We start from the raw sequence: 72089 nt of genomic DNA, 5'->3' as shown, positions 1-72089 counted from the left end.
AATTTCGCAAGCCTACAAAGTGAGATTAACAACAAAAGTTTTTCGGTTAGTTACCGAAGCAAGTTTAAACTAGAAGGCAGAAATTTTCACTTCTAAAAGCAGGAATACACGACAGGAATACAATGCCCCGACGACGCATTACAACACTACAAACGAAAAAACAGCCCATCGCAATCGAGTACGTCGCGAAACTTGTGCTCGTATGTTCAGTGCACCGGGAAGTAGAGTGTAACAGTGATTCCGCAAAAATCCGCATTTTTCTGCCTGTAAACCTCGCATACTGTCAGGATGAAAAGAACTGAAATGTAAGAAAGCCATATTGTAACGTGGCGGGCAGCCGAAGAATGAGGCGTGATGAACGACGAACAAGAGATGATTTAATGGCCGCTGACCTAGCGCGAGCGCTCCGTCCCGCGCCACTGCCAGCTTCGTCGTCTTTTTAACATTAGATACCTTTAGCATACCGTGTACCGTGTTACCGTTACCGCTACCGGAGTACCGTGAGCCCGCGCGCAGCCAATGCGCATGCGCAAATCGCCTTGACGGCGCCAGATGGCGCCACGTACTCGGCAGCTACGTGCGCGCGGGGAGCATCGGGACCAATCAGCGCGGGCTCAGCGGCGGTGGGCGGGCACCCGGTACTCCGGTAACGGTAACGGTAACACGGTACACGGTATGCTAAAGGTGTCTATTACCCGGGGCCACCGAGCGATCGTCCCGATCGTAAACTGAGGAAGACGTGGACGAAGGGATGCGTGATTCAGCGATGGCGTTCATTGCAGAAGAGAAGTAGCAAGGTGATGAAGTGCTGGCTGCCGCGGTGGATGACATGATAGGCGGATGAGTCCCGGTCCACGAAGCATCCGGGCCGTAGGGTGCCAGGAGCTGACGGCCGAGGTCCTTGTACGCACCGAACGGGAGGGGCAGGGGGGCGGTGGCCTCATGTGTAGGCAAGGTCTTGGGTCTGTCGGGTCTTGGGTCGTCGTGTCTTGTGGTCCGGGCGGGGGACGGGCTTGGGGTAAGCGGCGAGGTCGGTTCAGGTCGGGCGGGCTGGGGCACGGCCGTGCGGGGCGGACCGGGTACTCATGGCCGACGTCCATGGCACGCGCAGGACGCCGAAGCTCCGGGACCAGGATGGCGAAGAAGGGACCCCAGCACCTCACACCAAATGTAACGTGGCGGTCAGCCGAAGAATGAGGCGTGATGAACGATGGATAAGAGATGATTTAATGGCCGCTGGCCTAGCTCGAGCGCTCCGTCCCGCGCCACTGCCAGCTTCCTCTTCTTTGCAACAATATAGAAGTCGCCAAACACAATAATACGCATTCTAGTGAATTTGGTACTAACCGCTAACCCATCATCACCATTCGATATGTCATCCGAAACAAAAAAATACCCGCGAAAAGTATATTCAACTCCTATCCTAACCACACACCATCGGCAAAAACGTGCATGTCTTCCATACATAAAAGGTAGGAGCGAATTCTTGACCCATATTTTTGGAAAGGGAGTGCAAATGCTACACAAGTCGACTGGCACCATCGGACGTGGCCCCCCGTGCCGAAAAACCGTCACCTTAAAGAAGCCCCCCAAATCGTGGCATGCAAAATTCCCTTGTCTGAGTGCTCGACGTCTTAGGTTTATGAAACCATGAATATCACGAAGAGGGTGAACCAGATGAAAGCTTATATCAGACAAATAAACAGAGAACGAAGCGCGATGGTCGCCATTGCGAGGCATGTCAACATAGCATTTATTTTAACGATTGTGCGGGAGACCCGGCTACAACCGCTCAGCAGGCTGCTAATTAACCACAGCGGTGGACTAGTGGCTTAAGCATCCACCTCGCATTCAACAGGTGAAGGGTTCGACCTCGGGCGCTACCGGGTATGCTTTGGGAATGGGTCACTGACCCTATCTTAAGTATAGAAAAATACCTTCTGTCATGGCGCTGTGCCGCCAAAGCCGCGTTTGCGCCAGTAAAATTCATTTCCGACCCCATTACTCGGCAGCTACTTTCATGATGTCACATTCAACAGATGCGGGAGAATGTTTATCATTCCCACGGAACACTTCCATCTACACCTACGGTTTGCGTTCGGTGAAGTGGCAGTCGACTGTACCTGGGCTCAAAACGCTAATCTGCAATTCGCCCACAGTCAGATTTGAAAAGAAAACCGAATAGGTGTCGAAACGTCATGATATTTTACGAGAACTTGGTTTTCGTTCATTTCTCACTGAAAACGAACCATCACAATAAGCATCACGAAACTTGTGATGCGTGTGTGAGCATTCATCAAATTATTTCGCGCGGTGGTTATCGCTGGTGACTGCTGGTTGAGACCGCTGCTGCGGCAGAAATCTGCTTCGTTCTTGGCGACAGCCTAAAAGTAATTTTATTCTTAAATGAGAAATGATGGCAGCAAGTAGCTCATGGACTTGTTACGCTCATTGATTCCTAAGTGCACACCATATGGTAATGTGCGCTATGTCCTCCGTGAAAATCATGAACCTGAGGGAGCTCCAGTTCGGGAAGAGGGGCGTGTGCATGAGACATCTGTGCCTGTAGAAGGTTATTCCTGTAGGAGAGCAAACTGCAGCCCGTTCCTGTCTATGAGCATGATCTTATTAAACAAAAAATAACCGAAAGGGCGCTTAGTCCTCGATTTTTTTCTCTCTTGTGAGCTGTGCTAATCAATTTTTATGAGCGACCAAGCAGCCTGAACAAGCACGTTGTTGAGGAGCATTTTCAACGAAAGGCATTCGTAAAGCTCCCTTACGCAGTGTACGCGAATTAGCTGGAATTCCCGCTAACGCAGGGTTAGTCAAATAGCTGGAAAATCTTATGGTTTTGGAAACTGCTTTGTCCCTGCTAGGAATACAGTGGCAAAAAAAAAAAGACATCGTTGGTCTCTGACTTGCCTTTTTAAAACATCACACATATAAACGTGTTTCGAAAGGAATGTCATTGTCATCCAAAGGGTGCGATGTATGTAGTCCTGCGGCACTGGAAACACGGTTTGGCAAATCGAAGCAAAAACAACTGACTTTATATCTGGGCCGTTAGATTAACAGTGAATATTTTTTTGTTTATAAAGGGTCAACGCTCCATTACAATGTGATTTGGAGTTTTAATGTACAATCACAAGTGTTTCATTCCAAACAGCCACCTCTTTAGGCATACACCGTTTTGAAATAGGTTTCTCCCAGTGCTTGAACACCAAAGCCCGTGTTCGAAGTTACTGCTTGCCACAGCGGCCGGCTTGCGCCTGAACATCTGCTGATGAATATGTTATTAAAAGTTTTTAAATATTAAAGGTGAAGGTTGGACGCATCTCTATTTTCATGCATTTTACTCGGATTTAGCGGCAAATAGATTCTTGTGACAACGTGAACAAAGTAACTAGCAAAAATCAATTGTATAATAATAGAGCTCGACTTGTGTACACAAACATTGAATGCGAATCTTTCCGCAGCAAAAGCCCTTTCGATTGTCATTTTGTTTGAGTGCAAAAAATTATTTCGTTGCAATGCTCAGTTTCTCATTCAATTCTTGGTGATTTCGCGCTACAGGAACGAAGGACATGTAAAAATACAAGACACGGCCGCTGAAGTTCCCGGTCCTTTTTTTGTTGAGCTAAATTGTAAATACATTTGTTAACCACCTATCCCAATGCCGAGTACTGATGAATTATATTTCTCCTCTAAAACGTGGTTTTTAATCTAATTTTGGGCGATGTCTTGCTTTACGTCCACTACAAAGAGAATGGCAGTAAATTTATTTGTGCAACTTACTTGCCGAGAAAAGTGCCTCTGTGTTCATAGACGCTCGGGTTGTATATCTGCGCCATATTTTACCGCAGTTTATATCCACTGCCGGAGAAAAGCAATGAAACATAATTTTTGCTGCAAGGCCCCTTATAAAATGAAGTTGATAAGTCATTTTCTGATCGCATACCTACTAAAAGATCGTACAACGCCAACGTGAAAATCAATTTATGGTGAAAAGATCGCCTTCTGATTAGACTACCGCGGCTCTGATTATCGTCGCATAGTCTCTTTAAATTGCTACCAATGCCCGTAAATCCTGCGATCACACAGCGAAAGAACGCAATATGCAGAGGAAGCAAGCAGTGCCATTTCGCTTGCTATAACTGAATATTGTTCATAGGTTAGTTGCACTGCAACTTTCTTTTGGCTGCCTTCTTAATATACGCCTCAATACCAGCTGGAACACACAAGGCACGGTGGGAGATATATTTTCTAATAAATTTCGAAATTTGCTTTCTACGGAAACAACACAGTACAATGAATGCTTTTTCACAGTGGGTGGCGTGTCTGAAGGCGCATTGATTTATTCTAAGCGAGCACCTCAACTTCTTCACCTTGGATGTGTTTCAAGACATATTGAGCGCTGTATTAAAGGCAATCTTGAAAACTTTTCAGCACTGTAGCGGGGGCAAGCGATGACCTCTCCGGTATCGATTTTTTTCTCAAAAACAAGATTTTCTTGAAGGAATATGGAGAAAGTAGATGCAAATTGGCGTTGATGTACTTAACATCGGCATCTCACGCCAACTGCGCCACCTTCCGCTTGGTACTGAACAGCCAGGGGTTGACGACGCACGCTCAATACTTGGTCAATTGGCCCGCGTAATGATAATCGAGTCGACCTTCTTAGAGGGAGGACGTCAACAGCACGTTGATGCCTTTTCGCATCGCAGTTTAAGATAGTGCGGATTTAAGCCAATAAATCCACTGCTGAGAGAAGAACGCCTGGCCAAAAAGTTATGTCCCGGTGGAACAGAGCATGTCCTTTCAAGAATACTGTGTCTTGATTCCGCTACGTACAACTGACATCTCCTCGAAGAAGGGACGACGTCATTTCCGCCTATGCTTGCGCTTAGAACCGGAGCACTACACAGAAGAAGACCCCTTGACCACCGCCAAGGCAAGACAATAGCCCACTTACCTGGAATAGCCGCCGCAGAATGAATAAGAAAAAAATAATGTGGAACAAAAGTATGTGCTCCTACTGCATGGAACTGTAGTGTCTATTACTTGGAACCAAGAAACGCATTAAACTTGCCCCAGAGAAACTTATCGCTGGTTCAAGTTAAGCTGCTACTCTTAGTTCCGGCCCAGTGCCAGTTTACATTCCTTTAGACCGTCATTTCTGTTCCATGTCTTCGCTTCAACAATCTAAAGCCACCATGGCTTTTTTATCAGACCACTTTCCACTGTTGAGTTAAACATACTGCTAGATTATGTAAAAAATAGAAGTTAAAAGAAAACTCGAAATATGCGTCGCAAGGTTGAAGCACATATACATTCAACAAAATGTAGAGGAACCTTTTTTGCTGTAAGCATTGTGCTGCTGCTAACTGCCGATTAGTTATTATATCCAAGGCAGAAGCTATTTCAGGAGGAAGCTGCGTTTTTTTTCACATAAGCACTCGTCTTATACGTTAATAGTGCGAAAATGGGGAACAAATCTCAATTATTTTTTGTTTATTTGCTGGTTGATGTTTTTTTGCAAAAGGAAACTAATCGAAGCATTTGCATGGCACAAAGAAAAAAGAGCACACATTCTACGTGCGCTTGAGTCACACATCTCAAAGCATGTCCATGCTACGATGATAAGTTGCAAAGGACACTGGGACGCCGAGGACCATTGGTTGCTTAGTCAAGTACCGTGGCCTGTTGCATTATGGAAACTCCCGAGTGATCACTTCTTTAGATACTTGAAAGGAAACAGGCGCATAGGAATCAAGACAAACGTCATGTTACAAAGCCTCGGTCAAAATGATTCACCATGTCTTGGACAAACTCTGAGTTTCCCGCAGTCAACCTACTTAGTTGACTGGCTAGTGATCGACGAGAACAGCGAAGTACGGAACACGCTTAACCGCTTCGTATTACACTCTAAGGCCAGAAATTTTTCCTGCCGCCGGGACGAAATACTGAAAAATTCTGCAAACGAGAACGAAGTTCTGGGACCAGGTGGAACTGTTTACGTGTCTCTCTATTCGCGGGGCTGTGGCGGGCGTTCGGAAGCCCGCGGTTCCAGTCAGGGAAAGCTGAGTGAACTCAGGAACAGTGTCATTCGCATCGGCTGCATTCGATGGGAAGCAACGGGCTTGTGTTCCAAATTTTGGCAATTTGAATTCCTGCTTAACACACTTGGGCTATACAACGTCACAGTGTTGCGAACTTTCTACAGAGACGGGGAGATTCTTTACGAGCATGTTTTAAATAGTCACTATGACATTTGCGGACAAATGCTCGTGGCGAACAAATGGTTGACGATGAGGTTCGCTGTTCCGCCTGGCGTCGTAACCGCACAGGAAACATTCTACGTCAAAAGCGGCCGTCCTGACCCGGTCTCTTTCTTCGGTATTCTAGTGAAGTCTAAGCTCGGGTTATTTCTCCTTTTAGCGGCATTGCTTTCTGCTTCAGCAGTTGCAGCAGTCGCTCAGCTGAAGGAAACAAATGACGGGATAGCGACCGCAGTCGCTGATGCTTTGATGCTGCACCTTGCCTCCTTTTACGCAACTTCGTTACCAATTCCACGGACACCAAGTTCAGTGTCGGCAAGAGGCATAGTCTTCGGCGTGTGGCTGATGGCGATACTCCCCCTGTCGAGCTATTTCCGGAGCGAGCTTGTTTCAAGGCTTAGTCTACAGACATTACCTGATGTCATCGACACTATCCAAGAACTTGAGGAGGCGCTGGACCACCGAAGAGTTACCCCATGCATCGTGATGGGCACGTTTACACACACCATGATTATGATGGAAATTACCACGAGCAGGTTTTACTCAGAGCTAGGTCGAGCGTTTCAAGCAAGCAAAGAAACAAATAATTTGCTGTTTTCAGACTTAAGAGATTGCTTCTCATGCGCTCAACACGAGGACCATGTATGCTTCGCACTCAAGTGGCCTAGTTGCTTTGTGCTTAAATGGGGACGTGATATGGTGCAGTCGAGAGAACATTTAAGCACGAGTTGGTTTGTAACTCCCGTCCGCAGTAATTATCCCTTTTTTGCGCGGATACCGCGAGTTTCTGAGAGAATAGACGAAGCTTCACTGCTGAAAGGGCCGAAAGTGGTTTATCGAATGTGCAGGTACGAAACAGGTGGAAATGCAAGTGGCGATCTTCGAGTGTACCAAGCTGCTGAGTTTCACGCCTTCTTTAAGGCCTTCATGGCGTTTTTGCTTCTTGCTATGGCGGTTTTCCTCTTGGAATTAGCCATTGGTTGCCTGTAGCAACCGATTGTTGTCTCTAAGTTGAAACGCAATGCATCATATGGCGCGAATGTTTGCTGACATAGACAATACAGCTTTTGAGTGCATTTAAACCATCTGAAGCTATTGCACGTTCGCGGCGCTCTTCGTCTGAGAAGCAAACAATCAATACAGTATTAAAATTCATGCGTTGTTTTTAATGCTTTCAATTACCTCAGAAACATTTCCCCTCAAATAAAAAATTCCCGGAGTTACAATCTATAGCAATCAAACTGGAATCGACAGGCTTTCTCTCTGCCTGAAAATATCACTCCTAAAATTAATATCAATATTCTTTTTGTGCTTTATCGCAGACCGAGAGCTGCCACATTTTAAAAACTACCAACTTTTAACAAAAATAAGCACGGGATTCAGGAGCTCATGCAGACAAAGAAGCATTTCTTTACACGACATATACGGCAATTGGTAAGAGAAACTACAAATGCAAATGTACTGTCCTTTGAATACCTGAAAAACTTTTCAATTCTATACTTCGCGACTTATTACTCTGCTACTGTCGTTGTCATCAAAATGTGGTGTTTGAGGCGTCGCACTTGAACTTTTAACTGGTAATTTGATACATGTTTATTGCATAACGGGTATCGAGTAATATGAATGCATATTTCAGCATCAAAATAAATCAATTTTCACAGGGCTTAACATTGGGATCACTTCGTTTCCTTGTTTATGCAAATGACACTCTCACTCGCGTGAATTCTCATGTTTTCGTTATATACGAGGACGAACAGAATCCATTCCGTACAACCAGTTAGTTAAGCACAACTGATTCATGTGCGAACAACAGCATGCATTTACTCTCCAAATGGCTCAGTAAAAACATCTTGCTAATAAGAACCATGAAAAACCTTCTATATCATTTCCTGGTAAAGAAATAAACTACTTATGAAAGCAATACATATTTAGTTTAACAGACAACGCCATTTTAGGCTTCAGGAGAAATACTTTTCGGGAATATGGTACCCAGGAGACCTCAGCCGGAGAGTAAATGCTAGTGATCTAATTGCACAGATAGCGCAGTTGATGGGCTGTTTCAATACGTTAAAGTGCTTATAGGGAAACTGCACATGTTTTAGAAATAAACGATCCTAAGAGGGTCGAATGTGTGAAACTTGCAGGTAAAGCATGCGAAGTCTTGTTGAGCTAGCACTTGAAATAGTGAAGTAATCGCCGATTAGAACCCCGACACCCTTCAAGCTTCTCCGCAGCGCACAACTCCAAGTGGGGGTGCATGATGACGTCATCGAAGGTATCGGTACATTTAAAACGCACAAACTCCTTCTGAGATGGAAAAACAAACGCCACCGAAGCCAAATCCTGCCGAGATTTTTTTGGCTGCGTCCAACGAGTCAGGGCAGGTTGTGGCTGACGACAGCGGTGAATTGAAATCATACCTTCCGTGTTGTCCTGCTGAACTTCTCTGATTTTCTCCGGTGCACTGAGGAGAAGCGCAAATTCAATCGTCGGTTACGTCACTATTTTAAGTGCTAGTGCGAAAACACTCCTCATGCTTTACGTACAATCTATATACTTGAGTATCGTGAAATTCTCAAAAAAGTGGTGCAGTTGCCCTTTAACTTCGCTGTACCGAAAAATAAATATTGTGCGATCCAATTTTGTAATCATTGCTATTTGATGTTATTATCGTCTGCGAAACTATATGGGGAAACTAAAGAAAACTTTCAATATTTTAGATGTTTTGACAGCTTTCGCAATTAAAACAGGGCAAGCAACGATACAGGAAGCGCAGCCACTTTACCAAAAACATGCGCGCGGAAGAGTCGCAGATATTTTCGGAGCCCTAAAATCGACATGAGTAGAACAGGACTTCCGAAGCTATGAATGCCGATGTCTCAGCGAATGAGCGAGTGCTGGCAACCTATGTAAAAAGAAAGTGCGTAAATTGTTCCGACTTATACCCAAATATTTATTCCGAGCCATTTCGCCTCCCATATCATCGTCACAGACGTCATAGACAATGAAGGTGAAGAAAATTCGTTTCTCGTCGCGGAGAGCTAACCAAGAAACGTCGCTGTTGTGTACAGAACACCGGAGGCATGGATGGATAAATACAGGAATAAACGAAAGGAAGAAAAAAAGACTTCACATGCGCACTAACAGGGCTCGTAAACCAACGTTTGGTTGGGAGTAGGAATCATCTGCTTTCGAAGAAGCAAATGAAAGCAGCGCTAAAAAGAAGTATTTCGTCCGCTGCTCTGGTCCCTACAAGTAGGACTGGTTTACCTGAGGGGCTCGGCATTTTTTGTGTTGGTATCTTCAAAGCTTTCATCGAGCACTGTTTTTCCTCAAATTAACGCGTGCTTTACGGTTTAAGAGAGAGATGTAGCCGTAAAACTGTCTTTCTCTATTTTGTACATTGCTCAGCAATACGCATTTTTTGATAGTGCGCTCAGTTGCGGATGGCGCAAATCACTGCCGAAGCAAATTGGCAATATCTGTCTGCATATGAATTGAACAGATATTCCATTGAGCTTGCTTTGTGCCAATTCTCGCGCCCATTATTTGGAAGTAATGCCTTTAACAAGTGGCTACAACAAAAGCATTATTCGTTTTTGCGCTACATCTACCTCGCTAAGTGCTGCGAACAAAGTTTCGGAGTAGTTTTTCAGTACAGAACGCAATTAGGCTCAGGAACGGTGACTGCAGCCTATGGGAGAGGTTGCAAGGGATGCTTTTTATTTTTTAGGTATGCACGGGACGGAGCGCTTTTTTTTTTCTTTTGATTCTTTAGTTATCCTGTTTTATTTGCATGAGGCATTCCTGTGACTTGATTTCTTTTATCGCGCCCTATGTCAGAAGATGAAGGGTAATACCGCAATTCAAGAGGAGTGAGTATTGCCCTGGATGTTAAGGCAAGTGGCCGCCGAGCAAATGACAATAGAACCGCTGAAAAATTCAAGTTTTGGAACCATTTAATGTATGCGTCATCTGGCACTGTATTTGCCGCCGCGGTGGCTCAGTGGTTAGGGTGCTCGGCTGCTGAACCGAAAGACGGGGGTTCGATCCCGGCCCCGGCGGTTGAATTTCTTTGTATTAGAAATTCTAGAGGCCCGTGTACTGTGTGATGTCTGTGCACGTTAAAGAACCCCAGGCGGTCGAAATTTCCGGAGCCCTCCCCTGCGGCGTCTCTCATAGCCTCAGTCGCTTTGGGACGTTAAACCCCATAAACCAAACCAATCTGGCACTGCATTTGGCTCATTTTCGTCAGCGGCACAATTGCCTGGAAATGATTGTCATGGCTGTGGCCTTGTGAAATGGGCGTCAGGTGGTTGTTTTGGAATATTCCGTGTCAGCATTTCAGCGCGTCGCTCATCGTAAACTGTTTCTTGAGTCCCAGAGAGTACAACTCGGTAGGATTTCGTCACTGCTGATTGATTTGTGTTATATAACTTCATCACGCATCTTCGTTGTCAGGCATATCTTAATCACGCATATGCGTCATCTGTAATGAAGCATATGATGTGACAAACACTGACGCAATGCTTACCCTTTTACCTGGCACCCGGATGAAAAAATATATCTGCCATCATGGTCCCAGTGGTCTGTTGAGCAAGCCCTTAGTGCGTCTCATGTGTTCCAAGTGGCAGTGTGCGCAGCTGTAGACTGCATGAGACACGTAGCTTTGATGATGTTTGATTGATTGCATTCCTTCACTCTTACTGAAAAGCGATCAAAGTAAAGAAACCCCACGAAATCAAAGTCAAATGCGACCACAGCAGATAATTACATTGCGCTTATTGCATGCGCTAATAATACTTGAGCCCACGTAGTTAGGTATTCATGTATTAATAACGCAATAAGGTGATGCTTTACAAAGTGTAGATATAAATGCCTTTATTTATTTACTGATCATGACACTGGGAGTTGGACAAAAAGCGAGTAGGAATTAAAGTTTGAAATTTTGTTTAAATGCATACAGGGCAACCAGACACCTGTAATGTTGATGTTGGAATAAAAAATGATCATAGATGAACATTGGTGCAAATGGATTATATCTATCGTCGGTGGTAAAATCAGGCTGAACTGATTAAAGGTTTCTCGTATGTACTGACCTAGATATATATTTGTTATTTTGAGGTGCATTGCAGTGTCAAGCGTGTCATTCCTGGAACGGGGTGACGATGAGTTGTGTTCACCTGAAATAAAGATTTGTTTTGTTGCTGCGGAATATATGAACAACCCTATTTTTGTTCACATTTACCTTTGTGTGATGACTCTTAATGTTGTCCTCATACTGTTAAGAATAAGCGAAAAATAAAGCATCATCGGCATTGATCTCCATGACTTCAGTGACAAAGCTTATTATTATCCTTTTTTTGCTTGTCGCCTTTAGACAGGTACTGGTGCAGGCGAATGAGGGGCCAGCCGTTAAGGCCTTATGCATTCATCTAACTTTTTCGACTGATGTGGTTGAGTTTAAAATTTCAGTTATACTTGCTGCAGAACATGCTCATCGCAACTTCGCTTTGGGTAGCTCTGAACACTGATTAAGCTCAATTAACGCGCTCCAGGTACACAGACAAATTCCCAGTGCGGTGAAAATTCCTGAGCAATCCTTCCTTGGATATACTGCGGTAATATAGTTCAAAGGTGCGCCAACATCGTGGAGCGTGCGCACGTATGCGCTCTCCATATGAGACTGCCGACAGCTCTGCTATTAGTCGGCGGCTAGAGATCACACGTGTGGAGGTGAAACTTAAATTGTTGTTCTTTCATCTCCACAAGTGCGGTCTCCTTTGCTGTCCGATAGTAGACCTATAAGCTTCGCTTGAGGAACACGAGGTCCGGAGACTTCTGTCCCCGACTGTACATGCTACGCTGTCAGGGCGGCACAGGCTGCGTTTGTGTACGACTTCAGGACGGTGGGCAATCAGACTGAGTCTCCTCTCATGATTCAGGTTGGTGCAGAGACTATGTCTACACGCGCGTGGGCGTAGAAGGTACTATCTCTGCACATATTAGATCGTCTCGCCGTCCATCATTTAGTTGCCCGAGGAAACACCTTTCGTGTACGAACAGGTGAGGCGGCATCAGCTTGAGAGGACGATGGCGAGCAGGCAAGGTGCATCTGGTTTAGGTCGCTGGAAAGGCTTAACTGGGAATGAAACGCCTTCCTAGCGTATTAACATGCCGACTGACCCGTCATGAAGCGGCGCCTATCTGGAACAGGTACAGACTCATTTATTATTGTTTTACTAATATGTTGTTTATTTTATTATTAATTTGTATTTTATTAATTTCTTATTACTAACACTACTAAATGCGGAGTTGCTTCATGTCATTAACGAATCCTTAAAAACAGGCCTTGTTCATAATAATTCGCAAACCAGCGTAGTAAGGCCCCTTTTTAAGAAAGGATCACAAGGTGTTTACGGTAAGTTCAGACCAACAGCTATCTTTCATCTATTGCCTGCATCCTTGAAAAAGTTGTTGATCTTAATATGGTGTCATTCGGTCAAAAGTATAAATTACTCAGCCAGGCTCAATACGGCTTTCATCTAGGTTACAACACGACTTGCCTTTTAGAAGAATTTAATGATTTCATCTGCTCCGAAATTGACCAGAATCGCATTGTTCTAGAAACTTTTTTTTACGTTCAAAAAGCATTTTATGCAATTAATCATCAACTCCTGCTATATAAATTAGATAATTTTGGTTTCAGGGGGCCCTACCAGTAATTCTTTTACAGTTATTTCAAAGGGTGACAACAATGCGTAAAAATAGGCGACTGTTACAGTACATTGTTGAATATTAAATCAGGAGTACCTCAAGGGTCGGTCCTTGGACCTCTTATTCAATATGTACATTAATGAAATTGCCACTTTATGGCTGCAGTCCAAGCTGTATTTGTACGCAGATGACATGGCCCTTGTTCTACCTCCACAGAGGCATCGCACGAAAGGAATGCAATTATCGTTAACAAAGACAAAATAAACTTTATATATGTCCTCAATGTACATAGTCCTAACAGATACCAAGGCAATTTACTTAAATCTCTCTTGCTCCGAGAGTTGTTAAGGTATCCCAGTAGATAGCGCAACTAGTAGTAGTAGTAGACAGTACTAGTATCATAAGCTTTCTGTATGCTGCCCTTGTGTGACAATTCATTGGGTAAAGTGCTCTTCTTTATATGTAGTGCTGACAAGATAATCTAGTTGCAAAAATGTCCTGCCTGTTTTTTTATGTGAAATGATGAAAATACCATCTTGTTAATACACTATGCTTTGCCCTAATACCTTGTTTTGAGCCTCGCTGCTTCACATCTCAATCTGTGTTATGTTTGAACAATACGTGTTTGAACATTTATGTGCTTAAAATATTCTGTTTTTTTTGTGTGTGTATGGCTTCGTCCTGATGCAGTCATCTGTACTGCCCAGCCGCGCTCACAAGCATCAGTGCTTAAGCGGGCTGGTTATTATCATGTACATTTGCCCGGAAATAAACTATTATTATTATTATTATTATTATTATTATTATTATTATTATTATTATTATTATTATTATTATTATTATTATTATTATTATTATTATTATTATTGTTATAGATGCTATTGGCCCATAGGGCCGTCACAAATTGTATCTCGCTCTACATGATTACAGCGTTACACGCTACAGGCACAAATGCACTGAAGAATATGGGCGAAATACCTGTGGTGCACACAATATATACCACTACATAAAGAAGCACATAACAATGCATACTTTGATGAAGAAAAGATGGCAAGCACAAAAATGTATTAATGCATGAGCAATAGTTTTAACAAGAGACAGTGGAACGTGAATACAATATAAACATTTGGGGCTAAGAGCTGCCATTCACTGCAAGGTAATTCAATTAAGCTTTTTTAAATTTGTGCTTGGAATTAATTTTTGCAATTTCGTGTGGTAACGAGTTACATGCATCAGTTTTGTGCGCAAAAAAAATCATTTAAATATCTCAGTTCTCGAAGTTGGACACATGATTTGATTGGAGTGACTGTGTCTGACTGAACGTGATGTTTTTATGTTGTGTTGTTATTTTTAGTTTGTGTACATCGAGGTAAGAAACTTTATCCTGGCAACCATTCGCCTTTGGAATAGCTTCGTTAAATTCAGTTTAGTTAATATGGTCGCTACTGAATCCATCGTGCTGTATTTCGAAATGATAAATCTTGCTGCTTGCCTCAGGATTCTTTCCATATAATTGATTTAGTTGTTTGTATATGGATTCCACACAACAGTGGCGTATTCTAACAAAGAACATGCTAAAGTTAGGTAAGCTGTTAGTTTCGCACCTCAAGGAGTCGACTTTAATCATCATATATAAAGCAGATTTTTCTTTCGACTGAGATCCACAGATTGTTTACAGATTGTTTATTCGTGTTTTCTAGTTTGACTTGAAGGCATCGCCTTCCAAAGAACGGGGACGGCGAGCCATGGTCCCAGCCGCTGAGTGACACTCCCACAGTCCGCATTAAAATACACCGCGATCAAACCAAGGATATCAAGTAGGCGCAGCATTGAACGTAGCGGCGGAGCAGAGCACGCGGTCATGGTTTTCGTGAATGCAACGCTGTGGCTACAACAAAAAGGGCGCTGGCACTTCAGTGGGCTAGAACAGAAAAAAAAAACACCTAGCGGTTTGCCTATATTACGCTGAATGGTCGAGCGATAGCTGTTGTTGCTAGTCTAGCACGCACAAAATGCTTTGGATTCTATTTAAGTGTCAAGGCCTCTCAAAGGTCAAACCAAAGGTGAAAGATCAAACCCGGGTCTAATTTGGAGACCCCATCGCATTGCCCGTAGTCAAAGTATGCTTCGGCATCTGACTTAAGGCTGTTGTTATGAAATTGTGAAGTCCGAAGGGCATTTGAAGGTCATACGAACACACACTAAAACTCGAGAAGCAGGAGTCTGGTGATGATGTAACCTGAGTTGTCAGGTGTTATAATTCAAAGAGATCAGGCCACCCAGGTTGATGGAGCAACACAGCACGGGCAGCGGGAAAGGGCAACGACAGAGGCAACAGCGGCCACTGGAACGTAGCGGTAGCGGCAAGAGCTGGTTAGTCACTGAAAAGTTGGGACTTCGGAGGTGCCAGGCCTGTCGACACCTCTGAGCAGGTGGTGCACTCAGCGTGCATAGCCTCCATTCCCACCTCGGAGCTAAAGCGTCAACTGCGGCCACTCCCGAACGCACCAACCATTCTGCCCCCGCAGCAACGTGTGGCCGGATACTTTCACTGAGTGTTCGGCCGCGGAACCACTGCCGGAGAGCTTTCAGAGGAGCTGAGTTCGAGAGGTCCGGTGACCTAAAGCAAATTCCCTGATGCGTGCGTGAAACAGAAAGGGGCGCGCATATCCAGTGGTCACCCTAGGGCCAACCAACACTGCAAGATAACAATCCCAGTGATGAAAACTGAAAAGTGGTGCTGGTCGGAAAAACTATCATGTCGACGCCATTTCGCTCGCCTAACCTTACTTCACAAACTGTATCACCATACCACCCTCCACGACGACTTCTTTTCGCCACACCCTGCATGCAGTCTTTCCTCGCCGCGACCACGATAACAAAATAAAACGCATCACATGCCGTTCATCGCTTTACGCGAATTCATTCATTCCTCGCACCATCATAGACTGGAATAACCTGCCATCACACATAGGTGCTGAGGTTAACTTACAATCGTTTCAGCATTCGTTAAAGCAAACCATGGACTAACAGATTTGGTATTTTTGTTGTATTATGTGCATTTACTGAGTACTTTATTCTGCGTTGTCTGTTGTTTAGTTTAGTTTAGTTTAGTTTAGTTTAGTTTATAGGGTTTAACGTCCCAAAGCGACTAAGGCTATGAGAGACGCCGTAGTGGAAGGCTCCGGAAATTTCGACCACCTGGGGTTCTTTAACGTGCACTGACATCGCACAGTACACGGGCCTCTAGAATTTCTCCTCCAAAGAAATTCTAGCCACCGCGGCCGGGATCGAACCCGCGTCTTTTGGGTCAGCAGCCGAGCACCATAACCGCTGAGCCACCGCGGCGGCACGTTGTCTGTTGTGTTGTTCGTGTACATTAGTAGCTTTATTTCATACTTCGTTATTATGTGTATTTTGTTTCAAGTGCCTGTGCCATATTCTCATGCTGGTATCGCCCCCCCCCCCCTCCTATGTAATACCCTCGCACGAGGGCCCTTAGAGGTATTGTAAATAAATAAATAAACTAGTGAAAATTGGTGTTTTAGGACACATAACTCTGCCAGACATCGGCGGACACCTCATCCGCACCGTGATGAAAGGGATGACAATTGAGTGAAAGTATAAAGAAGTACCGTATTAGAGGTCTACAGGATAATTTTGACCACATGAGAATCTTAATATGGAGACACATCGAGCAGCCATGGCCGGTAGGTGCAGTGGCACAGCATCGTGGCAAAATACATCGTGTCAAAATACATGCGTCTTCGAAAAGCATGCAGGCAAAGCAACCATCCCAGTGCACGTGACTAGTCAAAAAAGCGAAATTTTGTCGAGCCACAACGCCAAAGGTAATCACGTTTGCTAAATTCTAAAAACCGACATGGTTATTTCTAACTATAAGAGTTAAAAGTTAATCACGAAAAAATAGTTAACCGGCTCACTACTTAAAACGACTCACTGGTATTCTGGTGTCCGCCAATAGTGGTAATATTGCCAACAGTCACAATATGGAACCCTTATACCAAAACTAACATTGACGCTCTCGAAAGAATCGAGCGTAAGGCAGTCAGGTTTATTTTTTCTAAGTATACCGTACAACTGATTCCCCGACAGCACTAATGAAACAACATGGAATACCGGCACTGGAACTGAGAAGAAAAATTCAGCGCTTAAAATTTATGTTTCTTCTTAAAAATAACCTTCTTGCTCTAACTCCTGATCCGTACATAACACTACTTACGGCACGCCGAACACAACATCGGCACGATGACTCTACAGTCATCGACACGATGACTCTACGATACAGCACCAGAACTAATGCTTTTAAATATTCGTTTTTTCCTCGCACGATAACAGATTGGAACAACTTACCTCTGCCTTTTCTAACCAGCATTCATTCAATTGAAACCTTGAATTGCCCTTAAATGTTTTTCTTGTCTGCTTTTTAGTTGCCCAAACTGATCGTGTTTTTGCCTTGCTCCATGTTTGACATTTCATTTTTGGATATTTCATTAATTGGCTTACTTCTGTTTGTTTATGTTTGACTTTCCTAATTCAAGAGCTCGGTTTGCATTTCGTTTAGTCCTTGTTTTGCTTATATTCTATTGCCCAATGAACAAGTGTTTTGAAATTATTATTTGCTATCTTCGTTCTGTACTCTGATGTCATTTGTATGCCCCTCCTGCTTGGGCCGTAAAGGCCTGCAGTATTGAATAAATAAATAAATAAATAAAACCAAGAAATTCAGGTGATTTTTTTATTTATTTTGTGGTGTTGATTAATGAAGAATATTACAGAATATGTTATCACTTAAGGATAATTGATTAGAAAACCAGCAGAAAAAGCAACCACATGCCACCGGTGGGAACCGAACCCACGACCTAGGAACCACCGATGGGAACCACCGGTGCCACCGGTGGGAACGCGGCACTGAAGCTATAGGCGCTGAATCCATAGCGCGCCCAACTGGCTCCCTGGGTGAGTGGTCGCCTGAATCGCGCTTATAGGTACGAGGGATGATAACGCAATGACAACGCTGTGCCAGAAACGCGGCGCTGAAGCCATAGGCCGTCGGCGTTCACTGTTGGCATTGCCGTTGGCGTTGACAACGTTTTACAGTCCGATCCTTTTAAGGAAAAGAAGTGCGCATAGCTGGCCCCCAGGGCCAGTGGACGCCTGAATCGCGCTTATATGTACTTACGTGGGGTGAGGAGAGAGAGATGTGGGCTGCATGCGTTAGCACTGACAACAGTGAGCGAACTCTCGCGATCAACCATTAACTGCCACCTGCCAGGGTGGTTTGGTTTGGTTTGGTTTATTGGGGTTTAACGTCCCAAAGCAACTCAGACTATGAGAGACGCCGTAGTGAAGGACTCCGGAAATTTCGACCACCTGGGGTTCTTTAACGTGCACTGACATCGCACAGTACACACACAAGCCTCTAGAATTTCGCCTTCATCGAGGTGGGTGGGGACTTCAATGTAGATATAGAGACAAGGGTGAATTTCTTACCACTTATGCGCGGAGAACATCCCGTTCCTCTCACTCGTAACGCCTCTAGCGGCTGTGATAACCTCGCGAAATACTTGCATAGACCTCGTCTTTGAGAACCAGGCATTGGTGCAGCAAGTCGAGCATATATTTAATTATTTCTCCGACCACAGAGCTTCCATGATGACTACCAAGAACTTTTAGGGGAGTGTTTCTTGAAGAAGGAACATGTGTGAAAAGTAACAAGTTTCTTGTAACTGCACACAGATGTCTTGCTCGAATTCTTTGCCACAGTCTATAGAAAAGCTGAAACAGCTCATGAGCTGAGCTCAAATTTCGCAATTGGAAGTAACGTAATCGTCGGCAATTTTTTTCCTTCGCTCCTGAAAACGTACGCACTGTCGATGGCGCCATGCAGCTTTGTTGCCGTTTCTCGCCGACGGTCAACGCCGGATTTGAAGCCGAAATATTTTGTTGTTGTTGTTGCGACTGATGAAGGAAGGGAAAACATTATTTACACTAATGGTTTTTCCTGCGGTTTGGGGCATCTTCAGAGACGTCTTGGTTCTACCCCCAGGAGCCTTCTCTGTCAAAGTCGTCCGCCTCTAATCAGTGGTCGGTTGCCCTCAGTCCAGGGCTCCGCTGGCCACTGCCGCCCGTTGAGCTCGCTGTACCAGACCTTGTTGGTCTTCGCAGCGGTCGCTGGACAGCAGAGTCTCAAACTGCTCCGCACTCGGGTTTTGTATTTTGGGGACCACGTCTATGTTTTGGCAGGCCCATGTGATGTGGTATAGTGTATGTTTTTCGTCGCACCAGGGACATTTGTTCGTGTATATCGTAGGGTGCATTTTGTTTAGTATATGTAGGTTTGGGAAAGAGCCTGTTTGTAATTGTCTCCAAGTGACAGCTTCCTCTCTGCTGAGAGATTTGTGCGGTGGGGGATATCGCATTCTTCTGCCTCTATAGTTTTGTAGTACGGCCGAGTATTCCCTGGGGGCTGGCGCGAGTTCCGCGGTCTCGTCGGGAGCTCGGAAAGTAATGTATCCTCGAGCTATCCTGTCGGCCTCTCGGTTCCCTGGCACCCCCGTGTGCCCCGGTAGCCACACAATTTTGTGTCGGATCTTGTCGTTTTATTCTTCCCGGTTTTTAATTCTGTCACTCGCTGCGAGGAGTATACGGAGCGCGTGACGACCTATCCTGCCACTGATGTAATTTCGGCAGGCTGTTTGAGAGTCCCTAAGTATTGTTAGTGATCGCCCGGTTCTATAGCCCTCCGCCACCGCTAGAGCAACGGCTACTTCCTCGGACTCTGCAGCTGTGCAGCCTCGGAGAGACGCGCTGGTCATTTCGCGTAAAGACGAATCGACCACCGCCGCTACAGCGATTTTGGTATCTCCTCCTCTCCAAGACGCGTCTGTATACACGGTCGTGGCTTGAGGAGCGTATGTTTTATCGATGAATTCGGCCCTCGCTTCTCTTCTGCCTCGATGGAGGTTGGGATCCATGTTTTTTTGGAATTGGCGCTACCTTGAGGGTCTTGCGAAGCTCGTCGGGGATCGTTGCCGTCCTCGACATTTCTCGCATCTGCTCGCGGTATCCGAGCCTCTGCAGGAGTGCTCTTCATGTCGTTGTTTGCAACAGCCTGAGTTTTTGCGACTCAAGCTGCGCCTCTCGTAGCTCCTCAAAGGTGTTGTGTAATCCCAGGGCCATGAGTTTTTCTGTAGACGTGTTGCGTGGTAGTCGGAGCGCTGTCTTATACGCTTTGCGTAGCAGGGCATCCGCTTGTTGTATTTCATTTTTGTTGAGGCACTGGTAGGGTAGGCTGTACGTGATTCGACTAACTACTAGGCTTCTGACTAGTTTTAGTGTGTCTTCTTCACGCATGCCATGTCACCTGTTGGTGATGCGGGTGATCATGCGTGCGACTTGTAGCGTTGTTGCTTTCAGTAGGGTAAAAGTGTGTGTACTGCGCTGGTTAGATTGAACCCACATGCCCAAAATTCTTATTGTTGTCTTTTCGGGTATGGGCGTCCCTTCTAGGTAGACGTTGAGTTTTAGGTCCTCGTTGGTTGGGACGGTCCGGTTTTGCTTGCCTCTCCAGACTCTCAGCAGTTCCGATTTCTCGGTCGAGCATGCGAGTCCTCTTTCTGCATGGTATTGCTCTACACAAGAGGCCGCTTGCTGTAGCATTTCTTCCTTCTCTCCGAGACAGCCCGTGTTTGTCCAGACTGTTATATCGTCAGCATACATTGCATGCCTGATGCCTTCGATGTTCTCTAGTTTTCGAGCTAGGCCTATCATAGCTATGTTGAAGAGTAGGGGTGAGATAACTGAGCCTTGGGGTGTTCCTTTGTTTGGAGCGCGAATTTTTTCCGATCGAAGGTCTCCTATGCCGATGGTGGCAGTTCTATCGGATAGGAAGGCTTTGACGAAGCCGTGGATTCTGCGTCCGCAATCCAGGTTGTCTAGGCCCGTAAGGATCGCTTCGTGGCTGACGTTATCGAATGCCCCCTTGATGTCCAGGGCCATTATGACATTTTCTCCCGTCCGAGGTACGTTTCGCAGGACATCTTGTATTTGGAGGAGAACGTCCTGCGTCGAGAGCTTTGCTCTGAAGCCGAACATGGTATGTGGTACACAGTCGTTATCTTCTATGTAATTCTGCAGTCTTAAAGATACCACCCGTTCGTAAAGCTTGCCAAGGCACGACGTGAGTGATATAGGCCTGAGGTTTTCAATTTGTAGCTTTTTACCAGGTTTAGGTATCATTATTACTGCGGTGTGTTTCCAATCTTCGGGAACCGTCTCCGCCTCCCAATGTTTGTTAAGAAAGGTGACGAGCTCTTGTATGAGGTCGTCGCTCAGGTTGCGGATTAGGGCGTTGTGGATTCTGTCCGCTCCGTCTGCCGTGTTTCTGGTGGTGTTTCTTATGGCCGCGTAAACCTCTTCCACAGTTATGGGGCGGTCGAGTTTCTCGTTTTCGGCTCCTCGATACGTTCCTTGGTATCGCGGGGGGTTGTGATCGCCGAAACATTTTTCTCGTGCCTTCTACAGTAGGGCGATGTCTGATCCCTCGAAGGAGTGGATGAACCGGTGGATGGCTTTATTGTTTTCTGATTTTATTTTGGTCGGATCGATTAGTGCTCTTAAGAGATTCCAGGTTCTGGCCGTGCCTAGAGTTCCCCTGAGTGAGTCGCTGAGTTGTTCCCAATTTTGTTTCGCGAGTTGCATCGCGTATTCTTCCGCCTTTGGCGTAATTTCTGCTATCTTTAGTTTTAGTTTCCTGTTGTGTTTTTGCTTCCGCCATCTTTTGGTGAGACTGCGTCTCGCTTCCCATAGTCTGAGGAGGTGGGCGTCTACTTCAGGCGTTGCTGTCGTTCTCCTTAGACTTTTTGTGCATCGTTGTCGCGTTTCTCTCGGCATGCCGCTCCATTCCTCCAGTGATTGGATACCGCCTTCAGATTTGTTGCAAGTCCCGCGAAACGCGTTCCAGTCAGTGATTTTCGCCTGTCCAATCTGGCGTCTTATGGTGTCGGATGCTATTCGTGTCCGGAGGATAAAGTGATCGCTGCCTAGATTTTCCATCATGTTTTCCCACTGTGACTCCCTGCTGTTCCTTACGAAGGTGAGGTCCGGGCATGTGTCCGTGTTCACGCTATTCCCGATTCTCGTGGGGGTCGCAGGATCTGTGATTAGACTGCAGCCAAAGTATTCCGCTACTTCCACTAATGTTCTTCCCTTGATGTCTTCTTTCTGGTATCCCCAACTCCTGTCCATGGCGTTGAAATCTCCTACGATGATGAGTGCATTTTCTTTGGCCAGCTTGTGCGCTCCATAAAACAGTTCGAAGAGTTTGGCTTTTTTTTGTCTCGGCGGGCTGTACACGTTCAGTAAGAACGTGCGGCGTCCCTTTCGCTTTTTCAGAATAAGTTCAACAAGCGCGTGTTCAACGTCGGTGTCGGCGATGGTATCGTGCCTGATGGCTGTAATGGTTTTGCTGACTAGGACGGCCGCTTTACCTTCGTTTTGACTCTCGTAAACCTCGTACCCTTGTAAGGTCGGCTTGATTCCGGTCTCTTGGAGCGCAATTACATCAGGAGGTGTGAGTTGTGTGTTTATATATTGTTTTAAGAGGGCCTGCTTTTTGCGGTAGCCTCTGCAGTTCCATTGCCAAATATCTAAGTATTCTTGTTCTTGCCGATACGTATTGATCATGTTTACGCGTTACTGCTGTTGCCTTGTTCGCTTGCGAAAGCTGTTAGCGCTGGACGGTTGTACGCCCTTTCCCTAATGTTTTCGGTATGTTTTTGTTTTCGAAAAGCGCTTCTGATCTCTGAGATTTGCCCTTGGAATTGTACTTGCATCTGTTGCATTTGCGATTGGATTTGCTGCATCATATCCTGCATCATCTGCTGCATCATCTGTTGCATTCGTGTTTCAAGGTCTCCTTCTTGCGATGCCTGTGGTTGTCGTTTTGGAAGGGCTCTAGTCGTGTCGAGTTCCCGCTGTTGTTCCTTTAGTGTTTTTGTGAGTTCCTCAACTTTGCGTTCGAGCTCGTTTTGTTTGATTCGAGCCAGTTCTAGCTCGCGTCTGAGCGCATCGCTGTTCGCGTCCTTCGGTTCTGTGACACGACTGTCTTTGTTGTTTGTGTTGTTTATGTCACTACCCTTTCCTACCGAGTGCGAAGCAGTGGTAGAAGCCCAGCTCACCTTGCCGCCGCTTGTCTGGGAAAGCTTCTTCTTTTTCTTTTTCTCTTGTTTCTCCCCCTCCTGCGGGCCGGCTGGTGGTAGAGGCGGGAAGGAGTTGGACCTCGATCGGCTCCTCGATGTCTCTCCCTCTGAGCTGAGCCATCGCTTGGGTGGTCGCCCGCGTTGGTCGCTCCGTCCTCTTCCTCCTGTGGGTTTTGGCCTTGCTTTTTTCAATCTCTCTCGGCACTCCTTGGATCCGGTCTGGTGTGCCTCGCCACAGATTATGCACTTGGGCGCGCACTCGTGGTCGTCGGGCGGGTTTGAAACTCCGCACAGTCCGCACACAATAATGTTCGGTGTGGGGCAGACGTCGGAGCGGTGTCCTTGCTGGAAGCAGACGTAACACACTTGCCTAGTGGGCGGTACTGGTAGCATGGTACTTCTCCTTCGTAATATATGACGAATTTCGGCAAGACCGGGCCGTCGAACGTGAGCACTGCCGTCTTGGATTTTCCGAGCATCCTTGCCTGAAGTATGGTCACTCCTTGAGTTCTGACTCGTAAGTGTGCTTTGAGTTCTTCAGGAGGGGTAGCTGGGTCTACACCGTGGATCACGCCGCGCAGGACGTCTTCCGGTGCTGCCACGTAAGCGTTTACATCATAAGTCTTTCCGTCGAATTTGAGACGGGTAATGTGCCGCACTAGCTGGGCCGTTTGCTCGTGCGGGGTGCTAACGATAATGATATTGGATCCGGTGCGAAGCCTTACAAGTAGGTCCTCGTCCTTGCATTGCTGGCCGCACGCCATGACAATGGCGTGCGCTACTTGGTGGGTGGTGAGGGACTTCACCATGAGTCCTTTCTTAGGTCGAATAATGATCTTGTAGTCGCTTCTGGGGAGTGGCGGCATTCTTCGCCTAGGCCTGCTCTGCTCCCTTGATCCATTGTTGTTGCAGCCGGTCGCATCACCCGGTAATTTTCCATCGTGAGGTTTGGCGGCCGGGCCCGTTCCCGTGCCTTTGCGTTCTTTTCGCCTTTGAAGTTTTCTCTGGCGCTTGGATTGTGCAAGCTCCCAGCTGGCATCGTTGTTGTACCCGGCTGGCTTCGACGGTGGTGGTGAAAAACATTTATAATACAATAAATATTTACAGAGAGGTGATTGGGGTAGGCCCTATTGGCCCTTTCCCCTAACAATACTAGGTGGAGCCCCTATTCCGGGGCCCCATTGGCAAGCAACGCCGCCCGCGTCCGGTGAACCAAGGCCTTTTGGGTCTTTAGGTCCTGACAGCCGAGCAGGGCCGCCTCCCAGTCCTCTCTGGTGGGGTTGGGGTTGGGGGGGATAGATGGGTTTGACTGACACGCCCAAACCATGTGGAAGGTGTCAGCCACCTCCCCACAGAACTGGCACGCGCCATCAAAGGATGTATTGAAATGTTTAAGCACCGCCGGGCACAGTACAGTGTTAGTAAGAATTTTGATGAGGAGGCGCTCGTCAGCGCGATCCAGACCCTTACAAGGGGCCGGGTAGCGCCGGTGCTCCTCCTTGTAGTAATCGGTGATTTGTTTGAATGTAATGGCCAGATTGTCTGATTGGGAGTACCCTTCCAAGGACAGGGAGATAGCCCGGGGAGAGAGTGCGCGGGCGGCCTGATCGGCCTGTTCGTTTCCCTGGAGTCCCTGGTGACCGGGGGCCCAAATCAGGTTGCGTGGAGTTGGATCTTCAGATCGACAGCTATATTCCAGTATGCGCCAGGCAAGCGGGGGAGCCCAGCCCAACGAGGAGTCAGACGGGATCTCGTCCTCACTTCCGAAGTCGGCGTCGCCGAAGTCGTCTTCATCCATCTCTTGTAATTCGTTGAGAAGGACGTTTGGTGATTGTAGTGGCACATCGTTGTCTTGGCTGGGCCCGCCATTTGGTCTGTCGTTGAAACGGCGTCGATGCAAGGCGTCGGCGTCGTCGACAAGGTTAGCGGCCCATGCTCTCACGATGTCGAGCTGGGTGGCCCGTTAGGGTTAGCGGGCCGGCGCCCGCTGTATAACTTTCAAGTCCGGTAGAAAGCCGAAAACTGGTCCTACCGCTTCAAATTTCTATCCTGGGGATCCAGCACTTGATATCTTTCCGTTCCGAAGAAAATCCGGTGGCGAGAATGATTCGGTCTGGTCGAAATTGGTCAAAATGTGCGGAACCGATGCGACGCGCGTTCGCTTGCTTGAACCGCCATGCAGCGTCCAGGCTTTCTGCGACTGATGAAAAAGAAATTGCACAGGCCTGCCCACTGGCTCCGGCTGAGCCACAATCGCTGCCACGTGCAGAGAGAGGATAGTTGAAAGACGTGAGGGGAAAGATAGAGAGAACAGACGCACGTCGCAACAACCGCGACCGCCAAGGCTACGACGCCGGCTGTAACAGATACCCGAGTGCCCCTAGCCCGTTTTCTCCGAAATGTTAGGCAAAAGCCTCTAATGGCTCATGCTCGCGGTGTCCGTCCGCGCGCTGGAATCGTGCCAACTGTGGCCTCTCCTCCGCGCAGCGGCGCAACCTCCTCCGTAATTTCCTTTCCTCAAATTGATTTTCTTCGTTACGGCCCCTCTTTCTGCTTCTTATTTCACTCCTACTTTCTCTCTTCCTCTACAAACGATTACGGGTGTCCACTGAGAGATGTGAGACAGTTACTGCTTAATTTCCTTCACCTCAAATACATTGGATTGGATTGTAAAACATTTATTGCGTCGAGAGCAGGTTGCGGAGGCACGTACTAGATGGCCGCTAGCCCATGGCTAGCGGCGACCTCGTTGGCCCGCTCGATTGCCCGCACTTGGATCTTGGGGTCCGAGCTGACCAGCCCGGCCTCCCACCGCTAGGGAGAAGGGCGCTGTATCAACTCCGCCGGAGGCGGATCATCTGCGCAATTCCACAGAATGTGGTCGTAGGTGGCCCTTCCACCACATTTATGGCAGTTTGGATCGTACTGGCCAGGGTACATGAGGGCAAGCAGAGCCGGATTGAGAAGGGAGCGTGTTTGAAGACGGCGCCAGGTGACTTCCTGCGCTTTTGTTAACGACTTGTGGGGAGGGGGATATGCGCGCCTCTCCAGCCTAAAGTGATGGGTGATGTCATGAAATGAGATTAACCCGTCCCTCGTGAAATTCGGGTCGGAGGGCGCGCTCACTGCCCGGTCGACGAAACCTCGGGCTTGCGCGTGAGCCGCCTCGTTCCCCGGATTAGACGAGTGGGCCGGAACCCAGATCAATTCAACTTCTCTAATCGGAAGGCGGGTATTTTGAAGGATGCGGAGTGAGGTAGATGTGATACGGCCCCTCGCGAAATTGCGAATGGCTGTTTTGGAGTCGCTGAATATAATATCTGCACGCGTGTTCGCTATAGCTAAGGCTATTGCCGCTTCCTCCGCTGTCTCGGAGGAGGTGGTTTCTATCGACGCGGCCGCCAACGGGGCGCCGTTCCCGTTCACCGCGACCACTGCAAACGCTTTTCGCGGGGTTTGTCGGTATTCCGCTGCGTCCACGTACGCCACGTTGTCGTGTCGGCTGTATTTGGTGTGTAGTGCGCGAGCCCTCGCTGTTCGTCGGCCTTCGTGGTGCGTGGGGTGCATGTTCTTGGGTAGGGGTTTGATCAAAAGAGCTTTATTGATGTGCGTCGGTAACTGCGTTTTCGAGACTCTCTCTGGGAGCTGTTCGCACATCTTTAGTCTGTATAGGAGGGCCCTTCCCGCGCTCGTACGAGTGAGTCGTCCGAGCTGTGAAACGAGGTGCGCCTCGCACAACTCCGAAAGAGTATTGTGAACCCCAAGGGCCAGCAACCTCTCCGTGGACGTACTCTGCGGGAGCCCAAGGGCCGCCTTGTAGGCCTGCCGGATTGTAGCTTCGACCTTGTTTCTTTCCGCCAGCTGCAGTTTCAGGTAAGGGAGGGAGTAGACGATCCTGCTCAGCACGAAAGCCTGCACAAGTCGACATAGATCTTTCTCTTTCATGCCTCGTTTTTTGCTGGAGATCCGTCTGATTACCCGCACAGTCTGATTGACCGTGGCAGTGAGTCTGTTGATTGTTTCGGTGTTTTTGCGATTGTTGTGTATGTACATACCGAGTATGCGTATGGTTTGGACCTCCTTGACCGGAAGTCCTTGCACATATACATTGAGAGGGGTCGGTGGGGTCAGGTTTGCGTTTCTACCGCGTGGTTTGGTTCTAAGAACCAGCAGTTCCGATTTCGAGTGCGAGCATTCAAGACCCGCTCCAGACGCGTAAGTTTCAATCATGTCAACCTCAAATACAATTTCCATTTTCTTCGCTATGGCCCCTCTTTGTCTCTCTTTCACTCCCACTTGCTCCCTTCCTGTACGGTGCGGTTCGGGCGTCCACCGCGACGGTTGCTAGGCAACGGCTAATATGGCCGCATCAACAACACAACAGCGCGATTCAGGCGTCCAGTGACCCAGAAAGCCTGTTATGCGCACTTCCTTCCCTTTAAATGATCGGAGTGTAAAATGGAGTGTAAAATCGGAGTGTAATGATCGGTGTCAGCGCCGACGCCAATGAAGGCAGTGAACGCCGAACGGCGACGGCGACGCCGCGAAACGGGCGCCAAAAAGCTGCACTCTAAAACACTACAATAAAAAAAAGCGACCGCAGTCACCAAATACAACAAAAACCGCACATGCAGGAAGCCCGCCATGCGCCAAGCTGCTCGGGGAAGCGGCAGTGGGTTGACCACAAGGCTTTCGCCAAGCACACTTTAGAATTTCCATAGTGTCTTCGGTAAAATTTTTCTGCGATCGCCTGAAAACCCGCCACGGTGGCTCAGTGGTTAAGGTGCTCGTCCACCGAGGCGGCGTCCCGGGTTCGAACTCGACCGCCGCGGCCGCGTTTCGATGGAGGCGAAATGCAATAGTGGCCCGTGTGCTGAACCCCAGGTGGTCGAAATTATTGCGCAGACCTCCACTTTCTCTTACGGCGCTTCACTGCGCCATTTCTTTTCCTCAAAAACCAATTTACCCATTTCTAGTTTAGTTTAGTTTATGGGGTTTAACGTCCCAAAGCAACTGAGTCTATGAGAGACGCCGTAGTGGAGGGCTCCGGAAATTTCGACCACCTGGGGTTCTTTAACGTGCACTGACATCGCACAGTACACGGGCCTCTAGAATTTCTCCTCCAAAGAAATTCTGCCGCCGCGGCCGGGATCTGAACAAACAGAACGTTGCAAACACACTCATGACAGAGGTCAAAAGAAACGAATGTGCGATAACTTCGTCTAAGGTTGCCTCCGACACATCCGACAAGACACACACTATATCACTACCCTCGCCAAAACATTTTCTGCGACCGCCTGAAAGTCCTGTGAGAAAACACACACGAGGTCACTGACTAAGTTTTCATCTGCTCTCAAATAAGATCAGCTGCATCTTCCGACAGCAGCAGGCATGATTTCTTCGCATTTGGCTCCTCAAAAAACGAACGCCTTTTATCGTGAGCAATGTCGCTGTCAAGCTACCGTTGCCAGGAGAAAATGAAGCGAAGCAAGACAACTCACCAGCAGTAAGGAGACTAGGAAGTTTTTTTAAATGAAAGGGCGAAGTGGCGGATATAGCTTTCGGTAGACACCCCGATCGGGCTGTGAGGGAAGGGATGAAGGAGAGAGTGAGAGACGGAAGAGTTTTCCGCACAACTTTGCCTATGTGACACTGGTGACGTCACCACTGGATGACGTCACACATAATTGATGACGAAGTAATGACAAATTATTAATTAGTGGCTTATTACTGATTGATGACCAAATACTAATTAACTGCTAGTTAATGACGCTTAAGCTTCCCCTTTAGGAGTGGAACGCAACAGCGGGCCTCTTCGATTTACCGCGCTCGGCCAGCCCGCTGGCTGCCCGCAAGTTCGCCTCTGACAGGAAACCGCATCTTGGTCACGTGGGCTGGCGGCCACCGGAACCAGCCAATCGGCAATCACGGCGGCAAGCAAGTTGCGGATCACGGAGGGCAGGTGCTCTCTCTAGCTTCGCGTTCTGCTGCGTCTCATTGCTACGCACGCGATCATGCTGATCATGCTCGCACTCGTGTACGTCGGCGACGACAACGCGAGCGTGGGCCTTCGGTGCACAGTGTACTGTGTAAGCTTCAAGAAATTCTCAAAAGCATGCGATGAGCAATCGCAATCTAACGTGCTTCACGCGACACCACATAGGACGGAAAAACTGCCCGTGCGTTGTTTATCAAACGACAAGCCGTACTCTCGGATTATTTCGTGTTTGCTTACTACTGGTATGACCGCCACCGATCGATCCTGCATGGTGATTGACTCTTCTGTGGTCGTTACGATTTCTACGCTCGTAGCCTGCTTCCTGTAGGCTGCAAGCAGAAAAGAATCGGGATACGTTTCGTTCAACTGTTGTCTGTCGGCCGCCGGCTTTTGCTGTGGGCAAGGAATGCATGCATAATCTCGACAAAAGAGCATATCAGCTTGTTGAACGTTCACGTAGAACAAGCGGGTGTACTGTATAAATTTAGCTGCGTATCGTACCTGTAATAATATAGCAAATATAGCAGAGAACTGTCATTAGAATAGAAGGCGCTACAATAAAAGCCCTGCGTGTCGGCGCCTAACGTTCCGCGTGTGCTTGCATGATGATCAGCGCTAAGGGCTTATTTTTATCTCTCTCTCTTTTTTTAATGAGCCAAACGCGAGGAGATGCATGCATTCGATACTGCTCAAATATTTTGAGCATACGTGGCAAAAGACCCGAGCATCAAGCTGTACAACAGTTGGCGACGACAGAATCAACACTTGGTCGGCTGCCGTAATAGCAACAACTGTGGCCATATATTTGCCCGCAGAGATGCATCGAGCAATGTGCTCGTGAGGGCTTTTAATAAAGGACATGTTTCAGTCAAGCGTTTTTCGCAGCATATCCGCTTTTGCACTGCGCCAAACGCAATACGCTCCCGTATCGCGCTCAACCAACACTTCCTAACACACGTTCAGCAATATATTATTTGCGCGCGTCTGAACGCGGACTCAGAACTGGAATCTGCGGCTGCTCTCGTGAAAGGCCTCGAACATCATCGCAATATCAGCCGTGCCCACGAAATTAACAGCCTCAGTATTGTGTGAATCAGGAGTATGCGAGCAATTGTGCTTGCGAGGTGGTGAGACGATCGAATTATGATCGCGCATACGCACGCAAAACATACCAATAAAAAGCGAGGAATACCGCAAAAGGTTCCATTGCACGCGACACAGTCGATATGCACAGTGGCCTAGTCGAAACAAGCGCCTGCACCGCGCAAAACATCGCATGAAGAACCGCGGTCCTTCTAGTCCATATAAAAATGGCCGCACGAGCTTCCCGCTTCCGCTACCATACACCTCTCCTTCGTCTGCTATTAGCCCGAGCGCTGCCAGCACAAAATCGTCCTGGCGAGTCGGGCTGCCAGCTGGCAGCCCAGCCAGAGAAAAACGAACGCGTTCCGGGCAGCCACCGGAAGTGCGCGGAGCAGCCCGAGAAAATCCAACGCTTGGCTACACTGCAGCCTGGCGCCGCGCTCGGGCAGCCCGGAAGCAGCCCGCGGGCTGCCAGAGGCGGGTAATCGAAGAGGACCAGCGTGTTGTGCGCTGCCAGGCAGTCCACGGAACGCCACCACCCGTACGGCGCGATGCCTGGTCCTTTGAACGCAACGCTTTTTGAGGAAAGGAAATGGCGCAGTAATTCTCTGTCATCTCGGTGGACACCCGAACCGCACCGTACGGGAAGGGAGGAAGTGGGAGTGAAAGAAGAAAGATGGGCCGTAATGAAAAAAATGAAAATTGTATCTGAGGAAAGGAAATTACGCAGTAACTGTTTCGCATATCTCGGTGGACACCCGTCAAAACGCGGACACATCTGCCGACACGGCTGCCGACACCGCTGCTAACGACAGTATGAGGCATTAAAGGCTTTCGCCTTAGAACAACATACTGCTGCGAAATACCTGCTGAGAAAAATTGCAGGGGGCACTTGGCTCTCTAAAGTGCTGCAAGGCGAAAGCGTTTCCTAGCGCAGTTTGTTTTTATTTTTTTAGGTTTCATATTTTCTATTTTTTGTTTCTGTTTCTTTTCTTATTTCATTTTCCTTCTTTTATTTTGTCTATTTCTTCTTATTAAATTTATTTCTTTTATTTTATTTATGAAACCCATGCATTCACTAGATGCGCCTTTATTCATGCTCAAACCCTGAGCATTCGTGGCAGAGTGGTAGCGTCTACACTTCAAATGCCAAAGGCCCTGGCTCGATTCCCAGCCTCGACACAGTTATTTTTCTAGTGACGCCGAAACGCGGACACATTGGCTAACATTCCTTGGTCATGACAGTATGAGGCATTAAAGGCTTTCGCCTTAAAATTGCCGACGAGTAGGTTACTTCCTAATGCGAAATTTGAGAGCCGCTCATCAGCTGTTTTAGCTTCTGGATACATTGAGGCAAAGAATTCGACCAAGACATGTATGTACAGTCGGGGACAAAAGTCTCCGGACCGCGTGTTCGTCAAACGAAGCATACAGCTCTACTATCAGACAACGGCTGGAGACCGCACATGTGGAGATGAAAGAACAAAAATTCAACTTTTACCTCCACAAGTGTGGTCTCCAGCCGCCGACTAATAGCAGAGCTATCGGCTTCGTTAGAGGAACACGTGATCCAGAGGCTTTTGTCCCCGAATGTACAATTACAGACAACTCGTAATTTTTCACACATATTCCTTCTTCAAGAAACACTCCACTCAGAGCTCTTGATTGTCATGAAGGAAGCTTTGCGGCCGGAGAAATAGATGGATATATAGGCTCGACTTGCCTGGTTCTCAAAGACGAGGTCTGTGCGAGTATTTCGCGTGGTTGTCACAGCCGTGGGAGGCGTTACGAGCGAGAGGAACGGAATGTTCTCTCGCATAAGTGGTAAAAAATTCCTGTTTGCCTTTATATGTACTACATTAAAGTCCTCACCCACCCTGCCACCCTGGCAGGTGCCAGTTATAATGGTTGATCGCGAGAGTTCGCTTATTGTTGTCGGTCACCTGGAACTACCAGGAGGAAACGAAGCCGCCCACAGGCATGCCCGAGCTATTCTATACCGGGCGTCACCCCCTGATGACCATGAAGGGTGCCGCGACCATCATCAGGAAGGCAACAAAGCGAGCATTGGACCTCCCGGTGGCTACCTCCAACGCCAAACTGAAGGCGTTGGGAGTGGTAAACTCCTATCAGGAGTTGCGGGAGGCCCACCTCGTGAACCAATATACGCGGCTATCGCAGACGGTTCCTGGGCGCCGCATGCTAAACCGCTTACACATCCAACACACATGCATACCAGAGGGGACGGAGAACATCCCGGTGCTGTGGCGCCACATGCTCTTGGTCGCTCCGCTCCCTCGTAACATGGACATGACTTCACATGAAGGCAGACGACAAGCGCGGGTTCGCACGCTTGAGAGGCAGTATGGATATAAAGAGGGCGTCTACTACGTGGACATCACAGGGCCGTCGCCCACGGGATTCTTCACGGCTGCCGTAGTCCACCGGGGAATGAATGTCGATGGCCTATCTTTTCGGGCCCCAAATTCAACGCGAGCGGAGGAAGTCGCAATAGCTCTCGCTGCCGCCGATCCAAAATCGAGAACAGTTATCACGGACTCTCGCCGGGCCTGTGAACATTATCTTGCAGGCGAAATATCCCCTCTTGCCTCCCAAATTCTAAGACGCGCTCCCGCCGATCCAACTCGCACAAAAGTGATCTGGGCTCACGGCTCCCGACCTGGTGTATATTATGTAGACGTAGCAGGCCCATCGCCCACGGGATTTTACACGGCCGCTGTCGTTCACCAGGAAATGCACGTTGATGGACTCTCTTTTCGAGCCCCGAATTCAATGCGAGCCGAGGAAGTAGCGATAGCGCTTGCTGCCGCCCACGCCAATTCGAGAATCATCATTACGGACTCCCGAAAAGCATGTGATCATTACTTGGCAGGGGAGATCTCCCCCTTAGCTGCTTGTATTCTAAGACGGACTGCCACTGATCCAACACCCAAAAGAATCATTTGGGCTCCTGGCCACCAGGGCTTACGAGGTAATGAGGCCGCTGACGCGGCTGCCCGAGCGCTTACTCACCGGGCTCCTCATTCCAGCTCTTCTGGCTCGGAGACTAACCAGCCGCTGCTGCGATTCAAGGAAATTATAACGCATTATAGCGACATCCACCGCCTTTTCCCGGCCCCTGCAAAGGGGCTCAGTAAGACGGAGGAGCGAACTTTAAGGCGCCTGCAGACAGGTACTCTACTCTGTCCTGCAATCTTAAAGCATTACGATCCTAACACGGATGGGCGATGCCCACACTGTGGGGAGACCTGTGATATCTTCCACATGGTGTGGGCATGTACTCAAAATCCCCACCTCCCCCCTTCCCCTACCCCTTCCAGAGAGGCATGGGAGACTGCCCTTCTCAACTGCTCCTCGCTTGAGTCCCAAAGGGCTCTGGTGAAACGGGCTAGAGACGGGGCATTGTCATGCGGTGTCCCGGACTAGGGACGCCGACCATGTAGCGGGGCCACTCTGTGGCTCCCAAACTCTATTTCCGTAATTAAAAGTTTTCACCACCACCACCACCACCTGGCCACCAGGGTCTACGAGGCAATGAGGCCGCTGATGCGGCCGCCCGAGCGCTCACACACCGGGCTCCTCATCCTAGCTCTCCTGGCTCAGAAGCTCATAAACCGCTTCTGCGGTTCCGCGAAATCCTAATTCATCATTGCGACAGCCACCGTCTCTACCCAGTACCTGCCAAGGGGCTGAGTAAGGCGGAGGAGCGAACTCTGCGGCGCTTGCAGACAGGAACTCTTCTCTGTCCTGCCATAGCAAAACACTTCGATCCGAACACAGATGGGCGTTGCCCGCACTGTGAAGAGATCTGCGATATCTTTCACATGGTGTGGGCATGTACTCGGAATCCTCACCTTCCCCCTTCCCCCACCCCCACCCGAGAGGCATGGGAGACTGCCCTCCTCAACTGCTCCACACTGGAGTCTCAAAGGGCTCTAGTAAAGCGGGCGCGAGACGGGGCCTCGTCATGCGGTGTCCCGGACTAAGGATACCGACCATGTAGCAGGGTTTCTTGACCCTCAAACTCTCTTTGTAAATTAAAGTTTTTCACCACCACCACGACCAAATAGGTTCAGCAGTGTATTCTGACAATCTCGCGCCATACAGAACAGCCCGGGAGGAGTACCCAACACCACACAAATCCCTCAACAAGTTAGAAGAGAACACCCTTAGGAGACTACAAACCAACACATACCCAACACGAGCTAAATTACACCAGTGGTACCCTACACTATACTCTCCGCAGTGTCCACATTGTGGAGAGGTAGCTATAACCTCTACCATATGGTGTGGGCATGCCAATATAATCCCTTAGTTGACCCCATTCCTAACCCCTCGGAGGAGCAGTGGGAGGCTATTCTGCTCAGCGATGATCCTGACCGTCAGCACTGGCTGGTGGGGAGGGCCAGCGCTGCAGCAGCAGCCAGTGGACTACCGGACTAGGCGGCCCACCCACATGTTCTAAGAATATTGAAGAAATAAAGATGTTTGTAATCAATCAATCAATCAATCAGCGCTAACGCATGCAGTCTATATCTCTCTCATCACCCTACGTAACTATAAGCGCGATTCAGGCGTCCGCTGACCCAGGGCGCCAGTTATGCGCGCTTCCTTTCCTTAAAATGATCGAGTGGAAAACACGGTCAACGCCAATGAACACAATGACCGCCGATGGCCTACGGCTTTAGCGCCGCGTTTCTGGCACAACGTTGTCAATGCCTGCAGCCCACATCTCTCTCTCTCTCTCTCATCACCTCACGTACCTATAAGCGCGATTCAGGCGTCCACTGACCCAGGGATTAGGTTATCGCACTTCGTTTCCTTAAAATGGCACAGCGTTGCCAATGCCAACGTATGCAGAGCACTGACTATATACTATTATGAGAACAAAAAGTAACTGCGCAAAAGGACGGGACAAGACAAAGAGAACCGCACGGGACAAATGCAGACTGAGAACTGATTTATTCCTCCAACTCCTCTTTCCTTCAGCAGCAGAGCGCATATGCGCACCAACCCCAAAAACAAAAAAAAGCCGCGCTCATCTCGTGGAATCAAGGAACCCGAACTCCTTGCGGTACAGGTGTACTGAAGCATCGCTAACACACTTGTCAGGCCCTAATCTCACGATTTCCAAGGCCTTGATAATTTCCCGCTCTTTCTTATCCCTCGAGCGTCCGTTTTTCTTAGTCCTATCGAAAAGCGGATTACAATTTTTGTCATCATGCTTGCAAGTGTGACCATGCTTAGGCAGATGCTGCCCCCTTGAACCATCTAAGGAATTTGCATGCTCTAATAATCTAATGTTGACGCAGCGGCTAGTTTGCCCTATGTAGAACCTACCATAACTCAGGGGAATCTGATAAATTACATTGCATGTACACTGTACGAACTTATTCCTGTGGTTAATGCACACACAACCTTCTTTTTTTCTCGCCAAATTGCACAAACGCGACAACTTGCAAGGTGCAGAAAAAATGACCTCAACGCCGAATTTTCCGGCGACCCTCTTCAGGCCGTGCGAGACCCTGTGAACATAGAGCATAACTTCATACTTCCGCCTCTCCTGTGCATCCGCCCCCCGAGGTTTTGAGTTTGGGCGGAAGGACTTCAACAGGGACTCAACGACAGCCTGAAGAAGGGCCAGCGGTAAACCAGCAGACCTAAGGCGATGAACGTGAGCCTCAAAGGTATGTGGACAGGACTTGGTCTGCTGGCCAGCATAGTGGGAACTGCCACCACCCTGTTTCAAAGGCGACTCTCCTATCCTCCATCGCTTCCATACGTCCATCAACGGAAGAAAAACTCCATCCACGCGAAACCGATATCAAAACCGAAAAAAAATCAAAACGAAGCCGGCGAGCCGTCGCGAGTCGACGAGAGCCGTAGCCATTGGAGCTCGCTGCTTCTGATCCGGTTGCTTTCGAAATGCCGGTGCAGGTTTCCTGTGGCTGTTTGAGAAGGAAAAAATTGCTGTGATTAGTGTTTACTGCGTCGCCCTAGAGCAGAGCGTTCATTCCCTTCAAAGTCCGGCGTCGCCCGAAGGTGAGGAAAACCCTGAGACGGGTCTAGTTCCGCCGGTTACCGCGGTACGCGAGTCGCTCGCTGGCATGTCTCCGGTCTGCTCCGAACATGAGGAAACAGCTGTCGTCGACTCTCGCCACTACTGGACGTCACTGGAGTCGCGCGTTTACGCGGCTTATTATCTGCGCGTGACCTTAAATGCCGTTGCGAGTCGCCGGAACCACTTTCACTGAGCGCCGCGACTTGAAACGCTAAGTAGAGACGAGGACCGTGTCTGTCAAGTGTCCCGATTTGGCGACTGTCACCGGATCGGAAGACGCGGAAGCATTTCGTGAGTCTCTGCGCCCTGGTTTGTTTGTCGTCTCCATCGAGGATGCTAACGGGCAACGCGCCAGTGACGCTCAATGTGACGTTTGAATGGAGCTCCTCTTTCGATCTATCTCTTCCTCTAAAGTGACGGGAGTGTTGTGTCTCTGAGGGCACGAGTTGGGACTTTCTCTCGACCTCGACGCGATAACAGATAATCGGCGTTGCGCTTTGATAAGCTCGATAAAACGCCGGTAGCCCGCTGTAGCTGTTCCCGCCAGTCATTCCGAAGTTGACTGGTTAGAAGGCTTCTGCTCGGTGTAGAGAGTACCTTACTCGGATTCATTTTGCTCGAGAAAAATCGGCAAGTGTATTTGAAGCTGTTTACTGGTTTTTTCTTACGACATGGTTTTTAACTACAGCAGTGCGGAACCACTGTCGATGTTGTAACAGCTTGACATGTGCTAGAAATGGCCAGGTTGTTTTACTCGGCATTGCATGTGGGGATGTAGGGAATGGGCAATGTCATTTCTGCAGTGTTTCGTTACGTTGCGTCATCTTGGGTGTGATTCCGATAACATCGTTGTATGGGTGTCGCTTATTTATTAGAATTCTTTCGCGCTTTCGATTACCTCATTTTCAAGAGGGGTTGATTGCATATGCAATATGCGTGCCTCAGCAAATGATCCACTCCTTGTAAGAGAGCTGATGGGACTTTGAGCTCTGAGTTCCTGCTGTGTTCACTTTAAAATGAGTGCCAAGGTATTCCCAGACAGCTGTGTCTATTAACCAGTCAGAGATCACGGCTGTGCCTTGCAGGGTTTAAAGCATGCTACATTGCAGTTATAATTTTAGGTTAGATAAGCTTTGTGCTGCCTAACAGGACGAACAAAGGGCATGATAAGGCACGCATTTGGTCTGTTGTGTCTTTTTCATTGTTGTTTTGGGTTGCCATCAGTTTTTCAGTCTAAAATTTGCAATTCATCCCAAGAGTCTACTCTTCTAGGGTAGCTACAATGTTTTATTTGCGGCAGTGTTTCGTGCTAAGTGGATGCCGGCCATGTTTACGCATATTAACTGCTTACTTGAAGAACTATGCTTGCATTTTCGACAATATTTGCTGGTGTACCAATGTAGTTTCCTTATGAACCTCCACTGTTTGCAATCTTGGACTTGCAAGGCTTGTAAGAGTGCTTAAAGCATTAGACACACCAAAATTTTCATAGTGTGTTCTTGCATTCGAATGATGTGTAAGACATTGGAAAACACGAACCAGGACGTAAAATTCGCCTGCACTGGGTACCTAATTTATATTTGAATTTATTCTTTCATTAGTTTCGGTTCCGGTTTCAGCAGTCGCTAGACGATTGGGACGTCACCATTGAGCACCAGATCACGTGAGGCATACAAAACGGCGATATGGTTTGATTTGGTTTATTTGAGTTTAATGTCCCAAAGCAACTCAGGCTTTGAGGGACGCCGTAGTGGAGGGCTCCGGAAAATTCGACCACCAGGGGTTCTTTAGCGTGCACTGACGTTGCACAGTACACGGGCCTCTGGGATTTCGTCTCCATTGAAATTCGACCGCCGCGGCCGGGATTCGGGTCAGCAGCCGAGAAAACTGCGATATAATAGCTCTTTGTTCACTTGCTGCTATTCTTTCTTGCGGAACAGTTTAGTGTAAGAGTTTGAAGGAATTCAAATGGTAAAGCAGCGGTTATATGGTAGTTTTTGTATGTCTCACATGATCTCATATCCACTTACGATGTCACAACCATCGTCTGGCAACTGAAACTGAAACTACAGAGGAAAAAAAAAAGTTACAAATTATTTATTAAGCGCTGATTAATTTCACATCGTGATCCATGTTTAATCTCACACAGCTCATTGCAGAGCTAGAATGCACCATGAAAAATGAAAAATTTGGTGTATATACTTCAGTTACTTCATTAGGCTGGTATTGTATCTAAGTTATGGGTGTCACAAGAAAGCCGCAAATAATTTTAATTTTTATCGTCATAACCTTGCATTCACAGCTCTTGCGGTGCTTTTCAAATCAGTCGTGTGATGCTTGTTGAAAAATTTCAAATGAAATCCACAGTGCGTCGCAATTTTGTTTCATATTTAGGTCTCTCTTTGCAAGGTAAAAAAAGGGATTGAGAGGTGTCCACAGCTCATTGGGCAAACTGTTCTTCATCCAAGTTTGTTTGCCAAGTTCCCGACGACTTGTTGGTTCGATTTGGCAGGCTCTTTTATATTTTTTCGGCTGCTGACCCAAAAGACGTGGGTTTGATCCCCGCTTCGGCAGTCGAATTTCTTTGGAGGCGAAATTCTAGAGGCCCGTGCAGTGTGCGATGTCAGTGCACGTTAAAGAACCCCAGGTGGTCAAAATTTCCGGAGCCCTCCACTAGGGCGTCCCTCATAGCCTGAGTCGCTTTGGGATGTTAAACGCCCCCATAAACCAAACCGAACTAAACCAACTTCTTCGTGGGATATTGTGTGCCCATATCCTGTGTTTTACATGACCCCCATTATCTAATCTTCCTTAGGTTTTTAGGGTATAATTAAGGACAACTCTACCCAATGATTGCTCTCAGTAAAAATTAACTTTTTGGCTCTCTCTCTGGGTGTGTTGACGTCGTTTGTCCAACAGCAAATGCTGCATCTATCCCTGAGAAAATAGAATTTAAGACTTTTCCCGCTTGTTGATTTAAACTTGTGACGTTCTTATTGAAAAGTACAGGTTGCCGCCGTTTGGTAGTCAGTGGCGATGTTGTAGTCAGATGCATTTGGGCAGAGAAATAATAATAATACTTATAGCTTAGCAAAGTCATTGTGCTTGATGGAGTTACATAAGTGTAAAATTGGGGCTGCAGTTATCGAATTCACCCAAACAAAATGCATAAACTTTGTACTTGGCTTGGCCAGCAGTCTGCTGGAAATATTAGTTTGGCTGCAGAAGTACGATTTTTCTCCAATCTATACATGTAACAGATGCTTTCGAAATCTCTAGACATAATATCTAACATTTGCTCATAGGAAGGCAGCAGAGAAAGCTTGTACAGCTTCACAGAAACTAACAGAGGATTTAGTTTATGGTTTAGTTTATGGGGGTTTAACGTCCCAAAGCGGCAGAGGGTATGAGGGAGGCCGTTGTGAAGGGCTCCGGAAATTTCGACCACCTGGGGTTCTTTAACGTGCCCTGACATCGCACAGTACATGGGCCTCTCGAATTTCGCCTTCATCGAAATTCATCCACCGCGGCCGGGATCGAACCCACGTTTTTCGAGTCAGCAGCCAAGTGCTGTAACCACTGAGCCACCATGGCGGGGCTAACAGAGGATTTAAAAGAATTTAGTTTGTACTCAGTGGGAATGCAAGTTCTTGTGTTTCATTCACATTCTAAGGCCTCCATAAATACCTCACAGGCTTAATAACTGCACAATTGCTATTTTTGCATTCAGTCTGTATTGTTTAAGACATTTAGTTTGGGAGAAACTGAAAAGCATTGACTACTGGCAATTTCACCTCCATGTCAGAACTTTCAACCTAACGCTAGACAACCCAGATAGGAAGTTCAGACTTTCCAATACTGTCACTGTGGTTTGGAAAGTCTTTGAGAGGCTCACATAGACATTGGGACCACTTTTTAGGAATGCTTTAGAAAAAGCAATAGTCACAGCACTGTTGGTCAAAAGTCTGACAGTGTAAATCAAAGATTATCATGCCTCGCGGCCAGCATTAACAAATATCAGCTGCTTTTAATTTGCAGTTGTGCGTACGGGGGCTCCGGGATTTGATCCCCAGTGTTGCCTGGTGTTCGGCTTACTAGGGTGCTTGGGAAATGGGTCTCGACCCAATTTTCCTCAGATGAAAATACCTTGTGTCATGACGCTGCTTGGCTAAAGCTATCCTCGCACCTTTAAAGGACTATAGACACCTAATTTTATTGCGCGATTTCTTCTGTGAAACGATGCGTTAGATATTAGAATACAACGATTACCGGGTGGCATTTGCCTACAGTCACTATATAATTTACAATTGAATTTCTTCTCTCATGCTATTTCGGTTTCACCAACTGAACGACGACTGTGTTGTCAAGTTGATGTGTTGGTCACATGATCCACGAGGAAAACTATAACATAATCGCTGATATGTAGTTTTAATTCACTACGATGTTTAATCCAGCCTATTACAACACCTGGAATGACAAAAAATGACCTGTCACCAATTATATAGCCGATTTTTATGCCTGACGTGACTTAAACACCAGCTAAGCGTCACACCCATCGTTCGACTCAAAAACGGAACCGAAACAGCTTCAAGAAGAAATTCAATTATAAATTGTTTAGCGGTCGTGCACAAATACCACAGGGTGCTTCATGTATACAAATGGCTAGCACATCGCAAGCAAAAATTTGGTGTCTATAGTCCTTTAAAATCCGCTATCATCATAATTTGCAGTTTCCTGTGTTTCGAGCCTACCTCTGCGGTCTATCAGAGAATTAGTGGGTGCCTAGGGACTTTAGTGCAGAAAGAAAAAAGGAAAAAAGTAGTTTCATAGCTGTCGTGTATTTCTCAGCTGCTGCATGAAACCGTTCAGGTTTTGTGGTGTTTGCAGCATACAGCTGCCGTGCACGGGCAAGCGTGTGGAGCGACCTGCCGTTTCCCATCGGTCATTGTTTCCTGTACCTGTGGCAGCACCTGTGGCACGTGTGTAGCACACTCATTTGCAGCTGTGCCAGTCATTTGCGGCAGCAAAAACATTCCCGCGTGGCGAGCTATTTTCGAACAGCTCTCGCTCGTCGCCGGCAAAGCAGTGTTTCGGCATGGCAACAAGACCCTGTTGGCAGGATTCTCATGTTTGGGGTTTAGTTTTCTGGTGGGTTATGAAACACTTTAAGAGAGGGGTCGTCAGCCTTTTTTGAAAGCCTCGGGAAACCGGGACAGGTTTCAAAAGGTGCTGTAAAACCATGTATGTCTTGACTTCTGCCTTTTTGCTGCCTGGCGTGAATAATAAAAGAAAAGCACATGCATATGCCAGGTCTCCCCGCAGCCCTAGTTCAAAAAGTAATTTATTTATTTTATTTATTTAGGAATACTGCAGACTCCTTCTGGAGTCCAAGCAGGAGTGGGAAACACATGAATGATACCAAAAATACAAAACAAAGTCAAAGAAAAAAAGTCATACATTCAAACTTTTCAAAGCAGCAATGAATTCCACTTCGTCGGGAGAATCGACAACATTCTGAGGCAGCCTATTCCAGTCGGACACAGTCGTAGGAAAATAGGAATATTTAAATGAATCGATAGAAGCCTGGCATTCTTTTAAGATTTTCTAGTGCTTAAACCGTGTGTTAGCTCGAGGTGCAGGGGTAAGGTAGAGAGTCTTGTTTATTTTTGTCTTATTATTATACAGGAGGTACAAGAACTTAAGCCTGTATTCTGTGCGTCTGGATTGGAGGGTCTGAAGATCCAAGAGATTAATCATCTGTGTTACGCTATCTGTTCATCTCTAGCGGTTGCAAATAAAACGGACGGCCATTCTCTGTACCTTTTCCAACTCATCTGTATTTGTTTTGGTGTAGGGGTCCCATATGCATGACGCATACTCCAAAATCGGTCTAACTAGGGATTTGTATGCAGTGAGCTTCAACTGTGTTGGGTGAATGACTGGCTTTGTAGTGACACCATGTGCTATGAGCAACTGAAGTGCAGTTTGTCCCCACAAAAAAAAAATGGCTGGCAGTTTAGCATTGCTAAGCGCGGAATAATGTGCGAAAGCATGGCTTTTTAAAGGTGGACACTGCCACCACATGCCTCAAAGAGTGATTGAGGTGTCCACTGAACCAGGGAGCCAATTATGCGCCTTTCCTTTCGTCAAAATCAAGATTGGTTTGGTTTGTTGGCGTTTAACGTCCCAAGCGACTCAGGCTGTAAGGGACGCCGTAGTGGAGGGCTCCGGAAATGTCGACCACCTGGGGGGTCTTTAACGTGCGCTGACGTCGCACAGTACATGGACCTCTAGAATTTCTCCTTCGAAATTCAGCCGCCGCGGCCGGGATCGAACCCGCATCTTTCGGGTCAAATCAAAATCAAGAGTCTAAACTTTTCACTGCTTTTTACTGCTTTTGAGAAGAGGAAAGACGCATAACTGCCTCAATTGTCAATTTGCATGTGGATATGACGAAAAATCAACGACACCGACCAAAAAAAAGAAGAAAGATAGAATGACATTTCGGCTCCCACACGGGAGCCTTGTTCACAGGACATTCACTTGTCGAAAATAATTACAGATCCTCCTGGTGCAAAATAAAGATTAGTTGAATCATGTTTCTAGAAATCATGTTTGATTGTGAACAAGGCTCCCGTGTGGGAGGCGAAACGTCATTCCATCTTTCTTTTTTGGTCGGTGCCGTTCATTTTTCGTCATGTCCCATCCCGACCAGACGGGCTTCCGTCAAACTCTTGACTTCAAATGTATGTGGATACCACCACCTACTCACAGGGCGATTGAGGTGTCCACTGACCGAGTGAGGCATTTGCACTTGCTACTCAGAGGCTTCACACACATTCACCACTGAAACCCGGGGAGAGGGGCTAGGAGTGCTTTCACATTTATAAACTAATTAAGGACGTGCATGGATTTAGGGGTTTGAGGCACCCAGAAAGTAGTTTTGAAGTTTGGTTTTGTCGAAGCGGAAAGGGCTCGAATAAAAGTGAAAGACCATTACTTGACGTGATTCGTGCCCCCCTTCACAAGGCATTCAGCAGATCTCAGGTTAAGATACTTAACAACATACATAGGACATTCACACGTTGAAAATAAATACAGATTCTCCTGGTGCAAATGCAAGATTAGTTGAATCATAAGTCTAGAACAAAATTTACGTATTTGAATTCATAAGAGGTCATTATACAATACTTAGCGAACATGCCCACTGATTCCATACTCCATAAGAAACTCCATAGAACCCAGTGGTTCCATAGAGCCCAGTTTGAGAATCCATGACTCACTGTAGAGAACTCTGGCGATGCATGTTTCGTGAAAATAGCTTTACCAAGATGATTGAAGAGTGTGAACTGGCCACTCTCATTCTTTAAAGGGAGTGACATGTACTGTCTGTTGCAAAACTTTATAGTCCAGCACGCCATCGAAATTAATGTCGCAGTGGATTATGAACTTTTGCAACAGACGCGACATTTTCCTGGGTGTGCATCTTGTGTGGCCTTTCCTCAGCAGAGGCCGCAAGATTTGGTTGCCACTATGCTTTGTTTTAGAAGAAACATCTTCAGAAGCTGAATGGCATTATAGAAACTATTCTATTTTTGGCATATTTCCCAACATGCACATAGATATACTGTGTGCCAGAGTTTATGCTGGGTACAGATCAGTATGTCAAGTTTTTTAGGAGTTGTCTCGTCATACTGAGTTATATACATTGTCATAAAGGAAGAAGCGAATTGGCTGCACTCCAAAGGTTACCTGCTGTTAAATTTTCCTGCCTCGTAATTAGTATGTTTAGCATTTTTTTGAATATTTTTTTCTTGTTGACCTAACAGGGGGTATTTAGGTTAAGCACATAAGGTCTTGAAATGTATCATTCCTAGATTGTGCAGATAGATGTAGGAGAAAGTTGAATAATGCGTGGCATGGGCTCTCTTGGGTGTTATTCTTCTAATGGACATCTCACGTTGTAGAATGCAAGCATCTGCGACACTTATAGCCATTTCTATTAGTTATGAAATATACACGGTGTTACACTTAAGACATTACACAATTTTTAAAAATAGGCTTTTGCAGTTACAAGAGCGCAGTTACAAGTACGTCAGAATACAGCTAAGGCGTGCTAACTAGGAGGCTGGTTAACTGATATTGAACAGTTTACCTTTGAAGTGTTACAATTAGGCTCCTTAATTATTGAGAGGCGTGTAGCTCACTGTATGTACTCTGCATATCAGTTTTTCGAATTTCGAAAAACACGGTTACCCTCGTCGTTGTGGCCCAACAAATTCTGCCTATATCATGCCAAAACACATGCGCTTTCAAGAAGCTTGCAGGTGAAGAAACCTCACCAGTGAACGCAGCTCATAGCCATAGCCAAAATTTGTTGGGGCCATAGCGCCGAGGGTAACCGCGTTTTTGAAATTCTAAAAACTCATATGGATATTGCTTACAGTGGGCTACGCGCCTCTCATTAATTAAGGATGCTAATGGTAATAGTCAAAAGTTAATTATTGAATATAATAGTTAACCAGCGCCTTCTAGTTAGCACACCTTAGCTGTATTCTGATGAACTGCACCGCTGACAATGCTATGCCGAAGAGAGCGCTGTTGCAACTCAAAAACCTATTTTTAAAAATTGTGTAATGTCTTAGGTCAAACACCCTGTATACTGTTATAAACACTTGCTTTTAAGACTACAGGAATTGAAAGCTCACTTGTTCTTGTTAGCTGACTTAATCACAACTTGCTGTTAAAAGCTGCTGATGAACTGGGCACAATTTGCATTTTAAAAAACACAAAGGAGAACAGGAGCTGAATCTAAATACTCCCTTTCATATGTGACAGTCAGTGGTGCGGAGGTCATGGAATAAGTGTGTGTACAAAACCATATTACTTCGCCACATATCGTTCGTTCTTCTCGAAGCCTCGGTGGGCGTTTCGACGAAAACAAAGAGTGGTATAAAACGAAGTGCTGGTATATAAACGAAGCAACCTGGGCCACACAAGGCCCACCGCTGGGAGCACCTGCCATCGCAGGGCAGTGGCGCAACGCTTATGAACTGCACCACTGCGCCAGGAGGGGTATGAGGACTCCCAGGGATCTAGGAATGTTAAGTTGAGAGTGACCTGCACATACCATATTTTCCGGTGTTTAAGACGCGGCTTTTTTTTCAAAAATCTTGCTGGTGCGTCCTATACAAGGGTGCGTCTTATACGCGAATTTTTAGTTTTTTTTTTTTTGCGAGTTCAGAAATTACTCGGGTTCATGTTCAAGCTTTTTTCACCGAAAAAATATCACTACCAATGACGCGGTTGTAACACAGTTAATACTTCAATACGGAGACCACCGTGCGCAACTTTTTTTAGGTGAACTTAATCATGAAACGGCGGGGATGACGACTTCCGGGGTCACAAACATGTGACTGTTTCGGAGGCTCCAAACAAAAGTAATGTGAAATGCCAAAGATGGCGACAATTGCGCTTCTCGCCATTGTCAAGAGAAGCCAAGACAAGCCGGCATTCTTTTTTAGCCACCCTTTGCAACTTTGTTTGCTCCGTGTACGTAGTACGTTCGTAGAGCGAAAAGAAAGTTTCAGCCGTGTTGCCTCAAAAATGGGCGAACTTTTTGATAGTGCATCCGAAGATTAAGACTTCGAAGGTTTTAAGTAGAACTAAAATGTTATGGACATATGGGAGAGTTTTTTCGTTTTTTCTTTCTTTCTTCTGAAACGGAGGGTATGGCATGAGTGTTGCCTTTTTCAATCGCTTAGCGTTGCTTAAGAATTTCTCACAGGTACAGTGAATTTTACGATGGTCGTGCAAGTGTATTTAATTAAGCCTCACTAGCCTCACTGGATAATTTGGGGTGTGTCTTATACGCAGGTGCGTCTTATGTACCAACTTTTTCAGTGACAGCCTGCATATATAGCGGGTGCGTCTTATAGACCGGAAAATACGGTATGTGAGTTAACCTATTATGCTGTGATGTCATACCCTTAAGGTGGAGCATAAGAGTCCTTTCAACTTTTTGCTCCAAGGTCTTAGCTAAGAAATGGGTTGAGGTGTTTCTCCCTGGGTGCTGTTGTGCCTGGGCAGGGCATTGTGCGCCAGAGTGGTGATGTGTGCTTCAATGCGTTTGGTGCAGACCACCGCGATGGCGCAGCACCATGAGGGACGCAAGGAGATTCGGCTGGCCCGGTGGTACTTTGGGGGCCTGGCCGGCTCCATGGCTGCCTGCTTCACACACCCGCTCGACCTGCTCAAGGTAAGGGTTCGGGGGCCGCCTTTGGTCCGCGCTGTGGGACACACGGAATTCGTCACGGGAACAGGGTCATGGTCCTGAGTACTTTGAAAGAAATGACTTAAACAATGAAAGTGTCGTTTTTGTTCTTCCTTGCTTGGTGGGCGTTATTCTTTGGCTCTGTGGTATTTCTCGAGGCAATATGAACCAAATGAACCGACTAGCTGAGAGCACAGGTTTAGTGGACTAAAGCGTCTACCCTTCCTTTGGACAGCAAACTGTGCAGTCACTTCAAATGCGGTATAGGTAGCACAAATGCAATAGCTGCTAGAGTGGTGGGAATTGCAACAACAGTGCTTTCAATTTCAAAAGTGCATCACCCACCGAACGAGCGCTGTGAGGTGCATAGCTGTCACAATAGCTGAAAAGCACAACAGGGTGCGACTCCAGTGTTTAGAACAGCCACGGGCATGTGATCAGCTCACTTTGCCTTAGGCCTGAAGTTCCTCAATATTGCCTAGAGGGTTAAGTGACACTGCAATAGTTCATCCACCGTGGAGTGGTGCAGGTATGCCGGGATGATGAGGTTTCGTGTTTGGCTTTGGTATTGTTGAGCGTGAAATGTGTATTCAGCCTGAACAATAAGACTCTCCTTGAGGTAAACCTAAGAAAGAAATGCTGTGAAATTTTCCATACAAACTCAGGGTTTAGCTTTCACTTGCGTTAAATTTAGTGAACTAGTGTAAAATGCACTATCAAGATAATTTAATCTGCGTACAGACGGAAGCATCGCGGCACAGTTACGATTCCTGAAGCTATTGGTGAGTGCTATCAAAATACGGAAAAGGGACGAACACACAGGACGAAGCGCATCGTCCTGTGTGTTCGTCCCTTTTTTGTATTTTGATAGCACTCACCAATAGCTTCAAGAATGTGTTTCCAACTAGCCCCAGTAGTAGCTCTTTTCACAGTTACGAATTCTGTGGTAGAATCCACATATTCAGCCCAGTACTAGCCAGTCCAAATCTTCCCGGCATTTCTGTGGTGGATGAAGTTCTGTTTTAAGAAACTCGCATAGACGGGGACTCCACTTTTCTTTCTAGGTGAAATTGAGAAGCTCTGTGGCCATAGGGTTGCATGTTCGCTTTTATATTCCTTCTACCCGCACTACTTCCTATGTGAAAAAAATGATGTGACTTGCCTACCAGAGCCACATCCTGTTGTTATTGGGTGAGTTGCCAGTTCTCTTATCTCCAATGGCTTCCTCTCTGGGCAGGTCCACCTTCAGACGCAGTCGGCCGGCCGCATCGGTCTGGTGGACAGCACGGTGACCATAGTCCGCCACCAGGGGGTGCTGGCCATGTACAACGGGCTCAGTGCGTCCATACTGCGACAGGTGGGTGCCACCCTTCCACTGTTACCGATGCAGGGACATGTGGGGAGCACAAACTCTGCACTGATACAAATGCTAGGCAATGATCAAGTGGCGTGGCATAATAAAAAAATTCAGGGGGCACTTTGACTGTCTAAAGTGCGTAGAGGCGAAAGCGTTTTCCCCACAACTTCGACTGCCTCTGTGGCACTGGTGACGTCACCACTGGACCACATCGCACATATTTAATGACTAAGTACTAAGTAATGACAAATTACTAATTAATGGCTAACTACTGATTAATGACAAAACACTAATTAACTGCTGAAATTAATGACTCATAAGCTTTGCCTTTAGCAGTGGAAGGCAACTGCATGTTGTTTGAGGAAAGGAGATGGCACAGTAATTCTGTCATCTCAGTGGACACCTGAACCACACTGCACAGAGAAAGTTATATTTGAGGAATGGAAATTACGCAGTAACTGTCTCACATATCTCTCTGTACACCCATCAGAAGCATGACACCTCTGCTGAGAAGCTTCTGCTGACAGCCTTCTGTGGATGATAGGCATTAAAGGCTTTCGCCTTAAAAAAGAGAGGCATGGTGACAGTGGTGGTGCTATAATCAGCTATAATCAGTGCTGCTGGGTGGTGTGGAGAGAGGGTCGTTATCAGTTGGACAGTTGGATGACTTTTCAGTTACGCCCTAGGTTGGATATTAAGTTATGTTGGATGTATTACATGCCTCGTAGCTGAAATTGGCCTTTTTGCAGAGGTGGAAACAACTTTACAAGGGTGTTTTTCTTTTCCTTCACCAAATGCCACCAGTGTTCAAGTGGCCAGTGGCGGCCAGTGGCGGCCTGTGGCTCTGAAGCAGTGTTGTCGGTAACGCATTACAAGTAATGACGTTACCGATAACGCGTTACTTTTCTCGGTAACTTAGTAACGTACTCGTTACCATTTCGTAACTGTAACGGGTAACATACTTACGTTAACATTTTTCGGTAACGTGAGGTGTCACGTTACTAGTTACTTTTTATTTCAATTGGCCCCCTCCGCCTATTTGTCAGAAAAAAAAAAACGCCGAAAATGATGTTGCAAATAAACAAAATGTACCGGCATTCTCGATGAACCTTGTTGCGGCTCGCATACATGCCAAAAAACACCTGCCCTTGACGACGTACTAAACTAAAAGAAAAGCACGAACACGCAGTCACACGCTTGTCTTCACCCCCAAACCATTCACACACACAACTCTCTAAAGAGTGGACGCATGACGAGCCACAAATGGACCATTAGCAGAAATCTGTAAGTCAGTTTCGGCGTAAGCTTGCTTTCCAGCCAAAAGGTCTCGCTCCCAGGCGACACTCTCGCATTCTAGGCGGAAGCAGCTCCCCCCACTGAGTAAACTCAGGAATGTCGCCAGTTTACTTCAAGATGGCCCCAAGAGAGCCGCCGAAAGAGTACAATGGTACAGCACAGAAAAGGGGATTGCAGTCAACCGGCTGTTTCTATCTACAACTGCGGCTACGTTTCTGGTTATTGAGTTCTTAAGCGAGCGAAGCTGACCTTGAACACCTTGACATAAACAGCCGCATTTTTGCGGTAATTATGCAGGTTCAGGAAAAAAAATTATTTATATGCGCATATATATTTTTTTTCCGGAACTATGACATTTAAGCATTTCTTTATTGCTACACAATTTCCGCACAATTTCGTAAGGAGAAGCACACCAGAATTACTGTAAATTTGTTGAGTTCAGCTATATTTTCTTTGTGAAGTAGGAATTATGTGAAGTATGAGCTTTATAAAATTGTTATCTTGAGCTCTTACAGCGAAGACGCACTGATTAAAATTTATGGCCATGGAGTAACGGCAAAGTAACGTGCGATACTTTTTTTCGGTAACGGTAATGGTAACGCATTACCTTTTCTTGTAGGTAACGTAGGGCGGTAACGCGTTCTTTTTTTTTAGTGTAACGAGTAACGTATTTAGTTACTTTTTTTCGGTAACGCCTACAGCACTGCTCTGAAGTTATGTGGCATATTTCTGCAGTACAGTTCTATTTCTGCAGTACATGTTTGGTCCGTGCTTTGCAGGCAGCTCAGTGGCACCAAATCGCTGAGCTTGCTGGAATGTGTTGAGTGAATTCATGAATTTCAAATTAAGAAAAAATTTGCAATTTTTTTCTAGGCTTACAATTCTGGTTCCACAGCTGTAAAATAAATGTGCCTTACCTCACTGGCAGATCTCAGCACTGTGTAGCAAGACATTACTGAGAAAAAAGGGCAAATGTGTCAGAGAATAACAATGAATTGCAAAATTTTTTTTGCAGATTTTGCACTTTTTATAAATATCTATTCTGCATGTTATTTATGCCAAGCTTTATTACTGTAGATTTGATTATACCACTGCAACAGATAGGTATACCAATATCACTGGTACTCCTTTTAATGTCTCACCCCACCTTAATTTTGGAGGCATTTGCTGTCAGCTGTCGGGTCTGGTTACAGGATTTGCTTGCAAAGTATTTATTGAGCTTAATTGGAAATGTGATACGTAATTGTTTTTCTATATTGTATGCGCTCACACAACCAATATGCCCTACATTTCAATTGCGAAAATATTGATTTCTTCTAGCATATTACCCTCTGTTATTGCCAGTCCCTTGCATCTTTTTAAAAATTTTTAAAACAATGCATTTATTACAGGAGCATTCTGTAGTGTGTGTACATGATGACACTGTGTTCTTACTGCAGTTGTTAAGCAGCTTCCACTACGCTTTTTCTTGTAAAGTTCGCTCTTGTAGGCCGCTGCGCTTGAGTCACTGTACGCACATTGTAAGTGACCACTCGTGCAACTGAGCAACTGCTGTGAAATTCATTAAAGGTGCCGAGTAACTAAACATTACCACATAATCATTGCACAACCCTGCTCTGTGTGCTTCCCACTCAGCCAAAGATTGTGGCGCTGTAGAGCGAAAGCCCGGGCTGAAGTCGAGCGCGACCGGGCCGTCATGTGGTTGGGGGCGGGCTATTGCTGCAGTTGACGTACTCGACGACCCGCTTCGGCATGTACGAGGTCATCCGCCAGTCCCTGGTGAAGCCGGGCGAGAACATGAAGTTTTACCAGAAGATCTTCGTGGCCGGCATCGCGGGTGCCGCTGGGGGCTTTGTCGGCACCCCGGCCGACATGGTCAATGTCAGGTATGTTGTAGTCGGCTTAGGTGGCTGAATCTAGGAGCTGAGGGGTTTTGTGGTGGGAACAAACGGAGGCGGTTTCCACCTGGCTATTCTAGTATTGTTGCAGTGTTGCCCTAATGCATTCTGGGATGTCAGTGCACTAAAGGGACACTGACAAGAACCCTACCTTACTTTTGTTAGTGAAACGTAGGCTTGTGCAAATATTTGGTCGAATAGCAGAGTAGTCAGTGTTTGTTGGTCTCATATGTAGGTCTCACACCCCACAGATACGTTGGCACCGAATGGAGGTCGACTCCCCCGGTTTCCGACGGCCATTTCTGCCAAAAGTCGACACAGCTTCAATGACTGTGACAAAGCTTGAATGCATTCTCCCTTTTTTTTTTCTTTCCGTGTAGTGGCCTTGCATGTTAGACAAATACATGGATTTTGAAAATGCGCATTGTGCCATTAAACCTTTTTTTGTGTGCGAGAAGTATTCGAAATAGTTGCTTCGAAATTATTGGAATGAAATTACAATTTGTTTTGAACCAAAAGGACCATTATTCATACATGCCCCGTAAATCATAACAGCTCGGCCATCTGGGGCCGTCGATGTTTTCTTGGCACCAAAAAGAGCTTCCATCGATGGAAAATGTGGAGTCTAAGGGGGACACAGCTTTGAACTTCCGAAAAAAATGGCCAAAAAACTGTTTTTGCTTGGTAATAGGTGTATCTGCTTGTATGCTTCGCCTTTTATGTTGCCTCGGAGTTTCACTCTAGAAATCGACTGGGAAGTACTCTAAAGAAATTGTTTCGTGAACTGCAGTGGCTGTGCACTGTGGGGAAACGCTGGACCAGTTGACGTCTTCCACCGTGTCAGCATTTTTTTTTTCACTACACGCCGCCCACCTTGGGAAGCCGATTTCTTCACAGGTTCAGGGAGGTGTTTGAACAATCACTGGCTGCAAGGGTAATACTTAAACGTGACCCCGCTCTCCAAATTAACGAGTGCCAGACACCACAGACTTAATGGACATCAGCCGGAACCACGTTCTTGAATTATCCAAATTTCTGAATTAACGGGGATTGGATTAAGAAAATTTCTCTGTATACACCAAAAGAAAAATTAGCTACAAAAGAGAAAAGGACCGTGCTTGTCCCTCATAACTATGGAGTAATCACTAAATGAATGCTTAAACTTTGTTCCCTTTAATGTTGCTCACGACTGTACTTCTAATGTCTAGCATGCATATGGTGCAGCAAATTGAAATTAGGGGTGCCCCTACCACTTGAACATTGTGCCTTGCTTTTAGCGTAGGCACTTTTTTTCCGCCAAGAGCTTGGATGTGGGAAAATTTGAGCCTACCTTTGAGGTGACTGGCCAGTCTTTTTACCTTGCGGTGCTGTGGAGGCAACCATAGAAATGTTGCTTTGACTTGTGGTTTAATTTTTTTCAGTGCCTCTTTCGTTACCTTTTAATTTTATTTTCCAGGATGCAGAATGACATCAAGCTTCCTGCAGAAAGTCGGAGAAAGTGAGTTTGACATAATTGTGCCGCTCCTGACCCGTAGGAAAGTGTAATTTTTGGAAGGGATGTTTGTTGCGCTGGTGCTTTCATCTCATTAGGTTTACATTAGGGAGTAACGGCTCCAGGCAGTGTGCTACTGCCAGAGGTTGTATTCTGTTCGATGCGCCAAACGCGTTTGTTAGTCAGTTACATGTATTGGTGCTCGAATAGTGGATGAGCCAATTATTGCGATGTTCTTTACTGTCCTGATCACTTTCCTAAATTGTAAAACAGTGAGGAAAAAAAAAGTCTCTGAATGCTTGCCTCCACAACGTGCGGGCATATGCTGAAAACATTTCTCAAGGCTGTTTGTCATAGCTGTGCTTTCTTCTTGTTATTTTCATGGAGCTTCTATGAATACCGTGTGGCTTATTTGCTGTCATTGCAGTGGCCAACTTCAAAATGTTGTGCACGCCTAAATGGCCCGGCACCAACATTGTAATAGAGGCTGCTTGTAATGTTGAAACACATTTCTTACTCAGTAGACTCCCTTTAAGACAAACTTGAAGGTTTCATGGAAATTTGTTCGTCTTATCAGAAGTTAGTCTTAACTGCAGTGCCCCGAAACAGTATCTGTGAGCCCGCTAGATGTGGCTAGATATATGTTGCTTGAAAAGTGAGTAAAATGGCCTTTCAGGGAGAGGATAAATGCAGATACAGTCGATCCCGGATATATCGAACTCGAAGGGGATCGCGAAAAAGTTCGATATATCAATAATTCGAAATATAAAATATGCCTATTAGACGCTTATTTTAAAATTGCGCAAATCTCGGACAATTTCCCGGGATCGTAGCAAGTGGGAACTTCCCGATTTACTCCTCTTAAGTCCACAAAAACGAAAGCACAACTCCACGATCAGCGCGCTTTATTTCGCAAGAAAAAAGTCAGTGAGCTTTGCTTGCCTCTTCCTCTGCACCATGCAGTTCATTAAGCTGTCCTCAAGCTTGTTGATAGTATCCAAATGAGAAAGTCCAGTGCCCTCCATTGCGCCACAACAGCGACGAATGACGCTGAATGCGGATGCAAGTTCAGCCGCAGTGCATGGCGGCTGGGCCTCTTCGCACAATCTTCGTCACTGCTCGAGCCCGCTTCCTCGGTATCGATGATGTCAGCCACGATGTGAGCATCAGAAATTAGGCGTCTGCGGGCCTGCGGCCAGCACGGTTTCCCTCTTCCCAGCTCCTTATGGCCATTCCCATTTCCTTTCACACCCCCCACAAAGTTCCCATCACGTGACTAAGAGCGCAGCTGTCCAAGGCCAGCGCCACGTGAACTCTTATTAGGAGAAGCCCATTTGCAGGAGCGCGTGCTAGTGGAAGAAGCCCACTTCCAGGGTGGCACATACTGGGAGAAGCGCACTTGCGGGGGCTCGGCATGGCACGGAGTTCGATATATCAAATATAGGGTGCACAGGAGTTCGATAAACGTAAACAAATTTGCTATACTTTTGCATGAGATTCCCAAGGGGATTCTACATCTGTTCGATATAGGCAATAATTCGATATATCCGGGTTCTATATATCCGGGATCGACTGTATAGCATTCATTGTGCAATGTGCAAAGTCAGTTGAATAGCAAGGGGCATGAAACAAGCTCACATTCTTCTTCATGACAACGACATTGGTCTAGTTTTCTTTTTTTGCGTCCCTGATAGCCTGAGTCACTTTGGGTTGGTAAACCCCCGTAAACCAGTTTTTTTTCTTTTCACAGGCTCTTTTTCTCTTTCTCTTCCGCAGCGTCTGATATTTGTGTTATTTTTTCTCTCAGAATTTTGCTTTCCCTCTCGCTCCAAGTGCTCCAAAGGTGCCTAGTTCGGTACCTGTGTGTCTCTCTGGTGCCGTCCGCAGTGTAGATGTTAACCATACAACCAGATGAACCAAGCAGCTTTTCATCCGTTGCACGTGTTGCAAACGCGGCACCGATATCTGGCCACCTCATTTGTCTTTTGTGTCATGCTAGGCCTAACGTGCATCCATGGAAAAAAAAAATGCCTGCAGATGCATGGTCCCTCAAAAAATCCCCCAGGAACAATTAATAATGACTCGCTGCGTAGGGAAACGGTCTGTTGTAAGCAGTTACTGTTGTTATCCAAAACAATGGGTAAAGGAAAGGCGCAGGTTGATGTACAGTAGGCTGCTGTGAAGACGAATTCAGTTAAGGCAAGTTCTCAGATAAGATGAACATTTGAGACCATTTGGTCGGTTCCCTATAAAGGCCAGTGTAAAATATAAAATGAGTTTGAAATGAACTGTTTCGCATGTGCTTCAGTCAAGACGAACTTTCGCAGCGACTGCAAACTCCGGCCACCCTGTGCAATGACACTCGCAGTATGTCTGCACGCCGCCATAGAACAAAGGAAAAAAAATATATAAAAGGCTTGCGTGGAACAAAGTGCATCCTCACGAGATAGCTTCTGCGCAACTTCGCTCAGTTCTGCGACGAAGCTGTCTTGCGGGGCAGAGTTCCTTGCAGGGAAGCCTTCTTGCCGATGTGGAAAAGACAGGGCATTTTCGATTCTACCTGTGTGCTGTGCAGAGGCTGTGGGACCCATAGGCATAGAATGCCCTCACTCATTGACTCGGGGCTGGAACAGGTGGGAGCCAAGTTTTCTGTTCGCACAGCCTCATGATATGTGTTATCACCGCGTAGAGATGTCCAGATACTGGCATCGCATGGGCACTGCCAAAGGTGGACGGAAAGGTGCCTGCTGGCGTAGTTGATAACAGCTGCGCTGTGGCAGATGCGAGATAAGAGATGGGCGCACACAGCTGAGCACCTTCTCAGAGCCTCAAGAATCAAGTCAGGGGGAAAAAAAAAGCAGTTCTTGCAGACAGTGAGAGTGAAAAAAAGAGACTTCGAAAAAAAAGAGAGGTAGACCAATGCTGTTTTCAAGTAGGATAACATGACCTTGTTTCAAGCTCTTGCTCTTAGCTTACTTCATGCATAGTGCCGTATATGCTTCATATGCAGTTATCCTCTCATTTCAAGGTCATTTTGTTCATTCTTTTTGTGTAACAAATATTTGGACATGCACAGCATGCTTGCATAACTTCTTTGGGGCAGTTCTATTACGGTGAAGGTGTGATAAGACGAACACATTTTCTGATCCCTTTAAGTTTTTTTTTTAAAGGGTGTCTAGTGTATTGGTATATTTAGGTGCATGTGGAACCCAAAAAGTGCTCCATCGAACTCAACTGTTTTGTGGAACCGAGTTTGCAATCCCTTGCTCTAGATTGTCAACAGTTATGAGGCATTAGCTAGCCTGCAGCATCACGTACGTTGTACACATACGGACAGATTTTTTTGAAACACAGAAGCCACGTGAAAGGTGAATTTCCTTGCTGCTTGGGTAGCGTACCCCGGCTTTGGGGTTGGTCATCATCATCTATATAGACAGATATTATATATAGACACATATACTATATAGACACATTACTATATAGGCACATATAGACACATATTTTAATGCGAAAGCATTTCTTGGCTATGTTCACGGTTTTGCGTGTGTGTAGAAAGTGGATGCAAAACATGACTGCTGCCCTTGTGTCATTCAAGGAAGAATTAGCAGTAGAAGAATTATTGTATGTGAGAGGATCATAAAATGTCGCTGCACGTCAAATTTGGCTGATGTGCAGTAATTAATCAATTAGATGTGAAAAAGTCAATTAGATGTTGAAATTGTCCCGGATGTCGATGTAGTGGGTGGACGTCACAACAGCCGTGGACGTTGAAGTTGTGGGAAAAAGCTGGGTCAAGGTTTGAAATGGATTAAAAGTGGTTAATTAATGTTGATTAATTAAACAAATTGATGTGGAGCAATTAGAGGGAGGTAATTAGAGCCAGGTGATACAATGGCTCTAAATGCGGTGGCGGCGAACCACCGTGGTTGTCGTGGTAACAAAAGCAACTCGAAAGCTGATTTTCCTTGCTGCCTGGTGGCAGAGCCCGACTTTGGGGTTGCAGTGTTGGGTCACACAGGGGAGTCCAAAGCATGCCCTTTATTTTCTGCTTGTATTCTCGGAATGCCAACGACACGAGCATTTTCATGTCTTGCACGTTGCCTTCGCATTGTCCTTTTTTGCGATGCCGCTGCTGACCGACTTGACATTTTTCGTTCCTCATGGTTGCCCAGTTACAAGAATGCCATTGACGGCCTGTGGCGCGTCTACCGGCAGGAGGGCGCCCTCAAGCTCTTCTCTGGTGGGGGTGCGGCCACCGCCAGAGCCGTTCTCATGACCATCGGACAGGTGGGACACCACGCTGCCACTATTTTTAATGGCACATCATCATCGTCATCATCAGCCTGACTACGCCCACTGCAGGGCAAAAGCCTCTCCCATGTCTCTCCCCTTAACCCTGTCCTTTGCAAGCTGCGGCCGCCAAGTCCCCACAAACTTCTTGATCTCATCCACCCACTTAACTTTCTGCCGCCCCCTGCTACGTTTCCCTTCTCTTGGAGTCCACTCCGTTACCCTTAGGAACCAGCGGTTATCTTGCCTTCGCATTACATGCCCTGCCCAAGCCCACTTCTTCCTCTTGATTTCAACTAGGATGTCATCAACCCGCGTTTGTTCCCTCACCCACTCCGTCCTCTTCCGGTCTCTTAACGTTACGCCCATCATTTTTCTTTCCATAGCACACTGAGGACAAATTTTAGTTGGCCTGCTGTATTGATATGTGACTTCATTCTCATGACAAAGACGCTACTTCCACGGAAAGCTGAGCTGTTGCTGCTAGCTAGAAAAAAAAAAAAAAAATGAATTACAGTTGTCGTCATCACCATCTGGTTTTGCAGCTCAACGGCATTTTGTCAACTTATTTGTTGACTGAGATCACTGAGACTTGCCAGCAACACTGCTGTTCACTTCCGAATGGTGACCATGGAGTCTTTTTTTTTTTTTTTTCAGTGTATAGACATCAGGATTCAGTGGCGGGAGATTTTTCTAATGCAATTTTATCTGCGGTGAATACTTCTTTTGCTGCTGAGCGAACATCAGTTTGCCAAAAACTGCCACAAAATTGTAATTTTTTATGAGGAACAGAAACTGCATGGAGTTTTCAAGTTTTCCACATTGTCTTCTACTTGCATACTTGTTTTTCAACCTCTTGCCGAAGCTCTGTGTGAATGTAATTTTACTGGCTTTGGAACTTGTATGCTTGGCAGAGTTGTTCAAATTAGAAAGGCTGGCAGTGATGAGTGCCTTGAAAAGCACACGTAAAGGGAAGCACTGTAAATGATGAGAAGCTCCTCGGGCAGAGCAACCGGGGTCGCAACCACAAGGAGTGGTACGAAGACTTCCAGAGATCTGTGAATGGAGAGAAGATGAATTGCACATATACATGGTCTGTTCTGAAAGTAGTAGGACTGATTTTTTTAAACAAAATTTATTCAAGAGAACTGTACAAACGATTAAAATTTTTCAAGGTAGCACCCTTCCGCACCTACACGCTGCTGCCAATGAGTTTTACAGGTTTCGTACGCCTCCAGGAACGCCTGGACCGGAATGCTGTTTAGCTCCCTCGTCACGGCCTGTTGAACCACCTCTACCGATCCGTGATGTTTCCCCTCGAGCGGCGATTTTATTCTCGGGAATAGAAAAAAGTCTTGCGGGGCCAAGTCGAGGCTGCAGGGGTGCTGAGACAGCGTTGCCGCCTTGTGCTGGCCAAAAAATCGGGGTCCTCATTCACATGATGAAGAAGATCCACCGGTTGGCCTTTTGCTCCTCTGACAACACTCCCGGCACCAACTTCGCGCATGCTTTCCTCATGGATAAGTTTTCTGTCACGATCTCAAAAACTTGGGTTTGAGGAATGCTCATGTCATCAGCAATCATTCTGATACTCATTCTACGATCACTGTTAAGTAAATGTTTCACTCGCTACACATTTTCGTTGGTCTTGCTGGTCGAAGGGCGTCTGGAGCGGTCGTCTTCCTCCACTCTTTGCTTACCTTCTCGGAAAAGCTTGTGCCACTCACAAAACACCTGATCTACCCATGGAAGCGTCACCGTAGGCCTCCTTAATCATGTTGTGAGTCTCTCTGCCCGTTTTACCACGATTTACTCAAAATTTGATCGCGTATCGCTGATCCAGTAAACGCTCGACGATTCTGCGTGACGAGACGTTTCGACAGAGGTTCGCAGTACAAGCGACCTCCTCTCTTCAGCGGCCGAGAGCCGACTGCCGATTTTCCCCAGCATTCCCAATATCCCCCTTCAACGATCCTGCACGCGCAGACCGCCTCTCGTCCGCCCGTTCGCCCAGGAAAAAACCAGTCCTACTACTTTCAGAACAGACCCTGTATATGAAATTATCTCTATCCGAAAAACTGCCATCCGTGAACACTGCATCTGAACACCGGAACCGAAGTGAAAACCCAGCTGCTAGCGCACTTAACTCGCATTAGGCCCAACTATGCAAATCGACCATTGTTTTTTTTTTTAGAGCTTGACAAGGTAGCTGGAGTGACTTTCCCCACCAGGCTTAGGGGCTAGTAGGAGAAACGAGCTTCTTAATGACTGGTCAAAACATACGGTGTGCCACTGCAAAGGAGAAGGTTGCTGTGCACATGGAAAGAGGGGCGGTGCTGGTTGTTGAGAAGGAAAACTTGTTGAAAGAGTTTAATGGATTAGGGAAGCGCAAAGAAAGGCGGACAGGCGCAAAAGCGGGCAGCTGGGAACAGTGAACAGTGGTGACGACGGCAGCTGGTGCATGGGAGGCTGCGTACATTAATGTGTAGGTTGTTTGGCTTCACTCGATATGGCGTGCGCATCTAAAGCATTGAAGCTTCAATAATGGCGCCATATCTGCCACTTCCGTTCTTTTTGCGTGCCGCCTGCGTTTTTTTTGGGCGGCCTCAGAAATAGTTGGCCTGAATAGTTTTAAAACACAGTACGATCGTAATATTATTTCATTTACGCTCCCCGTCATGTTATATGCACACTAATATGGCAAAATTGTGAATTTTCTATCATACTGTAGCTCCTGTTGTGATCTACATAACAACAATATCAAAAAAGAGAACGTGTTTGCTAACACGCAATTCCACAAAAAGTGTTTGAATCCGCGATTTATTGTGGGATCACAGTAGATTAGGGGCCTTAATGATGGCATCATAGAAGGGATGAGGGGAGGTCAGGCACTTCACAAGAACTCAGTTGTCTCTGCTGCACCTGTCCCATCTTTATTTCTCGATATAGTGGTGTCTTTAGCGCCATTTTTGTCATTCAAGTGTGTCTGGATGGATGAACATTGCTCGAAGTTTGACAGCTTATGTGCATGAGGATGCTCAAAATGATTTCACTGATGATCCTCTTTCTCCGGCATTGCTCATGTGAACTTTCACAGCAGCTTTGAGTCGCATTCTGAACTGGTGAAAAGCCGGGGAGAATTGTTTTTCTCCCCCCAAACAAACTTTTTTCTTTTTCATCTTCATGTAACAATCCTGTTTTGTTTTCTTTACCCGCAGATCTCATTTTACGAGCAGATTAAACAGCTTCTTCTGACGACCGGATACTTTGGCGACAACCTGACGACACACTTCTCCTCGAGCCTCATGGCGGTAAGGCTGTCTCCGTCTTGCGTTTGCTTCCACTTTTTAGGGGTGGCAATTTGAAAGAAAGGGATGAAAAAAGTGGTAGAGTTTGTACATAGTCAAACTGAGTAGACGTGCAAAATTATGTGGCTCATGGTTTTTGTTTGCTGGATTGTTGGCCCATCTGGTGACAATATTAGTTTGATATTAGATATTAGTTGAAGAAGACAGCGATGTGCAATGCACAGCGCGATAGTGTGTTGCAGTTTAACACGAGGAGTGATCGGCTGCGGTGATAGCATAGTGATCTCGTGCAGTGGCCAGCGAAGCAGACCTGTTCATGCTGCTGCAGGTTTGAAGCCTAGTATTTATTTTATTAACTTTATTTAGGCTCACAAGGTCAACTCAAGGGCAGGCTTCAGCAGTGAACCGGCTTTTGCAGCTTTCGTCATGATGTAGAGCTTTTGCTCTGAAGGAAGATGAAACACAGGATGAGTGGTCGCTCACAAGTTCAGTCAGGTCGTTGACTACTTTTTTTTTTGGTTTTGCTGGCGCGAGCGCTCAGAACTTGAGTATGCTTTGGTCGGAGATATCAAGCATTATAAATGAAAACAGCCGCAGATTTTGGACGGCCCCTCGTTGAGTTGCTGATGACGAGGAGCATTTTCTTTCGAAAGCACCTGCCATTTTGAAAACTTTGTACATCTGCAAAATAAAAGCCTCTAGATGACACAGCGGGTTGGAGAGTTACTTGTGTAGTTAGTGCTAGTTAGTTACCACTCTTGGAGTTGGTACCGGTCAGCCTTACTTCATACTCAGTACCTTGTCTGTTTTGTAGAGATATACCACTTACAAATGGCCCTTTAAAAGCAAACTCTCACTGAAGGAGTGACATCGATGTGACTGTTTCTTATTATTGCATGTTATTGCCATAGAATATGGGCTTTTACACAGTCCTGTATGAATAGTGGTTTTCTAGTTCGAAATGACTTCGAAGCGAGTAATAATTTTCTTCAAATAATTTCGAAGCGAATATCTCGAATACTTCCGGAACACCAAAAAAGATTATCTTTGCAGGCTAGTTGGTTTTTTGCAGCCAGACGATACCTTATTCAGCTCAGTGAGCTTGCAGTTGTACTGCATTAAAGGGGAAATGCTGGTCTTAAAATGAAAAATTAGCTATTGTAATGAAATTAAGTTTCTGCATGTATTATCTCCTGTGTTTAAAAATAAAATTAGTTTCTGTATGTCTTATTTAGTTCCCATACTATGGCAATATAACTGGAGCCTAATTAGTTAATTTCTTAGTGCTGTAAAGACATTTTCTTCGAAATTCCTTGGTCCTCATTGAAATGGAGCTTCAAAAGATGATCTGCCATGTGGAGCTGTGCTGTTTATGTTATTATTGTGGTACAATTGTGACGAAAAGAAATGTGAACAATGTGGCACCTACTCGCTAACCACACCTAAGCAGCATAACCACTGATGACAAGCTGTCGAAACTTGTAATGAAACTACATGGCAGGCCGAATTGATTCGTTTGGCAGGTTGAGATGAATTCCACGTGTTCATCCATGCATTCAGTGCCTTCTGCAGTGTACTCAGAAAGCATGGGATAAGGATTTAGTGCCTGTAGCCCTTTAAGAAAGCTACCTTCAGTCGCCTGGCTTGCTGTGAACATTGTGATAGAAGAAACAAATTCCGCATTCTACTCCTGTTTGTTATAAGTGAGCTTGGTGCTATGTACAACTTGCAATGAGATGATAGCTGGCACTTCTGCAGTTTGTTCACCAGCTACAAGTTGGACCAATTTTATTCAAATTTTTTTTTTCTTCTCAGGAGATTCGGTCATTGGTTGTCACTGTTTAGCATTTCGCTTGCTTTCTTGGCACGAACAAAACTGTATTTCCCCTGTCCTTTCAGGCTGGCATCGCTACGACACTGACGCAGCCCTTGGATGTCATGAAGACGCGAATGATGAATGCCAAGCCGGGCGAATACAGGGTGAGCATTACACTCTCTGGAATGAGCACAGTTTGGTGCAGTCAAACCCAGCCATGATGAAGTTTATTTTTGCAAAATTTTCAGTGCAACAAAATATATATACTCGGCTCCAGCTCGACGAACACTGATTTCGTCCTGCGTGTTCTCCTTTCTTTGTCCTGTGTTTTTTTTTTTGCGCTGAAAAAATGTATTCTACGTAGTGAGTTCACATTGGCAGACATGTTTGGCCAGCTGTTGCATGTTCCTTTTATTCATGAATAGGACTAGGAATCTTCATAGCTATTCATATAAATTTGTTTGTTGAGCACATGGTGAAAACTGAGCTCTGTGCATCAGGCCGTACTTGAGCAATACAATAAGAACCATTTATACATGGCAGTGCTCTTTGGTATGCTGACAGTAGAGCTTAGAATTTGTTTCGATTCAAGTGTCAAAAGTAGTTGGGTTAGGTGAAGGTATCTAACATGGCTCTTCCACACCCTGATGAGTGGTCCCGTGAACCTCTGTTCTAAGGTGTGAGCTACTGTAAATGGTAGCACACTCAGCCAGTCTCGGTGGACGGCAGGTGAAATTTCGGCAGGCCCGCCTAACCTGTGACTTGTCCCTTTGCATCTTCGTGTATAACGACTTGCATGGCTTTTGAACCTCCGGTTGCAAAAGTGGTTAACATGTGCTTGGAAAGTGAAATGTACTTGAGTAATGCCATCATTTGTTTTATTTACGGTCAGGGGTGATTATGTGTTGCCAATAGGGGTGATGAACGTGCACGGGTGAGCAACTATCGTTAATCACACTGTGTGGTGAATGAGCCGCTATCCATATCAGAGTGCGTGGTTGGTTTCTTCAGAAAGTTGGCTTACCTAATGTCTCAGTGCAGACATGGAACCTTGATAATCTAGTGTAAGGATGATGCATGCAGGCAGCTTGTTCTTCTTGAATATGGTCGGTAGAAGAACATAATAAGCGCTCGGGTGAAATGTAAGTTTGTGACTGTGTGAGATAGCCTTTGTGTGTGGCTCCGTTGTTGCCACTTGAAGTGTTTGTCTTCTCTCTTGCTGTGATCCTGGTATGCTGTGCAGTTCTTTTGTGTCATGGGACCTTGTTTGTGTTTTTGCATTTCTCACTCCAGAGTATATTACACTGTGCCCTAGAGACCAAGAAATTGGGAGTCATGGCTTTCTTCAAGGTGAGTGCTTTCATCACACGGCCGTAGCACCCAGAAGTAGCCTGGGCTTCTGTCAGCTGATAGAGAGAATAAAATGCCACCTATCAACACGCTTGATTAGCACCGAACTTAAATTGTGCACCTCGGGAAGCAAGCTATCTGTGCTGTCGTGCATTGCTCTCATCAACCGGAGAGAGTGAAACGTTGAATACCGCATTCCTTTTTTCCTGCGCTGCTAAGGTTTGAAGATATGTGGCCTCTGTGGCCCAAGGATGGCAACACAGCACACACCATGATTTGGAGGGACTTCTCTTGGAGCAACAGGCTTCCAAAGTCTCTGGGCTTTTCTGTGGGTTCTGCATGCGTGTGTTTGGTGTTCCTTTAGTGAGCTACAAAAATGATTGTTCCTGGTTCCCTCTGAGCATATATTCATGTTATCTTCAAAGTTAGCAGCAATGCTAACATTGCTAACATTGCTTGACAGCAATGCTGTCAAGGCACATTATTGGTTATAACAATTAAATCTGGTACTTGAGTGTCATCCATTACAGAAAAATAAAAGAAATGCTACAACCACACTAGCAAAACCATGCTTACAACACAAAAGCGCGCACATGTGGGGCCGACCAATGGACTAAGCTGGCGCAGCAACGCCACGAAAGCAAGAGAGGCAGGCGTCATTGCGTCAGGAGAGCTGCTGCATTGCTGCATTGGCTACACACGCCATGCGTACCCCTAATCAGTCAGTGCAGCGTGCGTGCATGCAGCCAGCGCATTTTTTTTCTCTTGTCAGCTGTCACCGCACCCTTGGTTCTGCATGCTTCTTGAATTTCCCATAAGAATCACTTCCAAAAAGCCGGCTTGATTCCTGTGACATGGAGGTGCGCAAAGCTCCTGGTGGTGCAGTGATGGCGGTGCTTTGGTCATCGGTGAACGGTGAACATTGTTCCGGTTTCCTGAAGTTCGAATTAATGAGGTTTTACAGGCATTAGAACAATCAAACCCCTCCGGGTATTTACTGTGAATAAATGCTCTGAAGTTTGTCATCTTTTATTTTTTTCGGCACAACCCTGTTATAACAATTACTGGCTATAACAATGGTATTTCCATGGCACTTGAATATTGTTATAAGTGGGCTTGACTGTATATATACAACAAAAGAAATTCGATTAAAATCAGAGAAGCAGTTCATATTTTCTTCTTTTATCCTTGGACCACCCTGCATTAAGTTCTTTTCCTTTCCCCGCGCATTTATTTCCAGGGCTACATTCCAGCCTTTGTGCGGCTCGGCCCACACACCATCCTCACCTGGGTCTTCCTCGAACAGATGCGGCTCAAGTTCGGCATCGTGCGGTACAGCAGCCAGTGATGCAGCTCGACCCATTGCGCAGAACTCCCAGCTGTTCCCACCCATCAACGTCGATGAGCTATTCTGGCGACCTCCGCCGTCAGTCTGTTGCTCACGTGACCCTCCCCCCCTTGTTTGCAATGATGCGGAGGTGTTAGTGCGGTTATGACGAGTCCGCAAGGTTGCTTAAGGGCGGGAAATGGCTGGTGGCTGGGCAGGACACTTACTGGCTCATTCTGTGAATCTTTTCATTGTTTATTTGCGAAAAATGGTGACATCTGCCAAGACTTCCCCTCTGTGTTTTACAGTTCGAAGCCGCAATTCCTATTGAAACAGCCCGGTTGTAGACAGTTACACACTAGTAGCAATTTGAAAGTGTGTGTGTATCATCGTGAACTCTGTGGTGTTGTCACCCCGTATAGTAACATCAGACAACCAGCAATTGGAGATTCGTGCGTCGTAATGTTTAAATGAGGGGTTCTTGCACCCAGGTATTGGTCGTGATGTTTCTTTTAAGCAGTTCTGTAATGTAAGGTAGGCAGATTTCGTGTGGAGTCTAACGTGCATTGTTCGAAGCATTTATGCTACAATGGCAAAAACACAGCAATAGCCAGTGACTGCCTCGTATTTCTCTATCGGTATACGGAGAAAAAAATTGTTGTTTTATAACCAGTCATTAATGATGCCGCAGATAAAATTTCTGTTGAGCCGTCAAATTTCTTGCAGACTGTATGGTTCATAGCTGTGTAGCAAGGTTGTCTCAAATACAATGACAAGCACTGTAGTTTGCCCCAAGTGCTTGATTTTCTGCTGTTTTTTTTTCTCCGTTGTGTTAATTACGATAAATTCTATTTGCTATTTCAGTACCTACAGCTATGAACTTTGATTAAAGACTGTGCATGTGTAATATGTTTATAAACTGCCACCATCACAGCCCCTGGATCTTTTTGGTTTAGCGGGAATGTTAATGTGAAACTATTAATTAATTCAGCGTGAAGCTGCTGAACTGGAAAAAGCAGGTGGAATTGTGAAAGGCAAGTGCGGTACAAGAAATTTGTGTGCTTTTTATCTGCAGGTGTGTAGTTTGAAGAATCTTGCAGATTTCTATTTTCTGAAACCATTAATAGTTGGCTAAAGTTCTCTGTATCGATCGTGCACGAATTGTAATATTATTGTATTTGAAGCAGAATTTTTCAGCCAACTTTTACACGACTCTTTCTGCTAGGTTTGTGTAGCATCCATGCTATCCACATTAAAGCATATGTGGCTAAGTGGGCCACGATGTTGACCTGTTGCATTTGCCTTTTCTTTTTCGGGCTTTTTTTGTTGTGGCCTTCAGTTCCAATCCATCTGCCGTTTCAGGGCTTATACACATAGCCTTGCATGGTTAGCATATTTTTTGTTTCCAACTTTTATAGCTTAGTGTGTGATTCCAATCTTGAAGTCTCATGCTCTGTCTACATGAGCATCTTTGTTTCATAGTTGGTCATTGAAACCTGTCTTTTCTATTTTCATGCTCATATAGCATATTATCATGGGCAAGTTAGTGCCATTTTCCGAAATTTTGTGTTTGAGAAAAGTTGCGACTTTCACACGAGTCAACTTATGCATGCAATCGCGTCAACCTCTTTTGTCCCATTTTTTTTTTTAATGAAGTGTTGAAGGAATGATAGGTTCACCTATGTGGTTTTAAATCTGGCACCCCTTGCCTGCTAAATTTTTTTACACTATTTACTTCCGGTTAAGCACACTACAGTGCATCAACCAACTATCTAGTCAGTGATGAGTGCATAGGATTTCAAATTGTTCACACGACTTGGACGCTTGTTCTAACTTAAGCCTAATTAACTATTAGAAAACTCTGTGCATTAAAAAATTTGTGGAATGAAAGCACGCTTGCTGTTTCTGTTGCCATCTTACTTTATGTGTTGGGCGGCAATGCGTGATTTAGTGCCTGATAACTGTATTTAATAGAGCAAGGTTTAGACTCAGTTTTGAATGGTGTAATAGAATCAAGCCCATAGTGTTGGTTAGGTTTGTTGGTTGGCTTGAGCGCGGCCTACATTACATTGACTTTGCATCAAAAACGTTTACCACTTATGTTGCAAAGATATGTTCACGTGCCATCATTGCACCGTAGCTTGTGTTTGGCTGGTTGTAGGCCCGAATTCGTGGCGACTTTCGTAGTTTGCATGCAAGGAAAGAATGCACATGGGTAGTTTTCTCTGAATGAGGTGTCTGTGTGCCATCATGCTCTTCAGAGGGTAAATGCGTCCATTAAAACTGTTGGCTTCGAAAGTCTTTCCAGTGTTGCCGAGCGAACAAGTGAGACCAGTTTGCGCATTCCGTTCTTGTTTGTGAAGCTGCTGGTGTGTTGAGCATTGATGTTATGTGGATTAGTTTTGAAGTAATTTTCTTTGTGTATGTGTGACAGGTGTTGGAATATAGTGCAGAGCTCATTTTACAGTGCTCACAGTTTCAAGGAGCTCTCTCAGTCTGAAGTGTAGTACATTTAGTACCTTGCAAAAAAACATCAGTTTTATTGTGGCTGGTCTAATATACATATATCTAGGCTGTAGCGGCCTGTTTACATGCTTATAGCCTGTAAAACGTTGTATAGGGAAAACTGCACATTATTGCCATTATTGCATTACCCTATGAGGTGCAATGCTGCACTGCAGATTTGAGCATTGCTTCTATTCCAGAGAATTATTTCATTTGCAAAGTGGCTTTGTGCGCTTATTATTATTTTCACCCTTTTTTACCTCTATGCAGTGTTTAGTGTTGAAAAGACCCACACAAAATGGCTTTTGTTTTTGTACCTGAGTTTGTATTGGCGACGCTGCGTGCATTTTTATAGGTTTGTTGAGTTTTTTTATTTTACTCTGTTGTTGCGTGATCTCTCTTTAGAGACGCCCTTGGTTTTGTGGTGATGAGATGCTCTTTCGTTTTCCATCTTGGCAGTGAGACGATCTCTTGTGTCTCATTAGAAGATCTTTTTTGGCCTTTTGGGCGAGGTGTTAATGAAGATTCCAGAATGTCGAGCACTTTGCACCTTGACTTAGAGTGTGCTTGTGCATGAGCATCTTATAGCTTGTGGGAGGTTACGATTTTTGTGGGAAGCTTTGTGCCAGCAGTTGTGAGGCTGAACCACATATGTGTGTTGTGTGTATGCTGTGAATGTCATTCAAGGTACGAGTTTAGTGCCATAGCTTGCAGTTGTGTAGCCGGTTTGAGAAGTCATTAGGACTCGTACCTCTGGACTGCAAAATACTTTGGTGTGCGAAAGGCTATTTGTTATGTAGGAGGAAAAAGTGACCCTCGTAAGTGAACTTGCCTACCGATTACATGTGGTCGAATTAATCAGCTAGTGAACTGTGATTTGCTGTAGTTGACATTAAGACGTAAAATATGGGTTAGTGGGAGTTTCTGTGCAGCTGATTTATAAGGTTGTTATGCTTGGTAATAATTGGGAGAGTGGTATATAACGTTTTAAATATCACTGACCTGCGAGCACTGTTCTGTTATCTTATGGCATATCCCAGTTGGAAGTTTCTTGCCTGCAAACTAAAAAGTGTGCTTCAATGTGTGACTTCCATTTGAATCCTGCGTTCTTATTGGCTGAGATAGATTTTGTTCTCCTTCACATATTCAGGGCTGTGCTATGGATCACTGATTGGATTACGGCATTAGTATATTTGCTGTAAAAGTGTTATCAAGCATCACTTCTGTGAATTTCAAGGCAACCATGAGATGTTCTGTTTCATCCGGTTGGGTTTAGTTAGATAGCGCTCATCTCAGTGATGACATGGCAGAAATAAGAACACTTTTGGTTAACTGACAAATTCACGTTGATAGTTTTCTGAAAGTTGCAGTTTAACAGTGCTAGGGCCGAGGGGTGTTAGTCTACAATTTGTGCCCACTGTTGAAAAACAGTACTAGACATTGCGTTATGAAAAACTGTTGAGTGTGTGAGGATACCCTCTTCAATATGAGAATAGCTGTTCAATTTTAAGTAATATGGACTTTCTGAAGCAACCATATTGCATCTTTCGATTGCCATCTGTTCTTAACATGTCCCAGACAAAGAACTCTGGTGGTTTTCTAATGTGCTGCAGTACATGATAGTGATCTGGTGTGAACGTGACAATGGCTTAGGCATAGCAGATTGCTTGGGGCTTTCGTACTTTCCTCGTACTACTTGGCTTTTGGGACCGCCCTCTGTGGTGTGCAAACCGTCTTTCACTGCTTGCCAGTTTTGGAACTAGCCATGTTTGTGGTAGCACAGTTTCAGGACATTGCATCCTTTGTAACGTGCTCGTACTCAGGACCGATGTTTAGAGAGCAAAAGAGAGGATTACGTGTTGGCACTTATCTAGAATGAGAACTAAACAGGTGCCATAGCTGCCACATTCCAAGCAGACACTGCAGTGGATGAAAACGAGAAAGGAGGGAAGGTAGAAAGTAATAGATGCGAAGGAGATAGAAAGGTAGAAGATAGTAGGATTGAGAACACAGGAGAAATTTAAGGGATATTTAGATAATATATAGAAAGAGAATAGCAACTGCACTATACTGGATCGTCATGGGAAGGTAACGGGTTACAGGAATGTTCTGATATGACTATGGACTATGCCATTGCTGGTCTCTCCCTATTGTGTGATAGGCATGTAGTCCTGGACTACCTTATTTTCAGTATTAGCACTTCTCTTACACAAGCTGACAGTCTATAACAAGTGGGCATCGGGTGAAGGTACTAAGGCATCCTTGAGAATGTCAGAATTTCCACTGCTCTGGCGTTCTTCACAGGAGCCGGGTATGCTTAACATTGGCATATACGTTCCTTCAAGGTAACCTTTTTTTATTTTCTTTTTCCGTAAAGACAACATAGCTTAGGCCTGTGGTTACATTTCATGACTAAGCTGTTGTGAAGCTTAATCATTTCTTGGAGGGCGACTGAGACTGTTTCGAACATACTGGACCTTGTGCCGAGGGGAGTCAAGGTTAGGTTAGGTTAGGCAGAAGCTCACATTAGATGCTGCAACTGCATTGGACTGATGAACACAACTAGCTGAAAGCATGCCGACAAAGAACTGCATTCGACTGCAGTACTTGGTTGGCATGCTTTCAGCTAGTTGTGTTCACCACTGTGGCAACAAATGTTACTTACCAGTTGATTGATAAGTTTAAAGGGACACTGCGTACAACTCAAGTTTTTTTCTGGATGCAAATTAATCTTTTCGCTCTTTTATTAACACAAGATGCATTCATTGGTAAGAAGATTGAATTGAGACTTTTTTTTATACAACCACTCAGTTCAAAATCGTCGCATCAAGAGTGAAAAAGACTCCGTGATTGCTGATGCGAAGTGAATAGTGGTATATTCAAGCCTCAGAGACTCGCGTCAAAAACTTCCTTTTATAGCTTCCTTTTAAAGCAGCCCATTTGTTATTTTATTGCATCGATGCAGACTGAAGTCGAATTTGTTGTTCTCAGTCTCCGTTTAAACATGGCTCTCATACACTACGCATGCACCTCTGTTGAATATGGAGGTTAGGCTTAACTGTGGTATCTGCCAACGAATTCCATTATTGTCGCCCATACAGTGTTTACATGTAGGTGGGTCCTATGGAAATCAGCGTTTGTTGTCCCTAAAGGATCGATGCCCCTTGGACTCCTCTAACAGCTTGCGTACTATGTGCAGATGGTGCTAATGCGCTAGTCAATAGCTTGGTCCTCATCGTGTAGACGGAGCCGTGACACATTGTTGTGCGACATTGTTGACATGGCAGACGGCCATGTGTATAGTATTGCTGTCACTAACATTGCACTTAATTGCTGCTGTTTTGAGCAGTTACTACAGTAATAATCTTGCCCACTGTTAACTGTTTTCGAATTCGGGAGCTGCGATGTGTGGAGGTCAGCAGTGCCTACAAAAATGTTTCCAGCTGAGGTAAAAGCTAGCCGTTGTTGTACCCTCAACCTCTGCTTCTGTGAACTGTTGGTGTTGTGAAGTGAAAAGCTTGCATATATTTTTGGAACACTGTATCAGTGGTTTTTTGTTACTTTTTGTTTTGTTTTCCCTTTTTGTTTCGGTAGCCCAGGTGCTGGTGGGACATTTCTATCACACACAGTAAAAGCTTGCTCATAAATGTGTTTATTTTTGTACAGTACGTGTAGCCCGGTTATGCAATAATAAATGTTTCAGTGGTGTTGATTGTTTGTTTTCATTCTTCACAATGTCATTCAAAGTTGAGTGCACTCTCTGAACTGTCGATGGTTTCCATCTGATCTCGCCTTTCAGGCAGTGTTCAGTTTTAGAACACTTGGTTGTGTTTAAGTAATCATCTTGCAACTGCGGTTATGCGTCCAAACTCGTAAACGCTGCATAATTTCGGTTGTAGTGATAGCTGTGACAAGATTTTTTGTAACCATAAACAATTTACTTTCATCGCTATCGGGGCATCACTATGGTATGTTGCGCGGCAAAGTAATGCGGACCTTCTCACATGGGTGTTCAATATGTATGTGTTAAAAGATTGGTGGGAGTTAATTGGCCAGTGTATGTGCGTGTAAGGTTGTTAATTTGAACTCTTGTAATTTGAGCCACCCGTTTATACAAAATGCCTCAGTCCCGCCAAAAGAACCATTATCAGTTACAGACTCATCGTCATCATCATCAGCCTGACTACTCCCACTGCAGGGCAAAGGCCTCTCCCATGTCTCTCCAATTAACCCTGTCCTTTGTGAGTTGCCGCCACTGTATCCCCGCAAACTTCTTAATCTCATCCGCCCACCTAACTTTCTGCCGCCCCCTGCTACCATGGGCGTCCGGAGGGGGGGGGCAAGGGGGGGCGGCTGCACCCCCCTGGAAAACCACTCACTCGAACCGTGAGTGATGGCCGCACGTCAGGGGCGGCGGTGCGCTCAGCCAAAAGAGTAAAAGCGGCCCTGCTTCCACGCTTTGGGTCACATCTGCAAAGTGCCGCGTCCGGGGACGCGTCGTTGCAGACATACAGCGGCACCGGCGAGCATGTGTTTCGAGCCGTCTTGAGATGTGTGCCTGTTTCTTTGATCTCTAGAGAGATAGCGACACGGAGGCAGACAGTGCACACCCCGGCCACCGATGAATTCTTCAGGAGGGAGGGACAAATCAGCCGTGTCCATCCCCGCTTTGTCGGACTGCTCAGGGGCAAGCGGGCGATGAGTTGGCGCCGCCGCCGCTCGCTGTCTCCTCCGATCCACGGGAGAGCGCAGTTCGGTACAAGCGCCGCTTTCAGAATTTTCGGCAAAGGGGATTA

At 46.1% G+C, this 72089-nt stretch overlaps 1 protein-coding gene across 3 annotated transcripts; it reads left to right on the top strand.

The window, feature by feature from the left end:
* Positions 1–36220: 36220 nt before the first annotated feature.
* On the top strand, positions 36221–71005 carry LOC149327930 (mitochondrial dicarboxylate carrier-like). Of its 3 annotated transcripts, none has more exons than XM_089562946.1 (10): positions 36221–36362; positions 46520–46639; positions 47892–48011; positions 51033–51193; positions 52662–52703; positions 56870–56984; positions 60206–60298; positions 62195–62275; positions 63405–63461; positions 64702–71005. In XM_089562946.1, exons 2-10 carry the CDS (start codon positions 46529–46531, stop codon positions 64807–64809), a joined length of 888 nt encoding a protein of 295 aa, XP_089419072.1. In that variant the 5' UTR covers positions 36221–36362; positions 46520–46528; the 3' UTR covers positions 64810–71005. The 3 variants fall into 3 exon arrangements, with proteins under 3 accessions (XP_089419072.1, XP_089419074.1, XP_089419073.1); XM_089562948.1 differs by lacking the exon at positions 36221–36362 and adding an exon at positions 36449–36672; XM_089562947.1 differs by lacking the exon at positions 36221–36362 and adding an exon at positions 36843–37011.
* Positions 71006–72089: the final 1084 nt, after the last annotated feature.

Source organism: Amblyomma mixtum, chromosome 10, assembly GCF_055824585.1.
Source record: "Amblyomma mixtum isolate Tamu chromosome 10, ASM5582458v1, whole genome shotgun sequence".
Taxonomy (NCBI): domain Eukaryota; kingdom Metazoa; phylum Arthropoda; class Arachnida; order Ixodida; family Ixodidae; genus Amblyomma; species Amblyomma mixtum.
Note: the sequence above shows the minus strand (reverse complement) of the source record. Positions and strands in the feature narration are given on the sequence as shown.

Excerpts from the sequence above, each read along its gene's own strand:
- LOC149327930 (XM_089562946.1), top strand. The coding sequence starts at position 46,529 with ATGGCGCAGCACCATGAGGGACGCAAGGAGATTCGGCTGGCCCGGTGG. Across the intron at positions 46,640-47,891 it reads ACCCGCTCGACCTGCTCAAG|GTCCACCTTCAGACGCAGTC; the intron begins GTAAGGGTTCGG and ends CTCTCTGGGCAG. Across the intron at positions 62,276-63,404 it reads CCAAGCCGGGCGAATACAGG|AGTATATTACACTGTGCCCT; the intron begins GTGAGCATTACA and ends TTCTCACTCCAG.